The following is a 72,089-nucleotide window of genomic DNA, read 5'->3' on the forward strand; positions in this document are numbered from 1 at the left end:
TGGAATTTTCTGAGAATATGCTTCGTGCTGTGATGCGACCTTGGTTCCTTTGCCTGAGCAATTGCACCTGTATTGTCACAAAATATCTCGATAGACTTCTGTATGCTTGGTATAACTCCGAGATCAGCAATGAACTTTTTCATCCAAACAGCCTCCTTAGCAGCTTCTGAAGCCGCTATATATTCTGATTCAGTGGTCGACTGGGCCACCACGCTTTGCTTAGAACTCTTCCAAGTTATAGCACCACCATTTAAAGTAAAAACATAGCCTGTCTGAGATCGTGAATCATCGCGATCCGTTTGGAAGCTTGCATCAGTGTAACACTTTACTTTCATCTCTTTTTCCAAACCACCAAATATCATAAACATATCCTTAGTTCTTTTTATGTACATTAGGATATTTTTCACAGCAATCCAGTGACTTTTACCAGGATTCTGTTGATATCTGCTAGTCAAGCTCAGAGCAAACGATACGTCCGGTCTAGTACATAACATGGCATACATGATGGAACCGATAGCAGAGGCATATGGAACCTTTTTCATATCCTCTTTATCTTTGTCCAGTTTAGGACACTGATGACTATTCAGTACGGTTCCACTTGCCATTGGCAAGAGACCCTTCTTGGAATCTTGCATTGAAAAACATCGAATGACCTTATCAATATATGTACTTTGACTAAGTCCAAGTAGCCGCTTAGATCTATCTCTATAAATCTTAATTCCTAGAATGTAAGCAGCTTCTCCAAGATCCTTCATTGAGAAACATTTACCAAGCCAGGATTTAACGTCGTGCAGCATCGGGATATTGTTTCCAATGAGAAGTATGTCATCTACATACAGGATTAGAAAAGTAATAGAACTCCCACTTACCTTCTTGTAAACACACGGCTCATCTTCATTTTTGGTAAAACCAAATTGTTTGATTTTCTGATCAAAACGAAGATTCCTGCTTCGAGATGCTTGTTTCAATCCATAAATGGATTTATTCAACTTGCAAACTTTCTTAGGATTCTTAGGATCTACAAAACCTTCAGGCTACTCCATATAGACATCTTCTGTAAGATGTCCATTTAGGAACGCGGTTTTAACATCCATTTGCCATATTTCATAGTCATAATACATAAAATATATGGCGGCACAATATACCAAATTGTTCAAACCGTTTGCAAGAACAACTTATACTTGAACCATCTTCTTGTTTGTTGTATTGCACCTGTAAATAAGATTAAAAAGCTATATAAAATTAGTGAAATGTAATATAAAACGCAATGAATAATAAATATAATACAGATATAACTATATGACCATATAATGATAAAACGCAAAAAAAGATGAAAAATAAAACGCAATAGATATTTAAAACAATATAAATTTAAAAAATACCTTGAAAGAAGATGTGCATGGCTGTCTGAAATCCTTTATTTCAAAATATTGAACATCACCCACAGTATCAAGAGACTTTGACATACACTTTGTGTAAGTCCCGTGAAACGGATCTTTCAATGATATCAAACCTAATCTTGTGAAAGTGCGGAATCCAATCACAAGATGATCCAAGAAAACCGAAAAATATGAAATACGAACCAAAACGAAGAACACAACGAATCACCTTTAAACACTTGCACACGATTCTATTACTATCAACTAGCAAAACCGTCTAGTACAAGTGTTCACAAACAATCGCCTTCCTCTAGCTCTCTCTAGGAATTCTGTAACAATGAAGATCCAAAGGTTCAAAACCTAAAACAAGTTAATAACTTGTTTATATACTAACTCAAGCCCAATTCCCTACATGGGCTCCCCTTGGGCCTGCTTGGCCCACATGGCCTAAAGCTTGGCCCAAGTGACCTATAAAGGTCCACAACCTAATATAAACTAACCCGGTAAAGCCCAGTTCGTAACCATAACCCGTTGTGTTAATTTGATGCATCAGTCTCACACTTTAGGCCTAACAATCTCCCCCTAGACTGATGCCATCAAATTGTCTTCATAACTTGAATTCAGCCACGTCTTCAACGAAATCTATGGTTGTCGCTATGTTGCAGATGTTGTGGAAGTTCTTGACTTCTGAACTCTCAGCACTGGGTCTCTTTCTTCAGATTTTGTGGTTAGCTTAATATCGGGATCACGATCAGCATTTGCTTGAAAATCTTGTCAAAAAGAATGTGAGAGGAGGATTCTTAGGATCTACAAAACCTTCAGGCTACTCCATATAGACATCTTCTGTAAGATGTCCATTTAGGAACGCGGTTTTAACATCCATTTGCCATATCTCATAGTCATAATACACGGCTATGGCAAGTAGAATCCTAATAGACTTAAGCATGGCTACTGGCAAGAAGGTTTCCTCATAATCAACTCCTTGAGTCTGAGTAAATCCTTTAGCAACCAACCGAGCCTTATAGGTTTGCACATTTCCATCCATGTCTGTTTTCAACTTGAAAACCCATTTACTTCCTACAGTCCGACATTCGGGAGGAAGTTCAACCAAGCCATTTTTCAGATTCATTACCTGAAATCGCAGCTTTGTAGGTTAAGGGCTCTTCTTGATCAATTATCAAGACGTACCTATCAGGTGAATACCGATTAGGTTCATGACGATCCCTCGTACTTCTGCGGACGCCTAGTGTTACATCAGATTCCTGAATCCTATCAGGTTCAGGTCCAACAACATTTTCTTGAGAGGCAGATTCGACTATTGGTTGATCAATTTGTGGTTCTCGAATTTCCTCAAGATCCACAAGATTATCTCCAATTCCTCGCGCCATAAGCTCATCCTCTAGGAATGTTCCTCGACGCTTAGTGAAAACTCTATTTTCAGCAGGATTATAGAAATAATAACCAACCGGATATGCATATCCAATGAAAACAACTTTTTCACCGCGAGGATCAAGTTTGTCCGAAGACTCATTGGTAACATAAACGTTGCATCCCCATATGCGAAGGTAAGAGACTTTAGGTGGTTTACCATGCCACATCTCATATGGCGTCTTTTTTACCTTTTTAGTAGGAGCAATATTCACAAGACGTGTAGCAGTTTCAAGAGCATAACTACAAAAGGAGTATGGTAAGTTTGTACGACACATCATTGATCGAACCATATCTAATAAGGTTCGATTTCTCCTCTCAGACACACCATTAAGTTGTGGTGTTCCAGGTGGAGTTAGTTGGATATAATCCCACACTTCTTGAGATGTTCATCAAACTCTTGATTAATGTATTCACCACCTCGATCGGATCGATGTGCCTTAATCGTTTTCCCTAGTTGATTATGTACTTCATTTTGGAATTCTTTGAACTTTTCAAAGGTTTCATGTTTAAACTTCATAAGATAAACATATCCATATCTACTATAATCATCAGTAAATGTAACGAAGTATCTTTCCCCATTCCTTGACATAGTTCTGAATGGACCACATACATCAGTATGTATGAGTCCTAACAGGTCTTTAGCCCTTTCACTAGTTCCGGTAAAAGGGGCCTTAGTCATCTTGCCACTTAGACAACATTCGCATAAATCATAAGTCTCTTGACCTGTGGATTCTAGAATCCCTGCGGTCTGGAGCTTCCTCACGCGATTGATGTTAATATGGCCAAGACGACAATGCCAACGATATGTTTGATTAAAGCTAGTTTTAACACGTTTAGAGGAAAGAGAGCATACCATATTATTTGATCTATTGTTAGAAGTATCTATTTCATAGACACCATTGTGAGGCTTAGCCTCAAAATAGAACACACCATTTAAAAATGCAGAAATGCTACCACTAACAATATCAAAAGCATAATTAAAACCTTGTTCTCTTAAAGCAGAAACAGAAATAATATTCTTAGTCAAACTAGGAACATAAAAAACATTGTCTAAAGTAATAAACAATCCAGAAGGTAATTCAAGAATAAATTCTCCAACTGCCTTCACAGCAACATTCTGCCCGTTCCCAACGTGCAGCTCTAAGTCACCCTGCTTCAGCTTCCTAATCCTTTTTAGTCCCTGCAAATCATTACAAATGTGAAAACCACATCCGGTGTCAAACACCCAAGACTTGCTCGAAAAGGAAAATAGATCAATAACATGTATACCTGAGGATTCTCCTATTTGCAGCTTCTTAAGCTTCAACTCAGCCAGGTACTTGGGACAATTCCTCTTCCTCATCACAGTGAAAACACTTGGCATCCTTATGAGGCTTTGCCTTTGGAGTGGCAACCTTTTTGCCTTTGCCCTTGTCTTGCTTACTCGCCTTGCCTTTTCCCTTGGATGACTTCTTCTTGGTAATTCTTCCTTCCCTGATCGCCAGCACTGGATTGCCCTTAGTTGGGATGTTTGTCTCAGCAGTTTTTAGCATCTGATGCAACTCTGAGATCGTTCTTTCCCACCCATTCATGTTATAGTTCAAAACGAATTGATGATATGAATTGGGTAGCGAGTTAAGGATCACATCTGTAGCTAACTCATTACTAAGGGGTGCGTTCAAACGCTCCAGTTGATCAACGAAAGACTTCATTTTCAGTACATGAGAACTGACCGAAGTACCTTCCTGCATGCGACATGTAATGAGAGATCTCATCACCTCAAAACGCTCATGACGAGCTTGCTGCTAAAACATGTTTTTCAGCTGCTCACTCATCTCATATGCTCCCAAGTTTTCCAGATTCTTCTGAAGTTCTGGAATCATCATAGCAAGCATAAGACATGTCACATCTTGGGAATCATCAACATGTTTTTCCCATGTCCTACGGGCTGCACCCGTATTAGCAGCAGGTGCTTCGGGAATTGGTCCTTCAAGGACATAAGCCTTTTTCTCCGCCCTGAGAACAATTTTCAGGTTGCGGTACCAATCCATGAAGTTAGAATTATCAAGTTTAGCATTTTCAAGGATGGACTTAAGCGAGAATTTGGTGTTATCAGAATTGTTTGTAGACATCTGTAGAATTTAGAAGAAAATTTTATTAGTAATTTTCATGCATTAACCTAATTCAATTTTGACCCAAGATATACAAAATTTTAGGAATTAGGATGAGAACCCATCTCCCCATAACTCGGTGAATGGACTTAGCACTCTTCACTGGCATAGATTTAAGGGTAGGTGACGATCACCAATTGTGTCAGCTACACAATTCTCGGTTTGGGGTCGCATGACGAGTGATGTCAAGCATTGGTACGTTAACCCCAACTACACCCACTTTCACAACCGTAGAAGACGAATGCAGGGTAAACACTAACATTCGCTCTCGTGTCGCAAAAGTGATATTTGTCCTCAAATCAGAACTGTAGCCCGGCCCATGTAAGCATGGAAATCGCGGAACTACCCCTAACCAAAACCGTAGGCCTGGATGCAGGGTAAACACTAGCACCAAGGGTTTGGATAGATCAGTTCGGGTGTTCTTAATTTAGGGTGGCGTAGAATATCGATTTTAATTTGGGTTATATTTTAAAATTACCAGTTCGGGTCGTTTTAAAATACTTGTACGGCCTATGGCATGAACATAGGCTATACAATTCCTTCGTAAAAAATCAATTTTACGTTTTATTTGTGACGACTTGAAACACCTTTCAATTACTCGACCGATTAATTTTAAATACCCTATTTAATCTAAGTTGGTCGTGTCGCAAATTTATTTTAATTAATAACTTTTATTAATTACGGTTTTCAAATTAACTTTTAATTTTTGTAAAACCAATTCTGATTTTATGTATTTTAACATTTACTGTTTATTTTAATTACCTATCCAATACTTAATAAACCTTTTATTAAAATTGTTTAATGATCGTGTATTAATTATTAATTTTATGTACGTAACAAACATCTCATGGCAAAACGCATAATAAAATAAATAAATATGCAATTCCGGGTTCAGAATATGTTCGGTTCGTTCGAGCCCAAGAACATGAACCGAGCCCTTTAAGTGTAGCACAAATCCTTTTGTACTCCCACTTAATCTTGGATCCAATCCAATAAAAAAAATTTAATATAAAGAAAATCTAAATTTACTTCAAATATTCCAAATGGAAAATTCTTAACAAAGTTTTTAACTTTATTTTCAAAATAAAGTTTGTTACGTTTTTTGCTAATACTTTAAGTTTGATTATATTAAAATCATTATTTTAATATTTCATATTTTCCTTAATTTTAACGCGCGTAGCTCCAAAAACTAAATTAGTACGCGTGTTATAAAAGTAAGTCTTTACGTAGATTTGCATCGTACGATCATGAAGCTAAACGAAATAGGTTAAGGCCAAGTATTTTGTCAAAGAGGACTTTGACAAGTGTTCATGTTTGGCCTTAATAAAAACTTGCCTATAACTATTATACGTGACAGGTTCCTATGCCAAATCTACTCGACTTTAAGCATGCAATTCTATAACTATTTTATAGATCTATAAACACATTAACCTACTTTGATTTGTAAGGTGGCTCTGATACCACTGTTAGAATTTTCATGTAACTTTTAGAAAATATTTTTTAGTCAATTTGTCAAACAAACTGAACGCAGCGGAAAACATGTACACGAGGTTCGGTTCTAAACCGTTTCCACCAGTGATCTCATTACAATCAAAATAGGTTATATAAAATTAAAGAATCGTGACATCCAAGAAAGACACCTTGGTTCAACGAACGATCTCGCTAGATGATCGTTGATCACGAAATTTGATTTGTTCGTTTGAAACGATTTCAAACGAAACTTTAATCTAAAGAAAAATAAAGTTCAAAAACTTTATTTACCTTTTTGCGTAATTGAAGAAACAAAAGGGTTCGTTTTACCAGCCAAGTAAACTTCACGAGCAATTGCTCCTTCTCTTCCTTTTGTCTTTTTGACGGCCAAGAAACAATGCAGGAAAAATTTCTATATTTTTTTTTACTCTGTTTCTTTTGAACTTTCGAAAAGCATCCATTAATCTATTTACCAATTAAAGTTCCATATATATACTTCCAACTAATTAAAAGTTACGTAACCTATATGGATTGAGAGTTATACTAGGTTAGAACCCCGTGTATTATACGGGGTTAAATAAATCTATCTACTATAATAAAAGAAATCAAATTTTGGACACGTGTCATTCATAGAAGGTATCCTCAAATATAAACTTATCTTATATTAAATAAATAAATAAATAATAAATTAATATTAAATTTTATCATACTTTAATAAAATATTATACTCAAATCTAAATTGTTAATTTAATATATTTTTAAAACAAATACCTCTCTTTCCTACTTATCTTATATTAAATATATAAATAATAAATTAATATTAAAGGTTATCCTAATTTATTAAAAATATAACTTTTTTTATTAATTGGTATACAAAATTATATTTATTCAACTCGTGTAAAACGCAGAGTTTTTAAAAATATAACTTTTTTATTATTTACTATACAAAGTTACATTTATATAACACGTGTAATACACGAAGTTTTTAAAGATATAACTTTTTATCATTTGCTATGTAAAATTAGATTTATTCAACACGTGTAATACACAGGGTTCTTAAGGATACCATTTTTTTATTATTTGGTAGATTTTTCAACTCGACTGACTATACACGGGGTTTTTAAATATACGACGTTTTTAGTATTTACTATACAAAATTACATTTATTTAATATGTGTAATACACATGGTTTTTAAAGATATAACTCTTTTATAGATCTATTCAACACGTGTAACATACGGGGTTTTTAAGGATGTAATATTTTTATTATTTGGTAAATTTATTCAACGCGATTATACACGGGTTTTTTTAAAGATACGACGTTTTTAGTATTTAGTATACAAAATTACATTTATTTAATCTGTGTAATACACATGGTTTTTAAAGATATAACTATTTTTTTATTATTTGACATATAAAATTACATTTATTTAACCCGTACAATATACGGGGTTCATAAAGATATAAATTTTTATTATTTAATATATAAAATTACATTTATTCGACCCGTGTAATACACGGGGTTCTAACATAGTAAATTTTATATACTAAATAATAAAACAATATATCTTTAAAAACATCATTTATTGTACGGGTTGAATAAATATAATTTTATATATTAAATAATAAAAAGTTATATCTATACGAACCATATTGTACGGGTTGAATAAATGTAATTTTATATACCAAATAAAAAAGTTATATCTTTAAAACCACGTATATTACACGAGTTGAATAAATGTAATGTTGTTTACCAAATAATAAAATAATACATCTTTAAAAAAACCTCATTTATTACACGGGTTGAATAAATGTAATTTTATATACCAATAATAAAAAAGTTTCATTTTAAAAAATATGCACATTACACAGTTTGAATAAATGTAATTTTCTGTACTAAATAATAAAAAATTTATATATGCTTAAAAAAACCCCGTATATTGTACGAATTGAATAAATCTAATTTTATATATCAAATAATAAAAAGTTATATTTTAAAAAACCTCATGTATTACATGGGTCGAGTAAATGTAATTTTGTATAGTGAAAATAAAAATACTTAATATATTAATACAAAGTTTGATTTTCATGATAAAAATAGATTATTCTGTTTTTGCAAAATTTGTTAACGAAGTCTCAATAAATTTAACCCTTTATTAAATGATAAATAATATTAGTTAATTTTGTTTTAAGTTTCGTAAAATCTATTTGATACCAAACTAAAAAAACGTTCAAATATAATTAATTCAAATAAATAATATTATAAATGAGATGGAGATTAAACTAAATAATAATTGTACATAAATATTAAACTAATAATATTTAGTAGGAGGGTTATCTATAATATAAGATATTAAATTAAATAATATTTAGTAAAAGGGTTATCTATAATTAATTAGAAGAGATTAAACTAACATAATAATTATCTATTAGAGATGGCCTAATATAATGACAAGTGTCCTTAAGGTGGTTTCTTTTAGAGTAAATTACGTTTTTGGCCCTTGTGGTTATATCACTTTTACTATATTAGCCCAAAATAAGAATTTTTAACATATCAACCCCCATGGTCTCTATAACTAACCATTTTGGCCCCTAAGTCTAACCATTTTGGCCACCATGGTCTCTATAACTAACCATTTTGGCCCCCATGATCTCTAAACTTAGGGGCGAAAATGGTTAGTTATAGAGACTATGGGGGCTGATATGTAAAAAATTCTCATTTTGAACTAATATAGTAAAAGTGATATAACCACAGGGGCCAAAAACGTAATTTACTCTATCTTTTATTATATATATCAAGTCATTTATAACTAAATTCAAATCACATGAACAACCATATATTAAGATTCTAATCTACTCAATAAAGAAAAATGCAGATCCAAAATCTTGATTCTAACTAAACATACGACTTTGAGGAACCAATATCCAAAAAATAGACTTCAAAATATAAGATATTAACTTAAATAATATTTAGTAAAAGGCTTATCTATAATTAATTAGAATAGATTAAACTAAAATAATAATTATCTATAAGAGATGGCCTAATATGATGACAAGTGTCCCTAAAGTGGTTTCTTTTATTATATAGTATATATTTTGAGAGTTATATGGAAGTTAATATACAAAAGATATACATATATATATCTTTTATTTTAAACCAATTGTATTCTAAATACAACTCCTTCATAATTATCTCATAATTAAAACAATTATCTCTCTTGTTAATTATATATATAATTAACAATATATATATATATATATATATATATATATATATATATATACGATTTATTATAATTAACAAATTAATCTATACTATATAATAAAAGAAACCATATTTGGGACACTTGTCATCATATTAGGTCAGGTTTTATAAATAAGTACTATTTTAGTTTAATCTTTTCTTATTAATTATAGATAATCATCCTACTAAATATTATTTAGTTTAATTTCTTATGGATAATTATTATTTAGTTTAATCTCCTCCTCATTTATAATATTATTTATTTAACTAATAGAGTAAATTACGATTTTGGCTCTGTGGTTATATCACTTTTACTCTTTTAGCTCAAAAAGAATTTTTAACATCTGAACCCCTAACGTTTTTTTTCTAATCTTTTTGGCCCCTAACGTCTTTTTTCTAACCTTTTTGGCCCCTACCATTTAATAGAAGGGATTAGTGTTAGAGGGCAAAAGGGTTAGAAAAAAAGACGTTGGGGGCTCAGATGTTAAAAAATTCTTTTTTGGGCTAAATGGGTAAAAGTGATATAACCACAGGGGCCAAAATCGTAATTTACTCTAACTAATATTATTTATCATTTATACATTTACGGAGTTTTAAATAATGGGTTAAATTTATTGAGACTTCGTTAACAAATTTTGCTACAACAAAATAATCTATTTATATAAATCTAAATTTTTATCTATACTATACTATATAATAAAACATTAATGTGTGACACATGTCGTTCATTGTAGATATTTATTTTATGATTTTCTCGCCTCACTTCCAAACTTATCTTATATTAAGTAAATAAATAAATGAATAATGAGTTAATAGTAAATTTTATTCTACTTTAAATTTCGAATACCATTCTTCTATTTTTCTAATAAAATATTATCCAAAATTGTAAATTTTTAGTTTAAAACATTTTAAATAAAACAAATAATTTATCACGAAAACCAAACTTTGTATTAATATATTAAATATTTTTATTTTCACTATACAAAATTACGTTTACTAACTTTTTTATTATTTGGTATATAAAATTACATTTATTTAACTCGTGTAATAAATAGGGTTTTTTAAAGATATATTATCTTATTTTTTGGTAAACACTATTAGATTTATTCAACCCCTGTAATACATGTGGTTTTAAAGATATAATTTTTTTATTTGGTATATAAAATTATATTAATTCAACCCGTACAATATGGTTCTTATATATATATAACTTTTTATTATTTAATATATAAAATTATATTTATTCAACCCGTGCAATAAATGAAGTTTTTAAAAATATAATGTTTTATTATTTAGTATATAAATTTATTTACTCAACCCGTGTAATACACGGGGTTATAACCTAGTTATAATATTAAATCGGTTCTCCGTAATTATTCCAAATAATTACCCGTTTCTTTCATTACGCTTATTATTCGTGATCCGATGATTAACAATTTAAACACCGTTGCATGTTCGTTGCCCAAAGTGTAACTCTTTGGGTCGTACCTTGACGGCAACGTTGAATTATAATCGACAATTGAACATTATATCCAACACAGTCCACGCTGAACGATGGTGGCGGCTAGGAGGTGTTCCGGTTACAGGAACGTCTACAGGAGGCTGAGGTGTTCCGGCAGAGGGGATTTGGTTCAACACGGAAACGATGACAGTGAGATTTAGGATTCCGACAACCCCTTGATACTCCGACGAAAAGCTCCAGCCTTGAATGTCACTTTTTCAGTTAGAACGGAGACAACCTGAGATCCGGCTTGAATGTCACTTGTCCAGTTAGTGAGCCTGGGTTTCGACTTTAGGTGACGGCCACCCCTTCGACGAAGAACCGGCGAAGTTTAGGTAAGCGCTCTTTACCTGCAAAATGTGATGATAACGAAGATGGTCGATTCCTGGTTTATTTTTCTTTTGTTGAGCATCCGAAACGTATTCTTTGAAATCTTTGCTTCGAAATTGGAATATTCTTCATACAACTTGATTTAGAATTGATACTTGGAAATTATTGCGAGTTCGATGAAATTTATTGCACTTTTTTATTGAATTTTGATTTAATCTCATGGTGTGTGTTTCTTTTAAATTGTGAATTTCATTGGTAATATAATTGGGATTATGAGGTTGGTGATTTATGCTGTGAATCGAGTTAAATCAATCACTTATTTACTTACATTTATTATTTATTTGTTACTTGGCTATTTGGAATGTAATTATCTGTTTAAAACATAAAAAGTTAAAATGGTCCTTTGGCTGCGACAGGAGCATTTTCACCGTGTATGTATGTGTATTTTGGTTGTTTTTGAAAGGGGACATTTTACAAAACCACCTTAAGATTTCATATGTTGCTTTGCATTTTTTTTTTCAAAAACCCATTAGTACGTTTGGGTCATTTTGAACTTTAATTAAAAGCTTATGGGCTATTTGGGTTAAGTGCTATTTTTATAACAGGTATAAATGGATTGAACAAAAAGTGAGAAATTAGAGGCGCGGGTCGAACGAGTCATAACTGGCATAGGAAATCTTGCCCTACCCATTACAACTCATATCCCAAAAACCATTGGAAGGTTATTAAAGCAATTTCATTATGTAGTTTTGTTGATTTTCCTCAAATGGCCAAATGAGAAGGTATTTTGATATGTGATATAAAAAAATGCCCAATCGAGAGTATTTTGGTGTTTTTCAATTGCAAGTCTTGCTGAGTAATCTTGATAGTGGAAAGTTGATGAATATTAATTTTCTTTTTCAAATAAAAAAACATTTTTAAGCCAACTCAAGGCGAAAGCCGTTACGACCCGGACCCGCTTTGACTTGAACTCATTCTGACCAAAACTTGAAAGTTGTGATTTAAGGTATCGCATGGTGGATTCGAGGCTATGGTGGTGTTTGGTAATGGTAGTTCTTCGTCGTCGTTTAAACTTTAAAGCTTCGTCAAGTAGCTTTAGTAATAATTCTTCCCCGGGTGAGTGGATTCTTTGTTGAGCAAGATCAAACCCCAAAAGTACATTTTACATATGGACTCTTCATGGCATCATTCATTAACTCTGCATTGAAGGTGTATATATTTCTTTGACGTTTTGATATACGCCTTCATCACTGAATCGTGTGTGCGTTTGTATATATATTCGGTTAATTTTTTTTAGTTGTTTAACAGGCGCCGCAACGCGGCGCGGGCTGAAACCAACTTTGCCCTCACGCAACGCACGACACTTGCTACTGCAAGATGAGAGCCAAAGGAGCAAAAGTCTACTAGGTTATTGCACTTTATGCTCTTAAAGCTTTACTCAATTTATATTGATACATGCATTGTCGGAAATTTATTTTGACTGTTGAGGTCAAACTTGACCTATTTAAAATTTGAAATATGTAAGTTTAGCGACCTTTTTTAAAGAAAATTCTGATAGTTTAGTGGATTTTTTAGTAGCTTTAAACAGAAAGTGTTTGTGCTGATTTTGTATAAAAAAGCTAAACAAATTTGGAGTTGAAAAAGTCATATGTTGACCTAAAAGTCAAACTTAATGTTGGGATTTACTGGTTTTTAATCTTTCAGGACTGAACACGAAAGGGGCCATATAAGAATGCTGACGTTTGATGAACCACCTAGCAACATTTATGTAAGTACGATGCTCTACTTTCAATTAAGGGTGTGAATTTTACCTCAATGGGTTAGTCTAAATGGTTCGGGTCCATGGACACATTTACCTAAAAGGGAAGTGTTCATGTCAACTTGATAGGTTCACTGGTAGACCCGCTGAAGTCGTCTATTATTTTTTTAGACTGTGTTTATGTAATAAATTAAACTATTGAGGTATTTTATATGCCAATTCCCAAGTTCAATATTTTCAAACTAATTGACATATCTTAAATTAAAGATAATCGCCTCAAAATGATGAGATTAACATGTAATTTTAGAATTTTAAAGTATTCACATGCAAAAGACAGCATCTGTTTATGCCAACTCGAAAATACATGTGTGCGGCATGACGTTCGGGTTTGTGTCAGGTCCACCATCTTAACCCTCGAATACGACCCATTTTGTAGTGCTATTCAATCTTCGACAGATTGACTTAACTTCTGAGCAAATATTTATGTTGTGCAGATTAATTCGAAGAAAAAAGCCGCAAGCATGAAGTAAATTGAAAACACGTACTGTTGGTCGGAGATTACCCCTAGTTTGATTAATTTTAGAAACATTTATTTGGTAATTAGTTCATTTTAGAAATACGAGAAACTTATTTAGATTCTAAGTGAGATGATAGATATCCCTCAGACCCCCGTAGTGGGGCACTTTTTAAAAAAAAACAATTCAAAAAAAAAAACGTCAAAAAACGCCCTCTACCCATTACTCCCGGGCGTTTTTAAAAAAAAAATTCAAAAAATTGATTCCGGCGTTATTAAGAAAACGCTGAATAGCTCCAACTGAAAAGTTCATGTGGCCAATGGGAGTGGTCCAAGTGTAAGTTTCATTATCTTTTTTTATCCTTTTCTCTATAAAAAAAAAATAATTGTTTAATGATTGGAAGGGGCGTTATTGGGCATTATTCCCACTACGGCACTTTTGCAATAACCCCCAATAATGCCCCATGCTGACTGGACTGCCACGCGTCGCAAAACGCCCCATGGTGGGAGCATTATTGAGCTAAACCACTACACATAGTCTCATATTAGGGGAGTGGGGGTGGTCATCTCTCATCACTCACACCATCCAATCAAGTTCTGTCGTATCATCAACCATTATTCCATCAATCACAACCTTTTTTAGTGGGGGTGGTCATCACTAGTGATGGAATTCCATCACTCACAACTTTTTTTAATTTTTTTTAAATTAGAAATTAACAATAAAATACTAAAATTATAAATTTCATTAAAATTAAAACATACTAGTTCAATTAAACATACTAGAAATATTTTAGACTATAATTTAAAAATAATAATAATAATAATAATAATAATAATAATAATAAAGAAACTCTATTCCTCGTACGAATCATAAAACTCCAAACCTAACGAACCTACTAGTTCGATTAAATCGTATCTCAACCGAAAGTGAGTTTCTTCATAACGCAAGTCTTGTTGGATATTTTCTGGAACGTGAACTTGTGTAGGAGGATCCGGCACCGAATCCAGAGATATTGCACGTCCGTCTTCATTGATTAGCATATTATGTAATATGATACATGCATATACTATGCTATGTATTGATTTCTTGTTCATCGCACGAACCGGTCGGCTTAGTATGCCCCATCTACCCTTTAAAACACCAAAAGCCCTCTTAACATCTTTTCTTGCCGATTCTTGCAACTTTTTAACACGATTTCTTTAGCCTCGACAGGAAAAAAAGGAGCTTTCACAAAAACATACCAAGATGGGTAGATACCGCCCACAAGAAGAAAGCCTCGTCTGTAATATCGTCCGTTAACATAGAATGGACAGAAGAGTGCGGTATCATCCGTTACAGTTTGAACAACAGCGACGTGTGCAAAACATTGATGTCGTTGTTTGAACCTGTAACACCGAAATATGAATGCCAAAATGCCAAACAGTCAAAAAATTTTTAACGGTAATTTTTTTTTTATTAAAAGTTACCCTTTTTTAACGGTACAAAATGCCAAACGTCAAAATTTCGAACAACTTCAATGCGTGAAGTCTTCCACGCGTTCTATTTTCAACGCGTTAACTTTGATGGTGGCGGTGGTGTGCAAAGGGCCATCACGCGTGATGAACTTCCATCACGGATCCACCCCGCCTCCCCTTATACGACTATTTTACTCTATAAGGAATCATTTGTTTGATTCAAATGCACCCTTAATATTGGATGTATGTCATAAGTCGCTTATTTAAAACAAAAGTAGGATTTAAAATGCTTCATGTAACAAAATATCAGGGAAAGTAACAATGTGCATTTAAAATCAAAACAAAATTTCACCGGAATCACCATAATCATGTAATCAGAACATTTATCTCAATTAAATGGACGGAACAAAGCTAATAAAACGTATAACGGTGGTCACGACAAAATAGAGCGACTGTGGCTTACGGTTGGTGTAAACATAAATTACAAAACTTGTTAACTTTTTTTATGAATTCACTACTGTGAGAAAATCTAAATGATATGTATTTTTCTATTCACATATTGCTCGATAAACAGTTACAAACAAATTCAACACACTCAAATCACGTTTTCCCCATAATATCATATGAAACATTTAATACCAATCTTATTGAATAGTTCTAAAGTTAGAATATATGGTGAGTCATGATATTACTTGAAAGAATCGAGAACCAAATATATTTCTAAATCAATATCATCGTGTATTAGTGTGATATCTAATTACAAGAAACTATCAACTATATAGGGCCGAACGTATAACCTTAGTAGGTTAGGCAAAACCTTAAGGCCTCCCGACAAAGGGCCTCAAACTTTTAAGTTTGAGGGAAAACGGTGAAAAGTGTGAGAATGGTAAAAACGATTTTGGTGTTGTCATATGGCATTGATGCTAAATTACACTAAGGGTAATATTGTCAAAAAAACTCACTCACATGAACTGGGTGTTCAAATAAAACGCCATAAAAACACCCAATTCAGAAAAACGCCATTAAAATACCCAGTTAAAAACGCCATAAAACACACAGTTTAGAAAAACGCCATAAAAAACTCAGTTGAAAACGCCATAAAACACTCAGTTCAGATAACGCCATTAAAATACCTAGTTAAAACGCCATAAAAACACCCAGTTCAGAAAAACGCAATGCAAATACCTAGTCTAAAACGTCAAAAAACACACAGTTCAGAAACACGCCACAAAAACCCAGTTCATTTTTTTCAAAAAGTATATCAATAGTATACTCGTTGGAAAGATAAAAAAACGCTGAGTTTTATGGTGTAATTTTTTTAGAAAAAATAATCACGTATAAAAAAGTTATTGTCGTTTAAATACGATTCCCAGCCGTTCGATCAGGTGCAAATCTGGTGCGAATTCAATGCATATCGCATGTGAAAAAATGGTTAGCATGGGGTAGTGTAAAAAATGGCATGGGGTGTGTAGATGGACAAAATCGCATGTGGAAGATTTGAATATCGCATGTGAAAAAATGGTATGGGGTAATGTGAAAAATGGTATGGCGTGTGTAGAATCGCATGTGGAAGATTGAATATCGCATGTGAAAAAATGGCTAGCATGGGGTAATGTGAAAAATGGCATGGGGTGTGTAGAATCGCATGTGTAAAATTGAATATCGCATGTGAAAAAATGGCAATGGGGTAATGTGAAAAATGGCATGGGGTGTATAGAATCGCATGTGGAAAATTGAATATCGCATGTGAAAAAATGGCTAGCATGGGGTAATGTGAAAAATGGCATGGGGTGTGTAGAATCGCATGTGGAAAATTGAATATCGCATGTGAAAAAATGGTTAGCATGGGGTAATGTGAAAAATGGCATGGGGTGTGTAAATGGAGAAAATCGCATGTGGAAGATTGAATTCGCACAGCTCGTATAGGTCGCATGGAGGTATTCAATCGCATGGGAGATGAAGATCTGACGGCTAGGGTTATCGCGTACGCAATGTACGATAAGCCCTATTGTACGTTAACCGGCCTCTATATATATATATATATATATATATATATATATATATATATATATAGGTTAAGTTATTCTACAAAGGCTCCCAATTATAAGAAGTGTAAGAAAGCTTTATAAAGTGATAAGTGTTCAAGAACCTAAAACTTAAACCCACTACACCACCACCTAAAACCTAAACACTCACCCTCACCCGAACCCACCACCACCCAAAAACCTAAACCCCTCCCTCCCCCCCCCCCCCCAAAAAAAAAAAAAAAAAAACATACCTCACCAAAAAAAAACCCCAAAAAAATTAGGAATAATTGCATATTTCCCCTTAAAAACACCCTTAATTGCATATTTACCCAAGCCTAAATAACATTTACATATTTGCCCTTCTCTGTTAAAAAGACAAAAGTACCCTTCTCAAAATTAAAAGATCAAGTTAGAGAAGTAATCTGATCATTGGGTTTCATCATCTATGGTGACTCAGCAGGGCGACACTGGGCGACCTTTGGGTTTCTTCATCTACGGCGATTCAGCAGGGATTTCGGCTGGCGACACAGGCGACCTTTGGGTTTCTGCCGACGATACAGCAGTGATGTCGGTCGGTGATACAGCGGCGTTTTGGGTTTCTGCCGGCGACACAGCAGTGATTTCGGCCGGCGACACACCGGCGTTTCTTTTGTTCAGCCTTTTGTTCAGGTTAGTAAATATATTTACAAATTTTACTAGGTTTTGCAATGCGGACAAAGTGATTATTTTCAAATTTTACTAGGTTTTGTTCAGGTTAGTAAACATATCCGGACAAACTGATTATTTACAACTTTTGATTTTGCAATGCCAATAACAAATGTCATGATTAAACTTTTCTTTAGTCTTGAACTAGAAGCTATGTTATTTAATCTTTTTTAAAAAATAAATAATTAACATTCAACTTACAGTAGCTTTGTTTTGTTTTGTTCTTGTATATTTTTGTTAGATTGGATTGATTCAAGATGGAAGATGATGATATAGATGCACCAACATGGGAGAACATGGCTCAATCACCAACACTTGAGCCAAATCTTTTTCAAATAACATCCAAGTATAAGATAAAATTAAAATAGGGAGGCTACTTTCGATTAGCTAAGAACTCGGCTAGGAAACGGTATTGTTTTGGTTATCAAAAATGTATTTACATTGATACATACTCATACAACTTTGATGATTTAGTTGAAGAGGTTAGAAATCATTATCCACCAAATAGGGATCTCGTTTTCTCTATTTATTTCGTTGACAAGTATACCATAGATCAATCTATTATCAAGCTTGATTCTCATGAGAAATTTGAGTTTATGATTAGAATGTATGAAGTGGAAAAAGAACTTGTTGTCTATGTGACAACGAGTAGTAATCATGAGACTTCTTCAGTTAATCAAAGGTAAAAGTTTGTTTAAAAGTGAGTTTAATATCGTGTGCATCAATATCTACTAAATCATTAGAATTGTAAATCTTTTTCAGGGGTGAAGATGAAGTGGGTGACGAACGACACAGTGAAGATGAATCAGAGTATTCATTAAGTGATGAAAGTTATCATAGTTATTATAGTAGTGATGATGAAGTTGAGCAGCATAACTCCCAAGAGGAAACTTATACCAAGAAAAGTCGACCCATCAAGTTGAACTCAACATTTGAAAATGTTGCCACGTTTAGACGAACATTAATCCATTATGCACTTGTAAATGAATTTGAATACTTCATTGAGATAAGTGAACCGACAAGAGTCACAGCAAGGTGTGTTGACATAGAATGTAAATGGAGAATACATGGCTCTGTCAAGCAAGACGGAATTACATTCCAGGTAGGATTTATGAATTAATTATAAGATAATACATTTTTGATAATTTCTTTAGACCCCATATAAAATTTAAATTAATAATTCCTATATATAGCATATTACATGAATGATTTATGAAGGTTTCTTGAAAAATGACTCAATTGTCTTTTTTTTTTGTTGAAATCAATTTCCCCTTGAATCTCGTCTCTAATTTTCCTTAGCATGGTAAGAACTTCTGGTGTTGTTTTCTCATAGCTCAACAAGATGGGAAGCCATGTTGTGTGTATGATTTGTTTGTTTTAACCTATTTTGATCTTCTATTTATATAGAAAATATTTTCAATGTCCATAAAGTGATACATTGAACACAAGAAGCATAATAAGGTGGGAGATTGAAGGTTTCTTTCAAATTGGGCCGTTCATTTGATATACATGCATTGTATACAATAATTAAGTGGAAGCTTGAAAGGTGTTTGTAAACTAAGTATTCTACTATAAATTAATAAAATATTAATTAATATATAAATTAATAATTATTAATTTATCGATTAATTAATAACTTTTTTAATTAATAAATTTTGGTGGTCCCAAGTGTATTATTTTATAGAGTTTCTACTGTGTATACTCGTTGGAAAGATAAAAAAACGCTGAGTTTTATGATGTAATTTTTTTAGAAAAATAATCACGTATAAAAAAGTTATTGTCGTTTAAATATGATGGGGGAAAATGGCATGTGATTAGCATGTGCATACTTGTTTGGATTTTCCAATTTTACCCCTCCTGGTAGTTATAAGGTTCTCATTATTTACAAAAATGTCACCGCATCATCTTAGCCACAAATCACAAAAATCCTATGGCTGAAATACGTTCTCACTGTTCTCACATTTCAAATCGTTTTCTCTTGATCTCATTCCTATATATATGTATATATAGGTTAAGTTATTCTACAAAGGCTGCTAATTGTAAGATGTGTAAAGTGACAAGTGTTCAAGAACCTAAAACTTAAACCCACTACACCACCACCTAAAACCTAAACACTCACCCTCACGCGACCCCACCACCACCCAAAAACCTAAACTCCCCACCCCCCGCAAAAAAAAGAAGAAAAAAGAAAAAAAAACTGCTATACCTCACCAAAAAAAGCCCCCAAAAAACCTACCCACACCCCCCAAAAACCTAAATTATTTTGGGTGTTGGTGGGTGTTTAGTTTTTTTTTTTTTTGTTTTTTTTTTTTTTGTGTAGTCTGTTTATTTTTAGGAGCCTTCATACACTTTTTTTTATTTTTATTTTTAGGAGTCTTTGTATTTGATCCTAATCCATATATATATATATATATATATATATATATGTGTGTGTGTGTGTGTGTGTGTGAAAGTGTAAAATATAATATTGCTTAACGTACGAGCGCACTCTGTGACATTACGCACGTTGTAAAATTCAAAACCCTAATCACGTATGTTGAAAAAAAACCATAATCATGCATGTTATACTTAGGTAATGAAACATGTTATAATTATGTAATGAAGCATGTTATGGTTTTCAACATGCTTGATTATGTCTTTTCAACATGCGTGATTAGGGTTTTGAGTTTTACAACGTATGTAATTTCACAGCGTACGCTCGTACGTTAAGAAATAGTGTACGTTAACTAGACTATATATATATATATATAGGGGTTGATTAATGTACAATTGAGCTTAACATACGTTGCGTACGCTGTAAATATATAACATGCGAAATTTTTTTCATAACCTGCTGTTTCTTTAATCAACATGCGATTTGTTTTTTGAGTAAATTACAAGTTTTGTCCTTTATGTTTATACCAAATTGCAGGCGGTGTCCTTTGCCTTTAAAATTGACAGGTTTTGTACTTAATGTTTCAAAATCTTGCACGATATGTCCTTTGAGTCTAACCTAGTTAATTTTAACTGTTAAGTGGAGGACAAATTTGTCCTTTTACTTATTTATTTTAAAAACCATTTTAATAATTAAAACTAAGTGAATTATATATTATATTTTATTTATATATATATATATATATATAAATACGCACTCTCTCTCCCTCCCTCTCTACACTCTCTCTCTTAGGGCAACCTCAGACCCTCACCAATCACAACCACCTACCGCCACCCATCCCTACACCAGCTGCCACCTACACCACCACCGCAAACCTCCATATCTGAACCATATTTTTGGAAGAAAACGACAATAGACAATCCATTGTCCGGCAACAACAACGCTACCGGCTTCTTAATGTGTTGCGGTGGCCTGAAATCGTAAGGTGAGTTATGATTTGACGAGGTCGGTGACGGAGATACAGTTTCTGATGACGCCGTTTTCGCCTCTGTACGGAGCTCCGATTTGCTACTTGTCTTCTGTTCAGGTACACATTTGCAGTTTCCGACAACAACATTTTCACCTTTGTACATAGAAGAAGATCTGAAGCTCTGTTTTGATCAATATGCTTGTTGATTTTATTCACCAGCAATACGTTCTCTACAATGATTGTTTTTCGTTTAATCCCTAATTTTGAATTGGTTTATCTATTTCTAAAGGAATGATTGTTAAGTTGATTATTGTATGTTCCATATCTGATGGATTTTTGTGTTGGAGATGACTCAATAAGACAATTGCCTTTTTTAATTTGATTGGAAAGTCAACGAGCTGGGTTAGGGGCGGCGGTGGTTGTGGGAGGTGGGTTAAGGGCGGTGGTGGTTGTGGGAGGTGGGTTAGGAGCAGCGAAGGTGGTTGTGTGAGGTGGGTTAGGGACGAAGGTGGTTGTGGGAGGTGATTAGGGGCGGCGGCGGTGGTTGTGTATGGTAGTTGGAGATCATGATGACAGTGGTGGTGGTGGTTGCGGTGGAAGGTGGTGGCTCCAGTGGGTTGATGGTGGTGGTAGTGCTAGAGAGAGAGAGTAGGAGAGAGAAAAATATAATAATAATAATAATAATAATAATAATAATATTTTTAAATACATTTTGTTTGCTTTTTAAAATAATATTAAATAAATGGGTAAAAAGACTAAAATACCCTTGTGTAATCTGATTTATATATCTAATTAGGTTAGGGCTAAAAGATAGAACGTGCAGGATTTTTAAACATTAAGGACAAAAACATTCAATTTTGAAGTCAAAGGACACTGCCTGCAATTTGGTAAATACATAAAGGAAAAAACTTGTAATTTACTCTTGTTGTTTTTCCGACATGCGACTTGTTTTATTTTCAACATGCGATTATTTTTTTAACAAGCGAAATTTTTTTTATGTACATGAGAATTTACCTCCCATCCAAAAAACCGCATGTTGTATAACCAAAATCCGCATGTTATATACTCACAGCGTACGCAATGTACGTTAAGTCTAATTGTACAATACATTTTACATGTATATTAGGCCCAAATGAACAAACAAGTAGGTAACAACATAATGACTCAAACAAGTAAACATCTATGCCCAAAACTTGAAGAACTAATTCCCAGATCCCTTTTTTCTAAACACCATAGCCTACCTTCAACGCATCCTCCACTCTCATCCTTATTCCTCACAACCACATTAAACAATTCGTATCATTAAATTTAATCTAAACATATATTATATTGTATTTAAACAAACAACATATAAGTTCAAAAAAATTAACTCTACCAACTATAAAATATTTATTTTTATATGTCGGTTCTAAGCCCGGTAAAAAAATTGTTTACATTAAAAAGTTTTTTAAAAGTATCCTAATTTTATAGTTCGTTTAGTACCTCTAAAATCGTTAGAACCGACCCTCTAGCTATTTTGAACAGATGCAATTTATAGTTGGAAAATTGGTTTTTAATAAACCAACCTTTGTCCCGTTGGTAAATAATAATCTTACCTAGGTAATTGGTATACTGTCACACGCTGACTTTTGCGGAAGCGTGATTATGGTGTGACTTTCTTAATACCATAGCATTCAATCATAACATTACTATATGATAAAACCATTAGATGTTCATCCATAAATTAAGTTTGAAAATACCACAACATAATTGTCTGAACGTAGACTCCAAATTTAAATTACAACCACAACATGTTTTAAAGAGTTCACGAAGACTCAACAAAAGACCTTAAATAAAACCGAGCTTAGAACCATGTATCTCGTCCAGGATTAAGTTACATCTCCTAAACCCTAATGACTTCGGATGACATCTTTTTATTCATGACACAGCTTGGAACATGCAAACACCCGCCAGATCCACTTAATTCCTTGAAATACATGTAATTTGAAAACATCAACAAAAGTTGAGCGAGTTCATGTGTTTGTCTGTGTATATGAATAACCTTTAAAGTATGTCTGTATGTATGCAAGTCCTGGTATGAGCAATAAGGAAAAACATATCACCAATGGTTTGCAAGGCCAATGGTATGTGTGAAGTGATGCAGGAAAACTCAAACCTAGCGGATTTTGCCACGGCTTCAGTATGTGGACATAGTCACCACATTGGCCACCCTGGTCCTCATGGGTGTGGGCTCGCTACACCCAAATAGATCTATCACTCATGTCCCTCGGTCCTACGACGAGAATTAATGGCCTTAAGTGTTGTACCCACCACTCACATGATCAAGTAGTAACCTTCCTTGGCTAATCATACCATGTATAAAACGTTTGTAAATAATTGTAACATGTATTTCACACCCGAAGTTATAGAACTGAAAACAGTTAAAAGAAAAGAGGGACATGAACTCACAGTCTTGCGTCTTCAACAATCGTAACTCTCGTTCCTTCAGCAAATACGACTACCTACAATGTACTAATGTCTATTAGACGGACGGGTCGTGCCTTGACTTGGGATTAACGTTTCTGAGTTACGTTTCTTTTATGACTTCAATATTATTCCAAGTTATAACTACTTGTTACAATAATAAATATTTTAACTTAAATTATATTTGTTACTTTTTGGAATAATCGTTAAACAATATTTTGTAACAATACTTCTCAAATATTTATACTTGTGCTTCCTTCCCAAGGATGGGTATATTAGTATTTGTATTTGTATATTTTTCCATGTATCGGTGTCGTATTCTGGTGTGGATTTGTACGTACGAGAATACGTACTTTCTTGTAATTGTTGAGAAATGGCATGGGGTGTGTAGAATCGCATGTGGAAAATTGAATATCGCATGTGAAAAAATGGTTAGCATGGGGTAATGTGAAAAATGGCATGGGGTGTGTAGATGGAGAAAATCGCATGTGGAAGATTGAATTCGCACAGCTCGTATAGTTCGCATGGAGGTATTAAATCGCATGGGAGATGAAGATCTGACGGCTAGGGTTATCGCGTACGCAATGTATGATAAGCCCTATTGTACGTTAACCGGCCTATATATATATATATATATATATATATATATATATATATATATAGGTTAAGTTATTCTACAAAGGCTCCCAATTATAAGAAGTGTAAGAAAGCTTTATAAAGTGATAAGTGTTCAAGAACCTAAAACTTAAACCCACTACACCACCACCTAAAACCAAAACACTCACCCTCACCCGAACCCACCACCACCCAAAAACCTAAACCCCTCCCCCCCCCCCCCAAAAAAAAAAAAAAAACATACCTCACCAAAAAAAAAACCCCAAAAAAATTAGGAATAATTGCATATTTCCCCTTAAAAACACCCTTAATTGCATATTTACCCAAGCCTAAATAACATTTACATATTTGCCCTTCTCTGTTAAAAAGACAAAAGTACCCTTCTCAAAATTAAAAGATCAAGTTAGAGAAGTAATCTGATCATTGGGTTTCTTCATCTATGGTGACTCAGCAGGGCGACACAGGGCGACCTTTGGGTTTCTTCATCTACGGCGATTCAGCAGGGATTTCGGCTGGCGACACAGGCGACCTTTGGGTTTCTGCCGACGATACAGCAGTGATGTCGGTCGGTGATACAGCGGCGTTTTGGGTTTCTGCCGGCGACACAGCAGTGATTTCGGCCGGCGACACACCGGCGTTTCTTTTGTTCAGCCTTTTGTTCAGGTTAGTAAATATATTTACAAATTTTACTAGGTTTTGCAATGCGGACAAAGTGATTATTTTCAAATTTTACTAGGTTTTGTTCAGGTTAGTAAACATATCCGGACAAACTGATTATTTACAACTTTTGATTTTGCAATGCCAATAACAAATGTCATGATTAAACTTTTCTTTAGTCTTGAACTAGAAGCTATGTTATTTAATCTTTTTTAAAAAATAAATAATTAACATTCAACTTACAGTAGCTTTGTTTTGTTTTGTTCTTGTATATTTTTGTTAGATTGGATTGATTCAAGATGGAAGATGATGATATAGATGCACCAACATGGGAGAACATGGCTCAATCACCAACACTTGAGCCAAATCTTTTTCAAATAACATCCAAGTATAAGATAAAATTAAAATAGGGAGGCTACTTTCGATTAGCTAAGAACTCGGCTAGGAAACGGTATTGTTTTGGTTATCAAAAATGTATTTACATTGATACATACTCATACAACTTTGATGATTTAGTTGAAGAGGTTAGAAATCATTATCCACCAAATAGGGATCTCGTTTTCTCTATTTATTTCGTTGACAAGTATACCATAGATCAATCTATTATCAAGCTTGATTCTCATGAGAAATTTGAGTTTATGATTAGAATGTATGAAGTGGAAAAAGAACTTGTTGTTTATGTGACAACGAGTAGTAATCATGAGACTTCTTCAGTTAATCAAAGGTAAAAGTTTGTTTAAAAGTGAGTTTAATATCGTGTGCATCAATATCTACTAAATCATTAGATTGTAAATCTTTTTCAGAGGTGAAGATGAAGTGGGTGACGAACGACACAGTGAAGATGAATCAGAGTATTCATTAAGTGATGAAAGTTATCATAGTTATTATAGTAGTGATGATGAAGTTGAGCAACATAACTCCCAAGAGGAAACTTATACCAAGAAAAGTCGACCCATCAAGTTGGACTCAACATTTGAAAATGTTGCCACGTTTAGACGAACATTAATCCATTATGCACTTGTAAATGAATTTGAATACTTCATTGAGATAAGTGAACCGACAAGAGTCACAGCAAGGTGTGTTGACATAGAATGTAAATGGAGAATACATGCCTCTGTCAAGCAAGATGGAATTACATTCCAGGTAGGATTTATGAATTAATTATAAGATAATACATTTTTTTATAATTTCTTTAGACCCCATATAAAATTTAAATTAATAATTCCTATATATAGCATATTACATGAATGATTTATGAAGGCTTCTTGAAAAATGACTCAATTGTCTTTTGTTTTTTGTTGAAATCAATTTCCCCTTGAATCTCGTCTCTAATTTTCCTTAGCATGGTAAGAACTTCTGGTGTTGTTTTCTCATAGCCAACAAGATGGGAAGCCATGTTGTGTGTATGATTTGTTTGTGTTAACCTATTTTGATCTTGTATTTATATAGAAAATATTTTTAATGTCCATAAAGTGATACATTGAACACAAGAAGCATAATAAGGTGGGAGATTGAAGGTTTCTTTCAAATTGGGCCGTTCATTTGATATACATGCATTGTATACAATAATTAAGTGGAAGCTTGAAAGGTGTTTGTAAACTAAGTATTCTACTATAAATTAATAAAATATTACTTAATATATAAATTAATAATTATTAATTTATCGATTAATTAATAACTCTTTTAATTAATAAATTTTGGTGGTCCCAAGTGTATTATTTTATAGAGTTTCTACTGTAGTATACTCGTTGGAAAGATAAAAAAACGCTGAGTTTTACGATGTAATTTTTTTAGAAAAATAATCATGTATAAAAAAGTTATTGTCGTTTAAATATGATGGGGGAAAATGGCATGTGATTAGCATGTGCATACTTGTTTGGATTTTCCAATTTTACCCCTCCTGGTAGTTATAAGGTTCTCATTATTTACAAAAATGTCACCGCATCATCTTAGCCACAAATCACAAAAATCCTATGGCTGAAATACGTTCTCACTGTTCTCACATTTCAAATCGTTTTCTCTTGATCTCATTCCTATATATATGTATATATAGGTTAAGTTATTCTACAAAGGCTGCTAATTGTAAGAAGTGTAAAGTGACAAGTGTTCAAGAACCTAAAACTTAAACCCACTACACCACCACCTAAAACCTAAACACTCACCCTCACGCGACCCCACCACCACCCAAAAACCTAAACTCCCCACCCCCCGCAAAAAAAAAAAAAAAAAAAAAAAAAAAAAAAAAAAAACTACTATACCTCACCAAAAAAAGCCCCCAAAAAACCTACCCCCACCCCCCAAAAACCTAAATTATTTTGGGTGTTGGTGGGTGTTTAGGTTTTTTTTTTGTTTGTTTTTTTTGTGTAGTCTGTTTATTTTTAGGAGCCTTTATACACTTTTTTTATTTTTATTTTTAGGAGTCTTTGTATTTGCTCCTAATCCATATATATATATGTGTGTGTGTGTGTGTGTGTGTGTGAAAGTGTAAAATATAATATTGCTTAACGTACGAGCGCACTCTGTGACATTACGCACGTTGTAAAATTCAAAACCCTAATCACGTATGTTGAAAAAAAACCATAATCATGCATGTTATACTTAGGTAATGAAACATGTTATAATTATGTAATGAAGCATGTTATGGTTTTCAGCATGCTTGATTTTGTCTTTTCAACATGCGTGATTAGGGTTTTGAGTTTTACAACGTATGTAATTTCACAGCGTACGCTCGTACGTTAAGAAATAGTGTACGTTAACCAGACTATATATATATATAGGGGTTGATTAATGTACAGTTGAGCTTAACATACGTTGCGTACGCTGTAAATATATAACATGCGAAATATTTTTCATAACCTGCTGTTTCTTTAATCAACATGCGATTTGTTTTTTGAGTAAATTACAAGTTTTGTCCTTTATGTTTATACCAAATTGCAGGCGGTGTCCTTTGCCTTTAAAATTGACAGGTTTTGTACTTAATGTTTCAAAATCTTGCACGATATGTCCTTTGAGTCTAACCTAGTTAATTTTAACTGTTAAGTGGAGGACAAATTTGTCCTTTTACTTATTTATTTTAAAAACCATTTTAATAATTAAAACTAAGTGAATTATATATTATATTTTATTTATATATATATATATATATATATATATAAATACGCACTCTCTCTCCCTCCCTCTCTACACTCTCTCTCTTAGGGCAACCTCAGACCCTCACCAATCACAACCACCTACCGCCACCCATCCCTACACCAGCTGCCACCTACACCACCACCGCAAACCTCCATATCTGAACCATATTTTTGGAAGAAAACGACAATAGACAATCCATTGTCCGGCAACAACAACGCTACCGGCTTCTTAATGTGTTGCGGTGGCCTGAAATCGTAAGGTGAGTTATGATTTGACGAGGTCGGTGACGGAGATACAGTTTCTGATGACGCCGTTTTCGCCTCTGTACGGAGCTCCGATTTGCTACTTGTCTTCTGTTCAGGTACACATTTGCAGTTTCCGACAACAACATTTTCACCTTTGTACATAGAAGAAGATCTGAAGCTCTGTTTTGATCAATATGCTTGTTGATTTTATTCACCAGCAATACGTTCTCTACAATGATTGTTTTTCGTTTAATCCCTAATTTTGAATTGGTTTATCTATTTCTAAAGGAATGATTGTTAAGTTGATTATTGTATGTTCCATATCTGATGGATTTTTGTGTTGGAGATGACTCAATAAGACAATTGCCTTTTTTAATTTGATTGGAAAGTCAACGAGCTGGGTTAGGGGCGGCGGTGGTTGTGGGAGGTGGGTTAAGGGCGGTGGCGGTTGTGGGAGGTGGGTTAGGAGCAGCGAAGGTGGTTGTGTGAGGTGGGTTAGGGGCGACGGTGGTTGTGGGAGGTGATTAGGGGCGGCGGCGGTGGTTGTGTATGGTAGTTGGAGATCTTGATGACAGTGGTGGTGGTGGTTGCGGTGGAAGGTGGTGGCTCTAGTGGGTTGATAGTGGTGGTAGTGCTAGAGCGAGAGAGTAGGATAGAGAAAAATATTATAATAATAATAATAATAATATTTTTAAATACATTTTGTTTGCTTTTTAAAATAATATTAAATAAATGGGTAAAAAGACTAAAATACCCTTGTGTAATCTGATTTATATATCTAATTAGGTCAGGGCTAAAGGATAGAACGTGCAGAATTTTTAAACATTAAGGACAAAAACATTCAATTTTGAAGTCAAAGGACACTGCCTGCAATTTGGTAAATACATAAAGGAAAAAACTTGTAATTTACTCTTGTTGTTTTTCCGACGTGCGACTTGTTTTATTTTCAACATGCGATTATTTTTTTAACAAGCGAATTTTTTTTTTATGTACATGAGAATTTACCTCCCATCCAAAAAACCGCATGTTGTATAACCAAAATCCGCATGTTATATACTCACAGCGTACGCAATATACGTTAAGTCTAATTGTACAATACATTTTACATGTATATTAGGCCCAAATGAACAAACAAGTAGGTAACAACATAATGACTCAAACAAGTAAACATCTATGCCCAAAACTTGAAGAACTAATTCCCAGATCCCTTTTTTCTTAAACACCATAGCCTACCTTCAACGCATCCTCCACTCTCATCCTTATTCCTCACAACCTCATTAAACAATTCGTATCATTAAATTTAATCTAAACATATATTATATTGTATTTAAACAAACAACATATAAGTTCAAAAAAATTAACTCTACCAACTATAAAATATTTATTTTTATATGTCGGTTCTAAGCCCGGTAAAAAAAATTGTTTACATTAAAAAGTTTTTTAAAAGTATCCTAATTTATAGTTCGTTTAGTACCTCTAAAATCGTTAGAACCGACCCTCTAGCTATTTTGAACAGATGCAATTTATAGTTGGAAAATTGGTTTTTAATAAACCAACCTTTGTCCCGTTGGTAAATAATAATCTTACCTAGGTAATTGGTATACTGTCACACCCTGACTTTTGCGGAAACGTGATTATGGTGTGACTTTCTTAATACCATAGCATTCAATCATAACATTACTATATGATAAAACCATTAGATGTTCATCCATAAATCAAGTTTGAAAATACCACAACATAATTGTCTGAACGTAGACTCCAAATTTAAATTACAACCACAACATGTTTTAAAGAGTTCACGAAGACTCAACAAAAGACCTTAAATAAAACCGAGCTTAGAACCATGTATCTCGTCCAGGATTAAGATACATCTCCTAAACCCTAATGACTTCGGATGACATCTTTTTATTCATGACACAGCTTGGAACATGCAAACACCCGCCAGATCCACTTAATTCCTTGAAATACATGTAATTTGAAAACATCAACAAAAGTTGAGTGAGTTCATGTGTTTGTCTGTGTATATGAATAACCTTTAAAGTATGTCTGTATGTATGCAAGTCCTGGTATGAGCAATAAGGAAAAACATATCACCAATGGTTTGCAAGGCCAATGGTATGTGTGAAGTGATGTAGGAAAACTCAAACCTAGCGGATTTTGCAACGGCTTAAGTATGTGGACATAGTCACCACATGGGCCACCCTGGTCCTCATGGGTGTGGGCTCGCTACACCCAAATAGATCTATCACTCATGTCCCTCGGTCCTATGACGAGAATTAATGGCCTTAAGTGTTGTACCCACCACTCACATGATCAAGTAGTAACCTTCCTTGGCTAATCATACCATGTATAAAACGTTTGTAAATAATTGTAATATGTATTTCACCCCCGAAGTTATAGAACTGAAAACAGTTAAAAGAAAAGAGGGACATGAACTCACAGTCTTGCGTCTTCAACAATCGTAACTCTCGTTCCTTCAGCAAATACGACTACCTACAATGTACTAATGTCTATTAGACGGACGGGTCGTGCCTTGACTTGGGATTAACGTTTCTGAGTTACGTTTCTTTTATGACTTCAATATTATTCCAAGTTATAACTACTTGTTACAATAATAAATATTATTCCAAGTTATTCCAACTGGGGTGTCCCAGTTGGCCAGTCCCACCTCTACTCTACACAGAGACCCGGGTTCGAGTCCAGGCAGGGGGTATTCTGCCACCTTCTTCCCAGAGGGAAACGGACTCAGCTCGGGATGGGGTATTCACCGCCAGGTAGCATTGGGACGATGCTAGCTTGTGGAGTGGGATCACTCCAGCGGCCGGGAGGTCCGTGCAATACCCCCCCCCCCCAATATTTTAACTTAAATTATATTTGTTACTTTTTGGAATAATCGTTAAACAATATTTTGTAACAATACTTCTCAAATATTTATACTTGTGCTTCCTTCCCAAGGATGGGTATATTAGTATTTGTATTTGTATATTTTGCCATGTATCGGTGTCGTATTCCGGTGTGGATTTATATGTACGAGAATACGTACTTTCTTGTAATTGTTGAGTATTCTTATACTTAATTTTGTGTTAAACTTTCCGGAATATTATTTTTAATAAAAGTTCACTAATATATATATATATTTCCCAATATATATATATATATATATATATATATATATTTAAGAATTATTACTTAGAAAAATTATTTATAATTTTTTTTCCTTTTGGCAAAAATATTTGTAGTTCCAATATAATATATTTTCAAGTCTAACTTTAGAAAATATATATAAACTTATTTTTATCCAAAATAATGTATTTCAAGTGTATCCAAGAAAATATATATTTTTCCCAAAAATATTATACTTCCTAGTAATTCCAAGAAAACATATATATTTTTAATTGCAAAAAATTATATATTTCCTCCTTGTCAAAATATGATATAACTTCGTGATATTCATAAAAATCATATTTTCATTTCTTTGTGTCCAAAATACCCTTTACCAAAAATATATTTATAAATGTTTTTTCCGGAATATTTTGTAAGTTACATCCTTTCGTTTGGTTTTACAATATTATGTGTAACTTGTATATTTATTCCCTGAGATTTTTGGTAGCATTTTGGATTGTGATTACTTGGTATTTTGTTAAGTTATATTATTTCAGGTCCTAAATAATATAGGTCCTAAATAATATAACTGATACACAAAGTATACAAATAATCACACATGTGTGTCTTTATTGTATATATATATATATATATATATTCTAGATATATATCTAGCCATTTTTATTTATAAAAACCAACCTCCAGTATTTGTATTCTTGTAACAAAATTTATGGCAAGGTTTATGTAGAAAACTCATGGTTAAAATACACTTATAAATATTTGTTTGAAAATATTTTTCTAAGTGTTTACATTTTTAGAAAACTTTGCCATAATTTCCCCTAAAAATGGAGGTTCCCATGCTTTCAAAGCATATCATTTTCTTTTAAAATCATCACAAACAATCAACAACTCAATCAACACTTACCAAGTGCCAAAATCATGCAATTTACACAACAACATGAACTTGAACTTCTGTAAAAACTTGTAGTAACTTACTAGTGTGTTTAGTAGGCTTAGTTACCATTTATAGTGTGGTTATTTATTTGTAAATCCCTTTCTTACAAGATTTAGTCTTTTACAACTTACAAGATGATTTTTCTAAAAATCATTCTTTTGAATTTTTCTTGTTAACAATGTATTTTTATACTTGTTTCACCACTAAAAACATGGTTAGTTTCTTTAAAATCCATGATTATGTAAATCTTATGATTTAACTTACTTTCTTGAGAAAACTAGTTTTGAAATCATCCAAGTTTATGACTAGTAACATGTTACATACTTCATCATTCAGAAAATCATTTTTATTTTCAATTTCATGAGAAACTTAAAGTATGATCATCTTGGTCTTTCACAAGATCATCACCTCAACTTGCTAGATCATGTGTTTAATCACAATCTAGTAAGTTCCATATGATGTTTAACATCACAAACACAAATAATCAACCATCAAGAAGCAAAACAACACTTAACATTATGTATTCTTATGTTAGTGAGCTTTATGTTAGAGATTATCATCTTATTCATTAGTGTTCTTCATGATTACCAACATACATCATCTTTTAACCAACTAAATAAGAAGTAACAAGGGATTATAAGAGCCTTACTACTAGCACAAGGCTAGGGATGAAACTCAAGATGATGAAGATGATGAATGTGATGGATAAAAGCAAATGAAAGAGGTCCTTCAATCTCCAATGCCACCAAGCCTCCTTATCTTGCTTCTAACACCTTGCGATCACCTTGGAATAGATGAACATGAGTGAAGATGATGGTGATGGGGGTGGTGGCTCATGGCCGTGAGTGGAGGGAGAGGAGGGAGAGAGTTGGTGTTTGTTGTGTGTGTGAGATAATAAGAGTTATGGTCTTGTGGTTAAGTTATATAACCTCCATCCACCCTTAATCCCTTGGATATTATGTTTTCTAAGTATAAGACATGATCCATAAGAATATCTAAACAAATCAAATAAAATCAAGGGTGGGGGCCACCCTTGAAACCGTCTCCAAAGGGAGGGGGTATTGGTTGGGTTGTGATGGTAAGTTAGGGAATTTGGTTGAAATCTAAAGTTCTTAGTTAGGTGTTTTAGTTATTATGATGTTATATAGTGTGTTAGGGTGTTCGGGGATCATAACTAGCTTGAAAACATTAAAACAATGCTTCTAATGTAATTTTGATGTTCCGGGTAGTGTCCGGTTGTTCGGTTAGATACTGGTTCGTTAAAGTGCTAAACTATACCGTTTAGTGTTCTTTATGTACCATTTTGTGACACTTTTAATTCCCGACACTTAGGAAAGCATTCAGGACCATTTAGTCATATTTTTGCATGTTACTAGCTTGTTAAAATGCTGATTTTTGCTTAATTATGTTGAATTCAGCACTTTGGGTGAGTTTTAGGCACCTCCCGGCACTTAAACTATCACTTAGGAATGCATTTTTGTGGTCCTTACTTCCCTACACACCATACTAGTGTAGTACTTAGTCTCTTGCCCAAACTGGGTCTCAAAACACTGTCTGTCTATGTACTGAACTTCATCAGCATTTTTCTGAGTTATCCGCTAACTGTGCTAATTGTGCTTTGTGCATCATTCATGTCAATATGGTTTGCATGTAAAAGTGATATGACATTATGCAATATGTGATGCACATGTAAGTATGATGCAGTAATCAGAGAGTAGTTAATTGTAGTTTAGCACAGTCATTAGGCACTAATCATGGTTAATTAATTGTACGGATACCTGGATTTTTGACGGTTGTCACATTCTCCCCCTGTTAAGAAAATTTCGTCCCAAAATTTTAAGCTCTGCTACTAGCTACAGGGGAGTTGGGGAACAAATACGGGTATTTTGCTTTCATTTGGTCCTCACGCTCCCAAGTGAACTCTGGGCCGTGACGTGCGTTCCATCGAACCTTGATGAGTTTAACACTACTCCTACGCGTCTTGTTAACCTTCCAGTCAGTAACCTCAACAGGTTCTTCGGTAAAGTGGAGTGTGTCGTCAATGTGAATTTCATCAGCAAGAATGACAACTGTTTCTTGAGTTGGACTCTTTTTTCAGATTAGATACGTGAAATGTATCATGAACTCCATTCAGCTCTGCGGGTAGATCCAACTTGTACGCTACAAGACCAATCCTCTCTAGGATTTTGAACGGTCCAATATATCATGGGTTTAACTTTCCAAGCTTCCCAAAGCATGCTACACCTTTCCAAGGTGAGACTTTTAGTAAAACCATATCTCCCACTTCAAACTCCAAAGGTTTCCTTCTTTGGTTCGCATAGTTCTTTTGTCGATCACGAGCCGCCTTAATGCGTTCTCGGATCTGTATAATCTTATCTGTTGTCTCTTGAACCAATTCGGGACCAACAAGCTGTTTATCACCCGCATCTGCCCAGCATAACGGTGATCGACACTTGCGTCCGTAGAGAGATTCAAACGGTGCAGCTTGAATGCTTGCATGGTAGCTGTTGTTATACGAGAACTCTACCAAAGGTAGGTGAGTGTCCCAACTGCCACCTAAGTCCATTACGCAAGCTCGCAACATGTCTTCTAGCGTTTGAATCGTTCGTTCACTCTGGCCATCTGTGTGCGGATGAAAAGCAGTACTCAGATTCAACTGCGAACCAAAGGCTTCTTGAAAAGATTGCCAAATCCTTGACACAAATCTTCCGTCTCTATCAGAAATAATCGAGAGGGGCACTCCATGTCGTGCAACTATCTCTCTGAGGTACAGCTCGGCTAGCTTACCTGTGTTATCCTTTATCCTGATTGGCAAAAAGTGCGCGGATTTTGTCTGACAGTCTACGATTACCCAAATCGTATCATGACCTCTGGGTGTCTTTGGCAACTTGGTTATGAATTCCATTGAAATATGTTCCTATTTCCACATGGGTATCTCAGGTTGATGTAGGAGACCTGAAGGCTTCTGATATTCGGCTTTCACTTTGGCACATGTTAAACACTTTCCAAAATAAGTTGCAACATCGCCTTTTAGTCTTGGCCACCAGTAAAAATCCTTTAAATCTTGGTACATTTTGTCCGATCCTGGGTGGATCGAGTACCTTGACTTATGAGCTTCATCAAAAATCACGTCTCTAAGACCACCAAAGAGGGGAACCCAAATTCGTCCCATGAAACACAATATTCCTTCCTTATTGGGTGCCTACTGTTTCTCCATCCCACGGAGATATTCATTCACAAGATTTTCTTTCTTAAGAGCTTCCCTCTGTGCAGCACAAATGCGTAACGAGAGGTCTGTCTGTATAATCATTTCCAAATCCCTAACCCTTATGGGCTTAATCCTCTCTTTTCGACTTAAAGTGTCTGCTATGACATTCGCCTTTCCTGGGTGATACTTGATTTCGCAATCATAATCGTTTAACAGCTCCACCCATCGGCGTTGTCTCATATTAAGCTCCTTCTGATCAAATATATGTTGTAGGCTCTTGTGATCAGTAAAGATCGTGCATCGGGTGCCATACAAATAATGTCGCCAAATCTTTAATGCAAACACCACTGCGCCTAGATCCAAATCGTGCATGGTGTAATTCTTCTCATGAACCTTCAACTGGCGCGAAGCATAAGCGATAACCTTTTGTCGCTGCATCAGCACGCAGCCTAATCCTTGACGCGAGGCATCATAATATACCACGAAGTCGTCGGTGCCTTCAGGTAGGGATAAGATAGGTGCATCGCAAAGCTTGTTCTTCAGCAACTGAAAGGCTTCCTCTTGTTTATCTCTCCATTCATACTTCTTATCCTTTTGAGTAAGGGAGGTCAACGGTTGAGCGATTTTCGAAAAATACTCAATGAATCTGCGATAGTAACCGGCTAAACCTAGAAACTGGCGGATCTCTGTTGGCGTCTTTGGAGTTTCCCAATTCTTGATCGCCTCGATCTTGGTGGGATCCATATGAATTTCATCTTCGTTTACCACGTGACCAAGGAACTGTACTTCACGCAACCAGAACTCGCACTTCGAGAACTTAGCATACGGTTTTTCGCTCTTGAGCAGCTATAAAATAGCTCTTAAGTGTTGCTTATGCTCTTCCTTCGTCCTTGAATAAATCAAAATATCGTCGATAAACACAATTACGAATTTATCGAGATATAGCTTGCAAATCCTATTCATCAAATCCATAAATACTGCTAGCGCGTTTGTCAAACCAGATGGCATTACTAGGAACTCGTAGTGTCCATAACGGGTTCTGAAGGCAGTCTTTGGTATTCTTTCCTCTTGAATTCTCAACTGGTGATAACCTGATCGAAGATCGATCTTGGAGTAAAAACTCGAACCTTGCAGTTGATCGAACAGATCATCAATCCTTGGCAAAGGATACCGATTCTTAATGGTTAACTTGTTTAGCTCTCGGTAGTCGATACACATGCGGAAACTACCGTCCTTCTTCTTGACAAATAGTACTGGAGCTCCCCAAGGTGAGAAGCTTGGTCTGATAAATCCCTTGTCTAATAACTCCTGAAGTTGCGTCGACAGCTCTTGCATCTCGGAAGGCGCAAGTCGATAGGGTGCCTTGGCTACAGGCCCGGCGCCTGGAACCAAATCAATATGGAATTCAACTTGTCGCTGCGGCGACAATCCTGGCAAGTCTTCGTGGAAGACTTCAGGATATTCCTTCACAACTGGGATATCTTCCATCTTCGGCTCATCGGCTTCCTTGTCCACAACGTGTGCCAAGAAGGCAACACATCCTTTCTGCAAACATCTTTGGGCTTTCAAACAACTGATGATCCTTAAAGGCGCATCATGCTTCTCTCCATGCACTACCATGGTTTCTCCATTCGCCATCGGAACGTAGATGATCTTCTCGTGACATACGATCTCTGCTCGGTTGCTTGACAACCAATCCATTCCAACTACCACGTCAAAGCTTCCCAATTCGACTGGCAGAAGGTCAAGCGTAAACTCGTGCTCCCCGAGCTCTATTACACAACCTCTAATTACTTCATTTCCTTCTACTAGCTTTCCATTAGCTAGTTCTATCGAGTACGGAATGTCTAGCTTACTAGCTACTAACCTAAGCATATTCTTAAATTCTAGGGATACAAAGCTATAATCGGCACCAGTATCAAATAGTACAGATGCAAAGCGTTGGTTGATAGGGAACGTACCAGTGACTACATTCGGATCCTATCGAGCTTCCCTAGCTCTAATATTGAAAACCCTTCCCTGAGCTTGGTTGAATCTCGGGCAATCACGCTTGAAGTGCCCAACATCTCCACAGTTAAAGCAACCTGGTCCCCGACCATTTCCATTTCCATTCCCGCCCAGGTTGTTGTTCGCTCCACGGTTTCCATTACCAGCTGGGTTTCCATTGCCACCACGGTTTCCGTTACCGCCCCTTCCTCCTTGAGTGCGGTTTCCATACCCATTTCCACCACGGTTAATGTTTCCATACCCGTTGCCATTACCTCTCTGACCACCATTACCACGACCAATACCAGCCCAACACGTCTCCTTCGAATGACCATTCTTTCCACAAGACTCACATTTCTTAACCCTGCACTGGCCGGCATGATGGTACTGGCACAAATCACATTTGGGCAGAGTGCCCATATATCCATTTCCTTTGTTTTCAACACCAGTTTTGACTTCGGCTGGTGGGTTCACATCCTTCTTCTTGTTAGCACTGCTGGTACCTTTCTTGAAATTTGAGAACTTTCTTTTGTTCTCACCTGACGACTCAACGTGAGTCTCCTTCTTCTTCTGGTCAGAGCTCGAAAATTTGTTCAACTTGATTGCCTCTTCAGTCAATGCCACACTTAGATCAATGGCCTCGGTGATCATTGCAGGCTTTGATGTCGTCACCATGCTCACGATTTTGGGGGGCCAATCCCCAAATAAAACGCTCGATTCGCTTGAACTCCGGATCAACCATATAAGGAACGACGCGAGATAAGTCATGAAATCTCTGCACGTATTCAGCAATCTTTGGACCATCCGTCTTGAGGTTCTAAAATTCAGTTTCCAATTTTTGAATCTCAGCCCTTGAACAGTACTTCTTGCGCATGAGTTCCTTCATCTCAACCCATGTCATAGCATATGCAGCCTCTTCTCCCAAGGTCTAAATTCGGAGATTCCACCACGATAGGGCTCCGTCTAAAAACAGTCCAGCGATGTAGGTGACCTGGTGCTCCGGTGCACACTTGCTCATTCTTAGCACAGAATCAGTTTTCTCCGCCCATCTAACGAAAGCTACAGCACCCCCGGTGCCATTGAAATTCAGAGGCTTGCAGTCAAGGAACTGCTTATAGGTACAGCCTGTACAAGCAACATCATTCACAGAAAGCATTAGCGAACACACATGGAATATCCAAATGTAACATAATGTGTCTTTAGTGACTTAAACATTACCATGAGGTGGGTTATTTCCTGAGGTACCCCCGCTATGTTCAGAGCGCAAGGCCTCGTGCTGTGCTATCGCTTGTGAAATCCGTTCTTGTAGTTCAGGCTCTGTGGTGGGCAACCGTGTATCTCTTCTAGGAGGCATCTTCTAAAAGAAGATTAGATCGGTTAGGTCATAATAAGTATAGTAAGTACATGACATGTATATGTAATAGCATCCATTAAGCAGGTAAGCACATAACATCTCAGTCATAGCATAAACAAGTAATTCAACAATGTATATAATGAGAATACTGCGATTGAGCTTTCATATATCATCGACCACAAATACAGTTACATGTTCTACAAATGTATCGTATCACATCAAAAGGGACTACAGGGTCATACTACCCTTGTCCAAAATGACTATCAATCTACAACAGTCACAAAATCAAAATGCGGTCTTCAAAAGGCTTCTAAGCTAGGCTCAATAGCGACACTCTCATCAAAAGTAAGTTGCCTACATAAAACCAAAAACCGGCTATGCTGATGGTGGAGGAGGAGGAGGTGGAGGAACAAATAGTAAGCTGCGCACGTGCGCTAACTCCTCCTCAAGAGCATGAACGCGACGCAACAGATAACTAATCTGCTGCTCCATGGTAAGAAATCAAACGTCAAAATCTGGATAAGGCAGAAGAGGAGCAGGTGGAGTCGCAAAAGGTGACTGACATGAACAAGGTGAAGGACGTGGAATCCTCTCTAGCTCCATAACTCTACAACACAGAATCTCCTGCTGAAGCTACAAGGACAGGAGTAGCTCATCCCTCGTGTAGCCGATAAAGTGGGAGGGATGGTATGGATCAGAAACTGGCATAGTGTTCGGCGGAAACCATATGAGTGGCTCGGGTGTGGGCGGAAACCATATGAGCAGCAGGTGTATACTGAGGTATGAAGGGAAAAGCTGCTGACATGGGTGGAACATGGCCAGGCTGCTGGCTAGACGGACATTCCCCTGGACGGGATGTCCGAGGATGAGATGGTACTGGTCAGGAATAGGAATAAGAAAGGGATCCTCGTCGGGTAAACCATCAGCATGCGGTACATCGTCGCCAAAATCAGGTAATGCAAAAGGCTGGAAATCATCGTCATCATCCGACATCTTCTCCAGGTCACTCTCAGTGTCGGAGGTAAAAATCTCGGGCTCTGGGACAATCTCATCGTCCGAAACGATAGCCATGGGGTCTACAGTATCTGATAATCCACTCTCAGAAGACGACATAGTGTCTTTAACAAAACAATCACAACATATACACATATATCAACAATCATTAAATAAGCGTGTAATTAGTAACAGTGTATGCACGTATCCATCCTAGTCTTCCCAGACTACCCACTTAGTCTCTCAGACTAAACTAACTAATCTCTCAGACTAAAACCTCCCAGTTTCTCAAACTGAACTACCCAGCCTCTTAGACCGAACCACCCAGCCTCTCAGACTGAACCATGAGCGTAAATTTTGGAATGTGTTTCGTGTCTTTTGTTTGTAAAAATGTTTGTCTCCTGGATCTGGGCGTTTTGTGTATGCAATGAAAAAAAACAAGTTGTGAAAACATTTTCGTGAGAGCCCTAATGAACGTAGTCTAGACTCGAGAAAGAATCCTAGTTCGCTACGATCGAAGCTCTGATACTAAGCTGTCACACCCTGACTTTTGCGGAAGCGTGATTATGGTGTGACTTACTTAATATCATAGCATTCAATCATAACACTACTATATGATAAAACCATTAGATGTTCATCCATAAATTAAGTTTGAAAATACCACAACATAATTGTCTGAAACGTTGACTCCAAATTTAAATTACAACCACAACATGTTTTAAAGAGTTCACGAAGACTCAACAAAAGACCTTAAATAAAACCGAGTTTAGAACCATGTATCTCGTCCAGGATTAAGATACATCTCCTAAACCCTAACGACTTCGGATGACATCTTTTTATTCATGACGCAGCTTGGAACTTGCAAACACCCGCCAGATCCACTTAATTCCCTGAAATACACGTAATTTGAAAACATCAACAAAAGTTGAGCGAGTTCATGTGTTTGTCTGTGTATATGAATAACCTTTAAAGTATGTCTGTATGTATGCAAGTCCTGATATGAGCAATCAGGAAAAACAGATCACCAATGGTTTGCAAGGCCAATGGTATGTGTGAAGTGATGTTGGAAAACTCAAACCGAGCGGATTTTGCCACGGCTTCAGTATGTGGACATAGTCACCACATGGGCCACCCTGGTCCTCATGGGTGTGGGCTCGCTACACCCAAATAGATCTACACTCATATCCCTCGGTCCTACGACCAGGATTAATGGCCTTAAGTGTGGTACCCACCACTCACATGATCAAGCAGTAACCTTCCTTAGCTAATCATACCATGTATAAAACGTTTGTAAATAATTGTAACATGTATTTCACCCCCGAAGTTATAAAACTGAAAACACTTAAAAGAAAAGGGGGACATGAACTCATAGTCTTGCGTCTTCAACAATTGTAACTCTCGTTCCTTCAGCAAACATGACTACCTACAATGTACTAATGTCTATTAGACGGACGGGTCGTGCCTTGACTTGGGATTAACGTTTCTGAGTTACGTTTCTTTTATGACTTTAATATTATTCCAAGTTATAATTAATTGTTAAAATAATAAATATTTTAACTTAAATTATATTTGTTACTTTTTGGAATAATCGTTAAACAATATATTGTAACAATACTTCTCAAATATTTATACTTGTGCTTCCTTCCCAAGGATGGGTATATTAGTATTTGTATTTGTATATTTTGCCATGTATCGGTGTCGTATTCCAGTGTGGATTTATACGTATGAGAATACGTATTTTCTTGTAATAGTTAAGTATTATTATACTTAATTTTGTGTTAAACTTTCCGGAATATTATTTTTAATAAAAGTTCACTAATACATATATTTCCCAATATATATATATATATATATATATATATATATATATATATTTAAGAATTATTACTTAGAAAAATTATTTATAATTTTTTTTCCTTTTGGCAAAAATATTTGTAGTTCCAAAATAATATATTTTCAAGTCTAACTTTAGAAGATATATATAAACTTATTTTTATCCAAAATAATGTATTTCAAGTGTATCCAAGAAAATATATATTTTTCCCAAAAATATTATACTTCCTAGTAATTCCAAGAAAACATGTATATTTTTAATCGCCAAAAATTATATATTTCCTCCTTGTCAAAATATGATATAATTTCGTGATATTCATAAAAATCATATTTTCATTTCTTTGTGTCCAAAATACCCTTTACCAAAAATATATTTATAAATGTGTTTTCCGAAATATTTTGTAAGTTACATCCTTTCGTTTGGTTTTACAATATTATGTGTGTAACTTGTATATTTATTCCCTGAGATTTTTGGTAGCATTTTGGATTGTGATTTCTTGGTATTTTGTTAAGTTATATTATTTCAAGTCCTAAATAATATAACTGATACACAAAGTATACAAATAATCACACATGTGTGTCTTTATTGTATATATATATTCTAGATATATATCTAGCCATTTTTATTTATAAAAACCAACCTCCAATATTTGTATTTTTGTAACAAAATTTATGGCAAGGTTTATATAGAAAACTCATGGTTAAAATACACTTATAAATATTTGTTTGAAAATATTTTTCTAAGTGTTTACATTTTTAGAAAATTTTGCCATAGTTTCACCTAAAATTGGAGGTTCCCATGCTTTCAAAGCATGTCATTTTCTTTTTTAATCATCACAAACAATCAACAACGCAATCAACACTTACCAAGTGCCAAAATCATGCAATTTACACAACAACATGAACTTGAACTTCTGTAAAAACTTGTAGTAACTTACTAGTGTGTTTAGTAGGCTTAGTTACCCTTTAAAGTGTGGTTATTTATTTGTAAATCCCCTTCTTACAAGATTTAGTCTTTACAACTTACAAGATGATTTTTCTAAAAATCATTCTTTTGAAATTTTCTTGTTAACAATGTATTTTTATACTTGTTTCACCACTAAAAACATGGTTAGTTTCTTTAAAATCCATGATTAAGTAAATCTTGTTATTTAACTTAGTTTCTTGAGAAAACTAGTTTTGAAATCATCCAAGTTTATGACTAGTAACATGTTACATACTTCATCATTCACAAAATCATTTTTATTTTCAATTTCATGAGAAACATAAAGTATGATCATCTTGGTCTTTCACAAGATCATCACCTCAACTTGCTAGATCATGTGTTTAATCACAATCTAGTAAGTTCCATATGATGTTTAACATCACAAACACAGATAATCAACCATCAAGAAGCAAAACAACACTTAACATTATGTATTCTTATGTTAGTGAGCTTTATGTTAGAGATTATCATCTTATTCATTAGTGTTCTTCATGATTACCAACATACATCATCTTTTAACCAACTAAATAAGGAGTAACAAGGGATTATAAGAGCCTTACTACTAGCACAAGGCTAGGGATGAAACTCAAGATGATGAAGATGATGAATGTGATGGATAAAAGCAAATGAAAGAGGTCCTTCAATCTCCAATGCCACCAAGCCTCCTTATCTTGCTTCTAACACCTTGCGATCACCTTGGAATAGATGAACATGAAGTGAGGATGATGGTGATGGGGGTGGTGGCTCACGGCCGTGAGTGGAGGGAGATGATGGAGAGAGTTGGTGTGTGTTGTGTGTATGAGATAATGAGAGTTATGGTCTTGTGGTTAAGTTATATAACCTCCATCCACCCTTAATCCCTTGGATAATATGTTTTCTAAGTACAAGACATGATCCATTAGAATATCTAAACAAATCAAATAAAATCAAGGGTGGGGGCACCCTTGAAACCGTCTCCAAAGGGGGGGGGGGTATTGGTTGGGTTGTGATGGTAAGTTAGGGAATTTGGTTGAAATCTAAAGGTCTTAGTTAGGTGTTTTAGTTATTATGATGTTATATAGTGTGTTAGGGTGTTCGGGGATCATAACTAGCTTGAAAACATTAAAACAATGCTTCTAGTGTAATTTTGATGTTTCGGGTAGTGTTCGGTTGTTCGGTTAGATACTGGTTCGTTAAAGTGCTAAACTATACCGTTTAGTGTTCTTTATGTACCCTTTTGTGACACTTTTAATTCCCGACACTTAGGAAAGCATTCAAGACCATTTAGTCATATTTTTGCATGTTACTAGCTTGTGAAAATGCTGATTTTTGCTGAATTATGTTGAATTCAGCACTTTGGGTGAGTTTTAGGCACTTCCCGGCACTTAAACTATCACTTAGGAATGCATTTTTGTGGTCCTTACTTCCCTACACACCATACTAGGGTAGTACTTAGTCTTTGGCCCATACTGGGTCTCAAAACACTGTCTGTCTATGTACTGAACTTCGTCAGCATTTTTCTGAGTTATCTGCTAACTGTGCTAACTGTGCTTTGTGCATCATTCATGTCAATATGGTTTGCAGTAATCAGAGAGTAGTTAATTGTGATTCAGCACAGTCATTAGGCACTAATCATGGTTAATTAATTGTACGGATACCTGGATTTTTGACGGTTGTCACATATACAATAATCCTACCTATCAACAAGTTGGTTCTTAATGAACTTCCGTTAATTATTTTTAACTAAGGTTAGTTTTTAAGTTTTATTTATTACACAAACAGTCCCTGTAGTTGTAATTTACTAGTTTTAACTATTTTGTAAAACAAAAAAACGTCAAGGGCCATGTAATTAAATTTTATATATACATATGTGTACTAGTTCCAGATTTATCACAACACCACTCGAAAATCCTCCTTTTCCTCGATTTTGATTTCCGATGTAAACAACTACCGTCGCCACCGCCACCGCCATGGGAGTTCTCCGACGGATCAAGTAAACGACCACCCAGTGTTGTAAAAATCGGAATTAATCGGCGCCTGGGAGCTAGTCGGGCGTTAACTGATTAATTTTGAGATAGTCGGACCATTAGTCGGTAGTCGGTTCAAGTCGGTCAAGGCGGCCCAAATCGGCCCAAGTCGGCCAAATCGTTTCTAGTCGGCCCACTCTTTTTTAGTTTAAATCTGGCCCACACAAATGTTTTTAACCATTAAATACATGGTCCAAGTTGTTTAGTTCCAACCTGGCCCAAAAAACATGTTTTAAGCCATTAAAACACATTCCATAATGTCATGACTGATGTGTTAATGTTTGAATATTTAAATACTTAAATTGCTATGTTTTAAACTTCGTTGTTTAAATTTTGAACTATTTTTAACTATTATATTGATATTAATGTGTGTATTGAATGTTTAAATACTTGATTTGTTATGTTTTAAACTTATAGTTGTTTGAATTTTGAATTATTTTTAAGTATTATATTGATATTAATGTATGTGTATATATATAAATTTAAAAATTATATATAAAATTCTGATCCGATTAATCCCTAGTCAGTACTCCACCGCCCGACTGACACCTAGCGATCTCTACAACACGACGACCACCAAAATTGGAATTTCAGGTATCAAACTACTCGATTTTGGGCAGTGATTAAAAGCCCCAAAAAAATTTCTCACTCTTGATTCTTTCGACCGATTTGGGGGCGGGTTCCAATCTAGGGTTCATATGGGGAAGATCATCACCATGAATAGCTAAAACTAGTAATTGTTCTTGAGGTTTTTTTGTTTTATAAAATAGTTAAAACTAGTAAATTACAACTACAGGGACTGCTTATGTAATAAATAAAACTTAAAAACTAACTTCAGTTAAAAAAAATTAACGAAAGTTCATTGAGTATCAACATATTAATAGGTAGGATTATTGTATAACAATTACGTATGTAAGATTATTATTTACCAACGAGACAAAGTTTGGTTTATTTTTATAGTTGACAAAACTATTTTAATATTCACCCATGTTAGAATTAATAATGTTACAAGCTTTATGCTTACGAAACTTTAAATACTCGTGCTAAAAGGTGCAAGTTAAATGTGATTCAAGTAAAGTTTACAAAATATATAACTTAAAAAAAAAAAAACCGTAAATCACGCCTTTCCTGTCCAGTAATATTCAATCCCCATGTATAAATAAATATATATTTCAAATATCTCATTCACACTCTATCTTTCTCTCTAGACTCCAAACCACAACAATGGATGAAGCAGTAGGAGGAGAAGAATACCTCTTCAAAATAGTAGTAATCGGTGACTCTGCAGTCGGTAAATCCAATCTGCTCTCACGATTCGCCAGAGATGAGTTTGATCTGCACTCAAAGGCCACAATTGGAGTTGAATTTCAAACACAGGTTATGGATATCGACGGCAAGGAGATCAAAGCACAGGTGTGGGACACCGCCGGTCAAGAGCGCTTCCGTGCCGTCACCTCCGCCTACTACCGCGGCGCCGTCGGTGCACTTATTGTTTATGACATCACTCGTCGCTCTACTTTTGATAGTGTTAAACGGTGGCTTGATGAACTCAACAGTAAGCTTTTTTTTTTTTTAAATTATTAATTTTGTTGCCGATAGTGTTAATTGAATTGTCATCTTTGGGCTTTGATTATGATGCTCTTGTATGCATAGGTTTCGGTTTTTTTAGTTTAAAAATACAAACTTTATGGGTTTTAGACATGTTTTAGGTAGGGCTGGCTATTAACCTGATAACATGACACGAAAGTTAACAGGTTTCATGTTTAAACTCAACAGGTTTCGTGTCTATAACAGGTTGTTTAATTTTGTGTCGTGTTCGTGTTTACCTATTTCGTGTTCGTGTCTTAACATAACAGGTCGTGTTCGTGTCTTAACAGGTCATGTCAGACACGATTTGACATGTTAAGACTTAAGACCATTATACTATACCTGTTAATGGCTAAATACTAAACATGTAGTAACAGGTATGTAACCTGTTTATTATCAAGTTTGTGTTCGTGTTTGGAAAATCTGACACGACAAGATTTCGTGTCTTATCGTGCTCGGGTCTTAATAGGTCGGGGTGACACGATATGCGAGCCCTAGTTTTAGGCTTCTTTAGGGCTAGTTTTCGGTTGATTGGGACCTGTTTAGACGATTTTTGCCTGGAATTTCGTCGGAATTTGGCTTAAAAAATGCGCTTGAGCCATGAAAGTGAGGTTTTTGAAGTTGCAGACTGATTGATAATATCGGCAATGAAATGAAATTCAATTGATAATTGCAAGGGATTCTATCATTGTTATTCATTTGCTTGCTGTTAGAAGTTAGAACTGCTTGCTTGCATTGTTTTTCTTTCTTTACTGTTCAGAGTTGAGCGGTTTGTATGTATAAACGATTGCAGCTCACTGTGATACAACGACAGCGAGAATGCTGGTAGGGAACAAGAGGGATTTGGAGAATATTAGGGACGTTAGTGTCGATGAGGGTAAAAGACTTGCTGAAGAAGAAGGGCTTTTTTTCATCGAGACGTCAGCGCTTGATTCTACCAATGTCAAAGAGGCGTTTCAGATTGTGATTCGGGAAGTTTACAATAATGTTAGAAGGAAGGTTTTGAACTCGGATTCGTATAAGGGGGAGTTGTCTTCTAACCGTGTAAGCCTCATCAATGGCTCCAAGAACACTAGTTCGTGTTGTTCACGGTGAGTGAAGCCCTGTTTTTTTTTGTAGTGATGAGGTAAGCTTGTAGTTTTGATTTGGATTTGTCTGGTTTTAAGGTATACAATGTTGTTACTCTGCCTTGCATTTTTTTTTTTTTTTTTTGAGTTTGAGTTTCTAATACCACATATAAAACATTTGTTTAATTAGTGATTATCATCATCTTTTGTAACATTAATGCGTTCATTTTGGTTCGGCCGAATTGTATAAAAGTTACCCGATTTTGATTTTATTTAGGTCTTCCAATCTTTGTTAGGCTATATAACATTTCGATTTTAGGAAATGTAACCCAGTAATCAACTAGTGAGATGCGGTAGCTGTCTTATTTTTTCCTCTTCCAGCATGCGACACACGAAAACGGTTAAATTTAAAAGTTACCTTCAATGTCAGTCGAAATTTGTGTAGCTTTGATGATTTTACTTGGGTAGAAAAGATTGGTTATTTAAAACATAAAGCCGATCAAAGTTAGGTTGCCCTTTTATGATTTTTTTAACAGCCAACGAAATAAAAGTCCGGCTACTCGGGTAACCCAATGGCAAAAGACAACACCATATGCCCGGACAGCACTGGATAGCCCAAGCCCACCATCTCCAGTTTCGAGGAAACCCGCCGCCCAAAGGCCCACTAAACCCAATTGGGATCGGACCCGAACTTGAGACCTATGGCCTCATACCCACTGAGGTAAAACCCGGTTGCCCTTTTATGATAATACTATAATAGTGGTTTCATCTCATATCTCAAGTAGAAGTGAACAAAAAGCAAGTGATCAAATACCAAAGGCTTTGTGCCAGGTGAAGTGGGCCGAACAGTAGAAGCGAACAAAAAGCAAGTGATCAAATACCACGCACTGAAAGGCTTGTGCCAGGCAAAGCAGGCCGAACAGTTGGTGATCGGCCAAACCGGCTGGTGATAAGTATTGCCCAAAGAGCCAGCTTCAGTACATGGATGATCAATACCAGTTTCAAACGATCCTCTTTTATTCTGGTTATGAGTACCCATCAATGGGAAACTCGTGGAAACCATCAATACTTGCCGGGAATTTGCCTTCAATAGATAGCCTTCACACAGATTGTGAACATTATTTTAAACCATTGTTGTGACCTAGAAAGAAGGTTGGGATTCACACAGATTGATGTATAGTGCATACGCAAACTTACCATTTCAAGGGACTAGTTAGGCAAAATTCATCTATTACCAATCACATTTTTACGGAGAGGATTGTCTCGCTGTGAACATGATAGTTATGGAGCGTCTAAGAAAACAAATAAACAATTGGCATTTCCCCCAAGTACCTTTTCATTCTAATACCCACATAGATACAATCTATAAATTCACATCCGCCGACAAAATCCAGAAAATCTAACCAAGAGCATATAGATATATATATTACTTTAGACATATAATTAAAAGGCATATTATATATCTCATGGTTTCCTCAATGCAGAAGCTGCACCCATAACAATAGCCATAACAATACCAACACCCGCCCCAACAGAAGCACCCACTGCTGCAGCCGATAATGAGTTTGCCTTAGCCATTGCATCTTGATTTGCATCAACTGCCGAATCTCTCTCTTTTGCTAATTCCACCATAAGTCTCTCCTTCGCAAATTCCTTCAATATCAAACGAAACCATCGATAACGATACTAACTTATATGATTACATATTAGCTCTTCGAAACTTTAATATTTACCTGCAAAGCAGCTTCCTCGTGGTTGCGAATGACACGGTGGACAAGCTGACAAAGAGAACCGACACCCTCAACAGGAAGGGTGGTACTTCTCTTCTGAAGGGAGCGTCTAACCATGTTAACAGGACCCGCGATCAACTTATGGGGACCCACCCACTCATCGGAATCCGTAAGATTCCCTGCTGCGGTGGGCATCACATACGGGCATGAATTAACAACTTCAGTAGTACTAGGAACTGCTCGATATGCTTGAAGAACAGCTTCTACTGCTTGCTTTTGCTGATGAGCACTCACCGAAAACTTGTTTGTTATAGCAAGCACCCAAGGGATTCCAAGTGCTTTAGCTTCATCTAATAAAAACGAGAGCGCCGGTTGGCGTGTTGATGCATTTGAGGGTGTGTACCATGGTATTTTGTGTGATAGATTGTGCACTAGCACAATTAAATCGGTTTTTGTACTCAGATCACGAACCCCCATCCATAATTCGTTTTTAAAACGAGTGGCTTCTTTATTCAGATCCTGCATCACATATAGGATAGTTTCATATGGTGAACAAAGATGCATATTAATAAAAAAGCGCTTTATTAATATATAAGGACCTGTAAATTTACGCCTGCTGAGTCTGTAAAGCATACACCACCTGCAATGCCTTCTTGAACATCGAGATCCATAGAAAAATTTTCAATGTTGGTTGAAATGTTTACCTTCCCTTGATCTAATATCGCCTTCAAAAGAGAAGTTTTACCAGCACCCTACAAAACCCGCAATTCAGTCCTTGTTAAGAAAAATAAAGAGAAAAAGAATATAATTTCGGATAGAGTAAAATGCCATTTTCGTCCCTGAGGTTTGGCCAGTTTTGCGAGTTTATTTTTCCGCATCTGGATCCAAAAGATTTGAAATCTTGTCATTTTCATCTGGCTTGTTAACTTCCTCCATTTTCCTCCGTTAAGTCAGGGGTATTTCCGTTTATTTTGTTAACATAAAGGGCAATTCGGTCTTTTTACATAAAGTGAAAACGACCAAATTGCCCTTTAAATTAGCAAAAAGAGACGGAAATACCCCTGACTTAACGGAGAAAAATGGATGGAGTTAACAAGCCAGATGAAAATAGCAAGATTTCAACTCTTTTGCATCCAGATGCAGAAAAACAAACCTATAAACAAAAGTCACAAAAGTAGCCAGACCTCAGAACGAAAACGGCATTTTACTATTTCGGATATAAATACCTCAAGGCCAACCAATCGCACCCTACGGGTTCGAACTTGAACTTCTTTCGAGATGGTGGAGAAATCAGTTGTACAAAAAACAACAAAGTCGCTTAAACCGTCAGGACACATAAATTTCCCCAAATTGAACGCTTGTAGATTCTGTGATATACTTTGATCAACCGAGTTTATATCCATTGAAGGAAATGCAGGAATTAACGAATCTGTAGTAATTTGATGCTTTGGTTGCTTTAGAGGTCTCCCGACTAAAACACGAATCTTTTGCATGTCCGACTTTACACCCTGGTCTGAATGATTGGTGGGCGCTGAAGGGAAACTTTCAACAGTTGTTGAGCACCAGTTACCGTTAACTCGGGCTTGAATTAGGGTGCATAAATGCAAACCGATTCCGGTAATATCTACTTTAATAGGTTCGATATTCTTTTCACCAGGAACACCATTCCATCCAAGAGGAACAATAGATGTAGCGGTGCATATTACAGGAGATTCCACAATGTGTCCAAGCTCAACTGTATTAGCAAGTGAAATACCGAGCCATTTTTGTAACTGTGGGAATTGTTGTTGTTGATCCATTACCAAAAAAGATGAAGAGTTATCTCTCATGCAATCATTGAAAATCCTAAGGAAAAAAAAAATGCATCAACCAAAAAGTTCATATGTAAGCCAACTTTCAGATTTTAAAAGTATTTTCTTAAGGGAGTGCTTGAAAACAAGATGATTAATTGTCTTGCTCTCCATATGATTACTTGGCATTGTAAGTTTTGATTTTCTTTTCATTCTCAAATCCTTAAAATCATGCAATTCGCCATGTTTTTGCAAGAACCTGGGTTTTCCCAGATCAATTCTCTTCATCACATGATGACAATATATCAGTGATTGATTGATTGAATAAAAAAATTCTTTGGCCTCTTTGGTCGTTTCCACCATATATTTTGAAATGAACTCACTAGTCAAAGAAGTGTGTTATCTGCTATAGCCTCTTTCTCGAGTGATGGTGAATGTGCCACAACCCTTCAACATAATTTAATAAATGAAATTTATCTAATGTTCATCATCATGTGGGATAAAGGTTATAACACAAGACAAACTTCTTCGACTGAGTTAATATGGCGGAAACGGCCAAGGCCATGCAAACTTACTCGATCAATCACTAATATAAGACGATTAGTCGTAGGCCTGGCAATCATGACCCAGTTGTATGAATCTAGGTTGATATGGACTATGAATAAAAATATATGGATTGTTTTGGGTTAGTTATAATTCTTAGGTGGGCCAGTCAAAATGTAAGGAATATGCTAGGGTTTTTTTACATAATCCCCCCTCCTAAGAGGGCTTATTACATATTTCCCCAAACAAAAAAAATCAGTTACACATTTCCCTTTTTTTGGAGAAATTACCGAATTTACGCCCCGCTTGCGGTATGCGCATATATAATGTATACATATGTGGGCGCTCAGAGGGCAAAAGTGAAAGTGCACTAATTTTAATGTTATTTTACTAATTTCGTGAAAATAATGTTAAAAGAGGGGGGTGGTTAATCATGCATCATGTAGTGTTGTTGATAGCCGAAAGAGAAGGGAGTACATGGTCATGCACTAATCGTCCTTTGTCTTAATTGCTGAGTGTTATGTGCCTTAAGGCTTGATGCAAAACTACTATCAAGCCGGGGGTCTCATTGAAAGCAGCCTATCTATTCCTAGAGGGTAGAGGTAAGGTTGTCTACATCTTACCCTCCTCAGACCCTACCTTAGCCGTGCTATTGGTGGGATTTACTGAGTATGATGATGATGGAGAAATTACCGAATTGCCCTTGTAAAAACCCATCAGTTCTTTTCCTCTTCCCCTTTGACGAGATAAAGTTTCTTAAAATTGAGCTTCCGATTGGTGAATTAAGTATAGAAGATGATGTGTTGTTTAAACGGAGGGCGGGCGGATTTCGGATCTACACTTGATAAGTGTGTGACTCTTGGTGCGTCTTCAGTGATCCACCCCCAAATTGTTGCATCCGGTGACGTCATGAATGATGGAGATGATAACGGGAGTATACCAGTCATTTAACACAAACGGTGGGTTGAAGCTGCGCGTGGTGTGGACGATAAGCTCGTTGATCGCAGCTTCAGCGCGTCATTATTTGCTGTAACCGATAATTTCAGAGCATAAGACGTTGGATAGTTTGGTTCTGATGGATGTGGAGAGGCAGGGGATGTTGTATAAATAAAGAGCAACTGGAGTTGAGGGTGAAGCCGTTGTCGACTTCGAAGAGGACTTTGGTGCCTGAGTTGAATATGAAGCTTTGGTATGCGGCGTATTTGGAATTGCCTTACGGAAGTGTGTAGAAAGGGGCTACGTTGGTGGCGATTAGGCCGAGTGAGCAGGCGGGTCAGGAGGTTTCGGATGGGTCGTGGGTTTCGTCTGCGTTTGAGGAGCCTTACGGAACTGCTGCTACGTTGTTGGTTAAAAGAACTTATTGCCTTGAGATGAATTCCTTTTGAGGTATATAATGTTAATGATGAAGCAATTAGCTTTATTTTTACTGTTCTCATTTTTACATTCTGTATTGTCTTTCAATAAGGGTATTCACTTTTATGACAGATGTTGGAGTTGAAAGATTCTTGAAGGCAATGGAAACACACAATTTTGTTATGAATGTTATATAGATGAGCTTTGATGGTGCAAACGTTACTTGCCTTGCATACTTGGCTGAAGCGAGAAAGAAGATGATTGCTGCATTTGGTTATTCAACTGATGTTTGGTGTCGGGTATGTTTAACTTTATGTATGTTATAAAAATATATTGAATGTTACCCTGAATATTTACAGGTATGAAACATGGGCAGTGAGTGTGCATACGTGGCTATAATGTAAAATCACAGTAATCATTCAGTAATATTAGGCTCAATCTGCCTTTCTTGTTGTTGCTTCTTTTTCTACGTTACAAATTATCTTATTGTGCCATTACACTATCTTGTCAAACAAAGAGTTATTTGGATATAAGACTAACTTGGTTATATAATGGTTGTGTACATGTTGGTCGATTCCATATTGGTTGTGTATAATGATTATAACATGTTCAGGGTATTATGTTGTGATTCATAATGGAAGATTATAGGAAAATAGGTAAATATTCATTTTTTAAGTTCATTAAGGGTAAAATAGTAATTAAATAAGAGTAATTTTAATGAAAAAGGATAAATATGTAATATGTATTGTTTAGGTAGGGGAAATGTGTAATACGTATGGTTTAGGAAGGGGAATATGTAATTAATTTTAATGACTGGGTAAATATGTAATAAGCCATCTTAAGAAGGGGAAATATGTAAAAAACCCAAAATACTAAATGGGTCAGGATGGGTAAAGAAAAAAACAATGACGGATCAGGATTGGCAACCAAGAAAAAGAGCAGGTTTTTTCCTCTTTGGTCCTAACCTAACACGCCGCTATCATGTCGCTTCGTCCCCCCTCCGTATGCCGATCCAATTCCCGGCATTCTCTTCTTCCTCTTGCAACGAATTCAACGACCCAACCGTTGTTGATGTCGGCCTTCGTTTCCTCTACATTTTTCTGTACCATGGTGATTTAGAGGTTGAATATGCATACGACAGTGACAAACAGGAGGCATCTGTTGCAGCGATTGACTTAAGTGTGAAATCTGAAAGCTGCACTCAAATATATGTTGGATTATTATTTGTTATCTAGTATGATTTATGGATTGTCTAAAGCTGCTTGAAGGCATCTGTAGATGAATTTGTGGGGTACACATGAAGATATCAATATTTCAGAATTAATACTCAATTTGGATTTTGGATCAGGTGCTAGTTTTGGTTTTTTTTAATTTTTGGGATTCTAATGGAGCGATTTTTTTTTATTTTATAATGGAACGATTTTATGAACAGATTTTGGTTTTTGATTTTTGAGTTCTACCGGAAGGATTCGATCCAGAAATTTTAATTTTTGAGTTCTACTAGAGTGATTTGATCTAGAAATTTTGATTTTTGGGTTCTCCTGGAACGATTTGTTCTAGACAATTTGATTTTTGATTGATTTCTGGCTGTTGCTCTTTTTAATATTTTGTCGTTCCATCCTTCTTTAACTAGTCCATCCTGACCCAAACCTTTGTTGATCTAGAGTTTTTGAGTTCTACCACAAGACTTCTTGATTTCAAGCACTCATTTCAAAAAAGAAAAAAAAAACAACACTTCCTCTTTAAAATCTAAAAGGAACATGGAGAAATTTCTTTTGGACAATTTCATTCATGATTAAGCAAGCAAAAATTCTTACTGCTAGGTGTCAAAAGATCTTCTGCTGGTATTTAGAAAAGTTGTGTAATGACTTTTTCGTGAAAATAACGTGTGGGCACATTATAATGACTTTTTCACACCCCGCTTGCGGTGTGCACATATAATGTATATACGTGTGGGCCCTCGGGGAGCAAAAGTGATATTGCACTAATTTTAACGTTATTTTACTAATTTTGTGAAAATTACGTTAAAAAGCGGCGGACGGTTAATCATGCATCATGTGGTGGCGTTGATAGCCGAAAGACAAAAGGGTACATGCACTAATTGGCCTTTGTCCCGATTGTTGAGAGTTATGTGCCTTATGTCCAAGGCTTGATGCAAAACTACTACCTAGCCGGGGGGTCTCATTGGAAGCAACCTCTCTATTCCTACGAGGTAGAGGTAAGGTTGTCTACATCTCACCCTCATCAAGGCTTAACCCTACCTTAGCTTTGCTATTGGTGGGATTTACCGAATATGATGATGATGATGATGTGTAATGACTTTTTCATAGGCAGCTAAAACTTGTTTAATTTGATATATCATGTGATTCATCATCTAGAGGATACTGCAGTAAGGTCTTGGGTTTATTGTAGGGAAGTAGGTTTTCTTATTCTTTTAAGTGACTTTACCGACGATTGACTTCTTGTGTTTATGCCCGAATGATGTTGTATGCTATTATACATGATTTACATTATACTGTGCCACTCTGATCACTTTCTTCGTATAGGTGAGGTGACTTCTTTTTTCTATAGTCTATTTTTCCAATTTTCTATATTCTTGGACTTGATGTGTTGGTTTGCTGTTCGTTTTGGAGCCGAGGGTCTCTTCTGGAAGCAGCCTCTCTATCCCTAGGGATAGAGGCAAGGTCTGCTACATCCCACCCTCCCCAGACCCTATGGGTAGCTTTGCTATTTGTGGGATTTACTGGGTATGGTTGTTGTTGTTGTAGTTGTAGTTGTTATGTGATTCATCATCTGATAAGAAGACTTGAATCAAGTACAGCTGATTTCTTAAAACGAATAGCTGACATGAACATACAAACAAATAAACAAACGTACATAAAATGTAGCTACACAGGGATAAAGAGGCTGCTCCCACTAAGACCCCCGACTCAGTTTTTCCTTTTCTTTTTTACAGTTTATATTAATCCATATAACATAAAATGTAGCTACACAGGATCATGGCAAGCAACTAGGGATGAGCTCAGTACCGTCCGGTACCGGTACCGAAAATCTCTAAAAGTGGGTACCGGTACCGGTACCGAATATACCCGGTTCGGTTCGGTTTGGTACCGGTACGGTACCGGTATTTGAGGGTAAAAACCGGTAAATACCGGTACCGCCCGGTACCGTACCAGACCGGTACCGAACCGATACCGAAAATGCTAAAAGCCGGTACCGAATCGGCACCGAAAAAGTACCCGGTTCGGTAAATTCGGTACCAGGAACGATTTGCTCATCCCTACAAGCAACCATACACAGGTACTATTAACTGAAACTGTAAACTACATCTAACATACAGTGATCCATATAGCATAAAAGTGCAACTAAAAAGATCAGAACAAGCAACTATACACAAGTGCTAATAAAGGAGCTGTAACTACATCTAACACACAGTAATGAGTAAACTAAAGTAACTACATAATAAAAATAGCAAACATACACGAAAGGAAACATTGACCCCCAATACCTATACACCCCCCTAAAAAAGGTCTTTATTCCCAGACCGCTCTAAATAGAGGAATCAAGTATATATTAAAGGGGAATCAAGTATACCCAGTAACTTCCAACTACGATAGTGCTGTGTAGAAGATATAGATTCAAAATACAGGAGATGTTACCTTTGGAATCTGGACCTATATGATCTCATGGAATGAGATTGAAGTCGTTCCCTTAATTCAGCAATCACAGACCTAACCTGGATATGTCTTTGCCAAAACAAAGCAAACAAACTGAGAAATTCAAGAAAAAAATTGGCAACACTATTTCTTAACATAAAAGCACAGAGAATTTAAGCATATTAACAGAGTAACAACTGCTAAGCGCCGGTGAATGAGAGAATACATAACTCTTACCGATGTCAGCTTTGAGTACTCCGCACCAGACAGAGACTCCACAGATGAATTCCCCAAAAGATAAAGCTATGAGAAATAGAAAATCTTCATTAGATCAGATAGCTATTATAAAAAAATGTATAAATATTAACCAAAAAGGCATGTGTGACTAACAAAACTTACCTAAAGAGACTATCATTATCATTAACATATATGTAACTTAGAAAGACACAAAATACCAAAGTGCAACTAATTGCAAAATTGAAAAAAAAAATACAGAAATCTTTGGATGATAATTATAGAGACAAGACTAGGGCTGCAAACGAAGCGAACGATGTTCATATGTTAAGGAGATATATGTGTTCATGAACACTTACCGAACATTCGTGTTCGTTTGTTAATTTTAGGTAACGAACACAAATGAACGTTCATGAACGCATACGAACACAAACAAATGTTCATGAACACAAATGAAAACAAACGAACACAAACAAGCATTCATGAACAAAATATATAATACACCGATACTTATTAAATATTTTAGTTGTCATAATTTTTGAAGTATTTAAAAAATATAAAAATTAAAACACTAATGAACTATCGAACATAGACGGACACGTTACCAAACGTTCACAAAAATAAATGAACGAACGCGACCTCTGTTCGTGTTCGTTCATTTAACTAAACGAACAAAATTTCTTGTTCAAGTTTGTTCAACAAAAACGAACTTCCTGCCGAACGGTTCACGAACTGTTCGCTGAACGTTCGATTCATTTGCAGCTCTAGACAAGGCACTTGTTTTCAAATCATACACTGAGATATACAATTGCTATTTGGAAGTTCATAATTATAATGTAAAATAATGACTATAAAAAAAGTAGTGGTCTATAGCTAAGGACTATAGAATGTTTTCTACCTGTCCAAATGGGACATATGAAGGTAATGTGGGCACTCTATGCCATGCCTTACGTTTTTCGTTTGATTTACTTTTTCCAGATGAATTTCCATTTATTGTTTCACTTAAATCCCCTTTATCTGTGATGGGAAACGGTTTTAAAGAAATGCCATCAGAATCTTCTTCAATCTCAAGAGACTGTGGAGCATCTTCTACATCTTCAATTGAAGACGTTATGTTTGAATCAGCAGCAGAATTTACAGAAGAATCGAATTTATTGCCGGTGTATTTATTAAGTTGTCTTCTAACAGCATCTAAGGGAACAAGCTTGGAAAGTCTCCAAAAGGAATTATTTACAGGTCCTAAACCCAAAACCAACTGTTCATTTTCATTCTCCTTTTTCGCCTTTTGTTTCTCTGATATTGTGTCTTTTTTTGACATTGATAAAGTTGACTTCTTAGAGTCAACTTGATGTGCATTGTAGTGATGAAAGTATGCAGGGGATAATATACGGGGTACAAGGTCTTCCGGAATGCAGTAAGTCTTGAAGTATTGCTGCCATCCTTTTTCATTAACATAACTGAAAGTAAACATGTATGTATGTAAGTCAACAGCTATATGACTTTTGCTACTAACAATTGAGAAACTACAATACAAACGTACTCTCTTAAGGCGGCATTTCCAACAGGAGGCTGGGAAAATGTGATGCATTTCACAGGAATTCTTTCTTGTTCTTTCGATGAAGAAGCAGATGCAATCACCCTCAAGATTGCAAGGGTCGATAAAACAGCAACCTAGAAGATAGAGAATTTAATTTTTCGAAGAAAAACAAAATCAAGTAGAAGCACAGCCCAAACTTACTGCTCCACCGAGCGAATGTCCACATAGAACAAGTTTTCTTTTTTTCTTCTGAGCCAGCTTGTATAACTCCAAAGCAGGTATCCCTTTAGCACGAGACATGAAGCCCTATAGAAATACTAATAATGTTATCTACAAGTACATTATTATTGATTGATTTGAATAAACCTATATCGTGTTAAGTTACTAAAAACATGTCACATGGAACACATTTACCCGATGAGCGGCAGGTTTAGTTGAAGCTACTCCTTGTTGTGGCTTTGCTCCAAGTGTTCTCGGAACATCATCAGAACCTTTCTTTTGGCCATCAGCTCCAAGGGAATTCTTTGTGAATACTTCATCGGTATCTTCAACAACGTCATCATGGAATATGGCACCTTGAAGTATATTCGCATCAGCCATCATATCCCTGTTAAATCATTCCCAAACAATACATTAAAACACTTCCTATCTAAGTAAAAAAAACAGCATATCACGTTACATTAACCACATACTTGTATTGCTTGGTTCCAATGAACGAAGCAAACAACGTGTCTCCCGTTTCAGCTAACAGATACCTGCACATACACACTCCCACACATAAGACTTCATAGCTGTCACAACAACTTAACACTTTAACATAAGATAAACTGATAAACCACCTGTGAGGAACATGATCAGAGGAAGGCTGAATTCGCTCCAGACACACAACTTGACCATCAAAGTCAGCTTTAAACTTATTCACAGCTTGAAGCAATTCAGCATCCGGTCTCTATCGTAATTCATAACAACGTAAGTACTATTAACTATTACCGTACATCATAATCCCTAATTCCATTGTTTATTTACCAAAATGATCACAATTAACATGTACATGAGGAAACTACAACACTAAAACTTGTAAGTAACAAATTGATTATAAAAGTATCATACAACCTATACATACAAACCTTATAAACACACTCAGAAAGTACTATTATTCTACTAATAATTACCGTACATCATAATCCCTAATTTCAGTGTTTATACAACAAAATGATCACAATTAACATGTACAGGAGGAAACTACAACACTAAAACGTGTAAGTGCATAAAAAGTATCATCTAAAACAGAATTAAAACCTATACATACAAACCTTATAAACACACTCAGAAAGCACCATACAGCACAGAACATCCTGCAAATCCGACAACGAATCGGCTTTCACAGCGATACAGAGATTATGAAGCTGCTTCTTCCGACGCTGAAACTCTTCGTGCATCCGTTTCCTCTGTTCTCTGCCTTTGATCCAAGGCCATTTCATGGCAGTCGGCCATTGTTGAGGCCAGGTAACCTTCATCAGCTTCGATCTTTGGTCTCTGATCCATGATTCTACTCTTTGTTGCAGAGATTCCATTCGAATCGACAGTCACGAGATATAAGGCATCGGAACCCTAATTTGAAGAGCAACGAGAATGATATCGGTTTGTTACAAATTTGGGAATGCTAGCGACAAGAAAAAGCATATGCGGTTTAGTGATTGTGGGAAGAAGAAAATCTGCGAGTTTTTACAGTTTTAGGGTAATTTTCATCGTTGATTTTGAAGTTAGCTTTTAACTTACTTTTTTAGAGTTAAATCTCATTTTAGTTCACGCGGTTTGGACCATTCTGACAGTTTAGTCCAAAGGTTTCTTTTTTCATCTGTGGATTCAAAAACATTTCACCGTTGTCATTTTAGTCCACTGGGTTAACTTCATCCATTTTTTCAGTTAACAAGAAGGGTAGTTCAGTCATTTTATATGGTCGAATTGCCCTTCTTGTTTAGCGTTAACAGAAAAAATGGATGAAGTTAACCCAGTGGACTAAAGTGGCAACAGTGAAACCTTTTTGGACACACAGGTGAAAAATGAAACCTTTTGACTAAACTAGCAAAATAGCCCAAACCACGGGGACTAAAATGACATTTTTGCACTTGGGTGATCCTTATCACTAACCCATATTAATTTTCTCAGTTAAATGTATACATACATACATACATCACACACATACACACACATACTCTCACACCCCGATTCCCGGTGGGCCCGGATGGGTATAATCGTGACGGTTGGATAACAGTTGTCACAATATAATAATATGCAGCGAAAGTATTGGATTAAAATTATTAAAATAAAGCTTGAATGTATAAAAGCATTACAAGCGCTCGATACAAGCCCATAGGCAGGATCTAAATAAACATAGCTTTAGACATCATAGGCCTTAAGCATCAGGAGTGCAAATTCCTTAGCCTTCATTCTAGCCGACCCGTATTCCCAGCCTATAATAAGGTTCCGTACCTGCTGTTCAATCTTTTGAAAATACGTCAGCCAAAGCTGGTAAATACAATTAACTGATTCTTTGAACAAATAATTTTTCGAAAAGAGTTTTATACATATAGAAAACCCGTAGGTGATCTTTTAAATATTTCTTGGGATTTATTCTTGTTACCAGATTTACATACTTGATTAACTCATTGCGTTGTCCGGACAAGATATCATTAACCCCCAATCATTTCAATTATCAAGTAAAACGGAATAAATTGTATTCTTACATTTCCGCGCAATCATAGGCAACTTACTTATGTAATACCTGCTCCAAGTGGCATAATTGCCTTCCCAAGTTTTACACTAAAATAAGTCAGGAATATTTACCTTTTTACTAGCTTCCAATCAATAAGCCTATATTTGGCAAAAAAGCCGCAAGTCTAAGTATTATTGACCAAAGTTCGATTATCTGGGGGGTACTATAGTTTGAAATGAACAGATTTATTATCTGTTAGAATGTATACGGGCCAAAGGTAGTTCCTTTAGATATGACCTGATACTTAAGAATAGGTTCGCTAGATTAAGTGTATATCAAATAGAATGTGGTTTAAACCCAACAAGTACTAGGACTTGTATAATATGGGTAAACAAAGTACATTCTGGATTTTTAGATCAAAACGATAAGGTTAAACCCGTTCCGGTAAACTTATGTAAACTAGTTATGTAAGTCTAACCGTGCGCGTATAAGCGATATCGGATAACCGGATGATTCATATACAATTTCCATATGCTATTATGCTTAAGACATGTTATAATATCATTAAGACATCAACATGTACGCCCGTTAAGGTTTTAAAATCAATTTAAGCCTCATAAGGGCCTTTTGGTAATTTCACAATTTATAAAAGGAGCTTGCAAGTAAACTGATGTTATGGTCATAAACATTCTGTAAAAATGATTAAATTATGATATCATATCAGTGGGATATCAATTATATGTGTGGTTTATGCTTTAAGACCAAACTATGCATCGTAGGGGCATTTTGGTCATTTCACACATAATTTGAGAATTTATTTGGGATTCTGAGTTCATAACTTATGCCTACTGTGAAATATTTAAAATGGTTTATAAAATCAGTAGGTAACAAGTCTTGGTTCATATATATGGTTTAAAACCATACTATGCGCCTAAACGGCGTTAAAGTCGTTAAATGACGATTTATGTGATGATTTATGAAATATGATGTTATGACCAACTTTGAATAGTTAAAATATTTTATTTGTCATAACATATCTGTAAGCAAAAAGGTTTGGTATGAATATTATGCTTAAAACCCATTTTAAGTGCCATAAGCGCATTATTGTCATTTACGAGCATTTTACAAGAACTTGAAGTTAAACTCAGTATATAATCTGACTTAAAATCCCAATAAATCCTAAATATATTATCACATCAGTACATAATGCGTTTTGCCAAGAATTTATGTTTAAAACTCATTTTAGATGTAAAAGGGCATTTTAGTCCTTTTAAAAGCATAGTTTACAATTATATGCGTAAACTCAGTTTATGACCAAATTATAAACATCAAAATATTCTACACATGTTTACTTATCATTACATAACTCATTTGCATGCTCATTTATATTTAAAACCTTATTTTTAAACAAAATGGCATTTTAGTCAACATTTAAGCATAATAACGGAACTTGGAATTTAAACTCGGATTACTATATGACCATGTAATATAACCTCAGAGGATTATACTAAAATATAATATGGTCATAATGGAACCTTAAATCAGTAGCATACTAATCTAATTCGTTTCATAATCGAAAGTCAACGCAGAAGTCAAACTTCGCGACTTTCGGTTGCGAACCGACCCTAAAACTGGATTGATGAGTCGAACATGTTTACACATGTTCTAATAATTATTACTAAGTTGTTTAAATGATAAAACATATTTTAGAACACTAACTCATATCGCAATTATTTCAAATTCTGACCCATTGAATTTTTATAACATTAATATGTTGACTCGTTAATTGACCAAGCAAACGTGATTCTTAGGAGGTGCCCTTTTGATGGATTAACACCCACCTAATTACGATCATGTAGCCATGTTCATTGCGAACAATGGCTTGACCATTTAAGGTTTAACTGAAAGTCAAAGCGTTTATCGTAAACGCTTGACTTTTCGGCTTTAAAAGCCTAATAAACGAACTAGTCATGAAAGGAACACTTACAAGTGGTCCGAGGGACTTAATAGAACTCATATGGATGCTCCCAATTGCTCGGGAACTTCCACAAGAGAAGATAGAAAGATTTTTATGAAATGTGCAAGTTTTGAAATGAACAAGATCATCTATTTATAGTGTTTGGGGACTTTCTAGGATCATGCCAAGTGTTTAGGGGGCTTCCAAGATCATTCCAAATGTCATGGCAGGTGTCTAAAAAAGTTAACAAACCCCTAGAATCGAATTGGAGGTTTTAGAAAGCTTGGAGTGGGCTGCAAGGTGAAACTGGCAGCTGCCATGAAAATTCTGTGAAACAGGTGTCACACCCCGATTTCCACGTGTCTCATCGGTGGGCCCGGTGGGGGATTACCGTGACGTAGTTGGCAACAATATAGTCAAACCACACAATTATATGAATGCACAGCGGAAGCATAAAGATAAATATATTTCAACATTGATTGTAATATCAAAGTATCACCATTGTTAAAATAAAATCCACAGGGGATCAATAATAAGATAAAAATAATTGTTCAACAGACGTAGGCATCTTAAGCTTGCGAGACTCTTTATTGATGCTAAGGAGAAATAACCAGCCAATTACGCTTAGTACCTGCATTTAATCTTTTTGGGAAAATACGTCAGTTTACACTGGTAAATACATTCAACCGACACTTTTGTAAAATGTTTATTAAAATTGATTTGAATGCACAGGGCACAAACTCTTTTATAACTTGGGAGAATTATTTAAATTTATAATCTTGTGAACGCATTACATGTTCCTTATGTGTTCAGTAGCCCGGATCTTGTCCGGCTTAAAGATTAATAGACACACCACATAGCATAAAACCGTGGTGGATAAACCAACGGCTATACCTTTATAATTATGGACATAATGCCGGGTGTACGCCTACACCCGGATGTCAAGGTCGTGGCCATTTCGAAAAATGCTGCCAAGGATATCCGGGACATGGTCATTAACCCCCCAAAGGCTTTTAAGTAAACAAAACTGTTTAAACGAGCCGATCAAATTATTCAATTAACCACCAAACGATGGAAGATTTGATGCCCGATCAAGCGGTATTTTATATACCGTAACCCAAGCCCGTATAACGGAAAATAAGTTAAAAGTATTTACCTTTGCAAGTATAAATCCTTAATAGAATAAATTGCAAATAGCTTTTACTGGTCTCCTATTCTGGAATGAAGGTTTAAAATAACCTATTAGAATCCTAACGGGTCTTTAATTTAGCCGTAGCTTAGACCGGTCAGTTTCAAAGGATTGTTACGGTTTAATCGCGTGAAAGGCGAAAACCGTGAATGGAATGTGATTTGGACCCAACAAGTTTGAAGACTTGTTTTATATGGGTATAATAACCACACTCTGGATCTTGGGGTCAAAGCAATATGGTTTGACCCGTTTCGGCCAGTTTATGTAAACTAGTTACATAAGCCGAACCGTGCGCGCAAAAGGCGCAACGGGTAACCGTAAGAGTCCTACACTGGTTTCTTAAGTCACTATGCTTTAAAGAGGTTGTGGTATCAGTAGGATACCTTCCATAATGCCCGTAACGAGTTTAAATCCATTTTATGCCCCGTAGGGGTATTTCGGTCATTTTAAAGATTTATAAAGGAGGTTTCTGAGTTCTACAGGAAATCTGAGTTTTCCGAACAGTTTATGAAATTCAAAATACTTTATTTATTATTTAAAATCATTAGCAACTGGAATCGGGTCAAAAGACCTTGTAGAACTCAAGTTATGGCCGAAAAGGGTATATTCGGTATTTACCGAACCGATGCCATAACCGCAGGTTATGAGCAGGTTAAAAATAATTAAAAATCTTTAAAAATCCCAAAATATTAGTTTACATCAGTGTGTAAAAGGTTTGGTGTCGAAATCCGGGTTTTGATAGGCGTTATGCTAATTGCGCTATTTAATTACAAAAGTTTCCGTAATTTGCGCTATTTAGCATAACTCCTATTCTGGACCTCGGATTGATGTGAAATTTTAGGGGCATTCTTAGAAATCAGGAACTAAGGTTATGGTCCTTTCACATGTCCAAAATTCTCGTTTTAAATTAAAAAGGGCGTTACGGTCAACTTTTAAGCATTTAACGGAAAGGTGTAAAAGACTCGGACAAACAACGAACCGGTCACAGAGGGTCATACCATCATGTAACCTGGTCCTAAGAGAGTCCTAAGGCATATCTAAATCATACTTTAACGGGTCAGAACTGAAGTCAAAGCAAAAGTCAAAGTTTTGCGACTTTCGGCTCCGAACCGGGTCAAAACAGTAAATGGTCGGATCAAACAAGCTTAGACGAGTTAATAAACTTATTATCATGTTTTATGAGTGTTTAAACAGGTTACACACCATCTACATTACTGATTATGCATGAAATCGCAAAATAGCATTTCTGTTGACTTTTTCTAAGCACGTTTGACTCGACATTCGGACTAGTTAGAGTGGGAATCAGAGGGTGCCCTTTTAGGGGTTTAAAGCCCACATGATTACCAACATATAACTACCTTTGATTCGACAAACCACTGGACCATTTGTGATTTATCGCAAAGTCAATCGTTAATTACGACGGATTGACTTTTAAGCTAAACTATGCATAAACTAAGTCACAAAAGGGTAGGCATACTTACAGAAGCTTGGTGCACGACCAAAGATGTTAGAAGAATGCTTTAGAGCTCCAGAAGTGAACTAGAAGGCAGGTTTGAGGTGTGTTGAACATTGGTGCAATGCATTGCCTTTTATAGTGAAATATGGTGCCTAAGATCATTACAACTCATCCTACAATTGCTCATGGATGATCAGCAGGTGTCCTATAGTGCTAGGGGACATGTAGAGGGCGCCCATGCTTCAATTAATGCATCAATGATCGTTTACAAGCTCAAACAGTGAATCTGCCCATGTTTCTGCATCTGGGACTGTCACGCGGCCCGCAATAGGATTCTGGCTAGGCTCACGCGGGCCGCCTGAATCCTAATGTCAGTAACCAAATCTACAGATGGCGCGCGACCCGCCTAAACTTCCTTGTTTCGCTAATGCGGGCCGCCTGAGGCCTGAATTTCAAGATTTTCAAATCTTTTGTAATCATTAACCTGACCTTTCGGTTTCGAAGGGGTAACTTTGCGATTTGGCCCTCGATTATTTACGAACAAGGGCCTCGTGACTATTTCCCGCATTGTTAAGTCCCCGGTTATTTTAATTACTATCTGAAAAGCCTTAACTTTTATTGTTGACGCTTTTAACCCCTCGCATACGAATTTGATCATAACTTTCTCGTTTTAAAACGGAACTTCGCGAAATTTATATCTTATATTCTAGTGAGCGTATTTTACTGTTACAAAGTCTCGGGTTCGTCAAAGGGTTACTCAGAGGTATAAATTAAACATGTTGACACATTTGACCCCTGTAGTTTGTAATCTCTCACTTTCTTCCGCATTTCGCTCCGTACGATCCATGATTCATTCGTTTGAAGGTACGAGCATCATTTAGGGTTACTATACAGTATATTTACCCCTTGTTGACATTTCTAACCCTCGAATTTACATACTTTCAAGGTTTGTCAACTTTAGACTTTTATTAGTATTTAATACTACGTGTAACCTTATGACACGTGTCAATACATTATTGGACACAAAATTTCGAGGTGTTACATCCTCACCCCCTTAAAATAAATCTCGACCCGAGATTTACTGAAATAAATAAGGGTATTTTTCTTTCATCGTGGATTCAACCTCCTACGTGAATTCGGGACCTCTACGGGCATCCCATTTGACCTTTACAATAGGTACATGCTTCCTTCGAAGCTTCTTTACCTGTCGGTCTTCAATTGACACAGGTTTTTCCACAAATTTTAAGCTCTCATCTATGTGCACATCTGTATGGGGTATTACCAGTGATTCATCAGCGAAGCACTTCTTCAGATTGCAGATGTGGAACACATTGTGAATTCCACTGAGCTCCTTTGGTAAGTTTAACTTGTAGGCAACTGACCCGACACGTTCGATAACCTCGAAGGGTCCTATGTATCTCGGGCTTAGTTTGCCTTTCTTACCGAAACACATCACCCCCTTCCAGGGTGATACTTTAAGCAACACTTTTTCACCTACTTCGAAGTGAAAATCTTTACGCTTTGGATCTGCGTAACTTTTCTGCCTATCTCGGGCAGCCTTGAGACGGTCTCGAATCTGGACAATCTTGTCCGTTTTTTCGAAGACTATCTCTGGTCCTGATAATTGGACATCTCCAACTTCCGCCCAACAAACGGGCGATCTACACTTTCTACCGTATGATGCCTCGAAGGGCGCAACCTTAATGCTGGTATGGTAGCTATTGTTGTAGGAGAATTCGATTAATGGTAGGTTCTTATCCCAACTACCACCCAAATCGATCGCACATGCGCGTAGCATGTCTTCCAACGTCTGAATAGTACGCTCACTCTGACCGTCTGTCTGAGGATGGTAAGCCGTACTAAAATTCAAACGTGTGCCCAAAGATTGCTGGAAACTTTTCCAAAAATGTGACGTGTATCTAGTATCTCTGTCAGAGATAATAGACACAGGTATGCCATGTAAGGCTACAATCTTATCAACGTATAACTGGGCCAACACGTCGGAGCTATAAGTCTCCTTGATGGGTAAGAAATGTGCTGACTTAGTCAGTCTATCAATTATAACCCATATTGTATCATTTCCTTTCCTCGTCTTGGGTAACTTGGTAATAAAATCCATAGTTACCATTTCCCACTTCCATTTGGGAAGTTCAGGCTGTTGTAGTGAGCCTGACGGCTTTTGATGCTCAGCTTTGACTTGCGCACAAGTCAAGCATTTTGCTACATAAGCGGCTACAGACTTTTTCAAGCCTATCCACCAATAATTTGCCTTTAGATCCTGATACATCTTATCAGCTCCCGGGTGAACAGAATATTTGGATTTATGGGCTTCCTGGAGGATAACATCTCGTAGTCCTCCATAAATTGGAATCCATATTCGTCCACTTAATCGTAAAATTCCGTCCTTGCTAAGAGTTAACTGCTCCTCAGTTACTCCTAGCTTTTCTTTAGGATAGTTAGCTTCCAACACAGCTTCCCTCTGTGCAGCTAACAACCTTTCAATCAAATTATTCTTCACTTCAATGCTCTTGGCATTGATTCGGATGGGTTTCACCGTTTCCTTTCGACTCAAGGCATCAGCGACTACATTCGCCTTGCCGGGATGATATCTAATTTCGCAATCATAATCATTTAAAGTCTCCATCCAACGGCGTTGCCTCATGTTTAATTCCTTCTGATTAAACAGATGTTGAAGGCTCTTATGATCAGAATAGATCACAAACTTGATACCATACAGATAATGCCTCCACAGTTTTAGTGCGAACACAACGGCACCCAGCTCCAAGTAATGGGTGGTGTAATTCTTTTCATGCACCTTTAGCTGTCTTGAAGCATAGGCAATAACCTTGCCTTTCTACATAAGCACACACCCCATGCCAGTGTGTGATGCATCGCAGTAAACTACGAACTCTTCGGTACCTTCAGGCAATGTCAGTACAGGAGCGTTGCTCAACTTTTGCTTTAGAACATCAAAGGACTCTTGCTGCTTAGGGCCCCAAATGAACTTTACTTTCTTCTTGGTCAAGGAAGTTAGGGGTGCAGCAATCCTTGAAAAATTTTCAATGAAACGCCTGTAATATCCTGCTAACCCCAGGAAACTACGAATCTCTGTAGGCGTCTTTGGCTCTTTCCAATTCATGACAACTTCCACTTTAGCAGGATCCACTTGGATACCACGCTTGCTGACAACATGTCCTAGGAATTGGACTTCTCGAAGCCAGAATTCGCACTTAGAGAATTTGGCATAGAGTTTCTCATGATGGAGGAGTTTGAGAATACAGTGAAGGTGTTTCTCATGGTCAGCTTGGTTCTTCGAGTAGATAAGAATATCGTCGATGAAAACGATGACGAATTTGTCTAAGTATGGCTTGCAAACGCGATTCATGAGATCCATGAACGCGGCCGGTGCATTAGTGAGCCCAAAAGGCATCACTAGGAACTCATAATGACCATAACGAGTCCTAAATGCGGTTTTATGTACGTCTTCATCTCTGACTTTCAGTTGATGGTAGCCTGACCTCAAGTCAATCTTCAAGAAATAACTTGCCCCTTGTAACTGATCGAACAAATTGTCGATCCTCGGCAAGGGATATCTATTCTTTATCGTGACCTTATTAAGCTCGCGATAATCGATGCACAGACGCATCGATCCGTCCTTCTTCTTGACAAACAGGACTGGTGCTCCCCAGGGAGACGAACTAGGTTTGATGAAACCTTTAGCTAGCAGTTCATCCAGTTGTGCCCTTAACTCCTTCATTTCGGTTGGTGCTAACCTGTAAGGTGCTCTAGCAACAGGAGCTGCTCCAGAGTGATGTCAATTCTGAATTCCACTTGCCTACTTAGTGGCAAACCAGGTAGTTCTTCCGGAAAGACTTCTGGATATTCAGAAATGATGGGGATGTCTTCTATCTTCGGCTTAGGCTCATCAATAATCACTTGTGCCATGTAGATGACACAACCCTTCTTCAAACATTTTGAAGCCTTGAGCATAGTCACTTGCTCAGGCAATCCATACTGGGTATCTCCCCGAATGGTAAGCGATTCACCAGACGGAGTCTTTATCACCACTTGCTTTCTGTTGCAGACGATTTGGGCCTGGTTGTGAGATAACCAGTCCATACCCAGAACTATATCAAAACCGGCCAATTTGAAGGGAAGTAGAGATAGAGGAAAAGAGTGGTTCTTAATGGATATCACACATCCCTCTAACATAGTAGAGACGGTTTCTATGGTGCCATCTGCTAACTCTACCTCATAGTTTACACTCAAGGTTTTGACAGGCATATTCAGCAATTTGCAAAATTTATGATCTACGAAAGACTTATCAGCGCCTGAATCAAAAAGTACTCTTGCAAAGACATCATTTACAAGGAAAGTACATGTGATCACGTTATCGTCTAGCACGACTTCTTTCGCATCCATCCTGAAGACTCTTGCATTGGTCTTCTTGGCCTCTTCAGGCTTCTTGGCGTATTTAGGGCAGTTGGTTTTAATGTGCCCCTTCTCGTTGCAACTGTAGCAAGGTGCATCCTTCAGCTTTTTGCAATCCAAGGTCTTGTGGTCCTTGGACTTGCATATCCCGCAAGCGAATGACTTTGACTGAGTATGCGAGTTTGATTCGAGTCTACACTTTCCAAAGTGATGTCTCTTGCAATTCTTGCACTTGGGCTTATCACCAGATTGTTGCCCATCTCTCCTTGACTCAGACCCCCTCTTGTTATCACCGTTTCCACGGTGCTTCTTGCTCGACCTTCGTGAAGTATCGTCTTCACGTTTTCTCTTCTCAGCTTCTTTGTTCCTCAGCGATCTTTGTCTGACCGCATCCAGAGTAAGGGACAAAGATATGTCAGCTACAGTTCTAAAGGTAGCTGGCCGAGAGGCCTTTACGCTTGCCTTTATCTCGGGGGCTAAACCACCGATAAAATGAGCTATCCTCTTTGGCTCCGGGGTTACCAGATCCGGAACCAACCGGGACATTGTGTTGAAGCATGTGAGGTAAGCTTGACAGTCAAGGTTTGTCATAACCAACGATAGAAAATCAGACTCTATCTTTTCAACCTCATGTTGAGGGCAGTAATTTTCCTTGATGAGAGAAATGAATTCCTCCCACGTCATGCTGTACAAAACAGCCTTCCCCGAGGCCTGAACCAAAGATCTCCACCAAGCCAGGGCCTCACCCTTGAATGATTGTGAAACAAACTTTACCACGTCTCTCTCTGCACAACCACTGATGTCCACCACGGTGTCCATCTCGTCTAACCATGTCATACAATCTACCGCGCCCTTCTCCCCAGTGAAATCTCGGGGTTTGCAAGATACGAAATACTTGTAGGTGCAACCCCTGGTGCGAGATGCATTAGTATACACTTTTTCCTTAGGATGAACACTGTTTTCATTGGATGAATGCTTATCATCGTCCTTCTTAGGCTTAGAGGGTGGTTTGCTGTGAGATTTTGAGTGGGTTTTTGGCTTTGAGTGTGGTTTAGATATGGTTCTGCTCCGGGACTCGGGGTACTCTTTGTATTGTCGATCTAAGGCTGCCTTAACAGCGCCATCGACTAGAGCTTTTAATTCAGCGCCCGTCAAATGAACCTGGGCGTTATCATATTCATCTTCTTTCGAATGACTATTCACCTCATTTGGATCAGCCATTGTAACTTGAATCTGCTACTGAAGATAATGACAAAGTTTTATTTAGGAGTTTATTATGGAATTGTCTTTTATAGCAATTCATTAACCATGGTAACATAGACCATATCTGGTTAATTTGTTACTCACATTATTTTAGGATTTGAATATAACTTATCCTAATTACAAACAATATTGTTAGTGGCATATTTCCTGTTTTCAAAACTTTAAATCACAATAAACAATAAAAAGACAACTGGAATAACAATTCGAATTTGTCCTATGTTCTTGTCTAGACTCAAGTATGTGCAATTGTGTCATTGAGATTAAACACTTAAGGATAGTGTTTAATTCACTCAATGTTGGCTCTGATACCAACCTGTCACACCCCGATTTCCACGTGTCTCACCGGTGGGCCCGGTGGGGGATTACGTGACGTAGTTGGCAACAATATAGTCAAACCACACAATTATATGAATGCACAGCGGAAGCATAAAGATAAATATATTTCAACATTGATTGTAATATCAAAGTATCACCATTGTTGAAATAAAATCCATAGGGGATCAATAATAAGATAAAAATAATTGTTCAACAGACGTAGGCATCTTAAGCTTGCGAGACTCTTTATTTCTCCTTAGCATCAATAAAGAGTCTCGCAAGCTTAAGATGCCTACGTCTGTTGAACAATTATTTTTATCTTATTATTGATCCCCTGTGGATTTTATTTCAACAATGGTGATACTTTGATATTACAATCAATGTTGAAATATATTTATCTTTATGCTTCCGCTGTGCATTCA

General features: G+C 36.3%; 3 protein-coding genes across 3 annotated transcripts; 1 reads left to right on the top strand and 2 right to left on the bottom strand.

Annotated features, from left to right (window-relative positions):
• Positions 1 to 37,666: 37,666 nt before the first annotated feature.
• LOC110933452 (N66 matrix protein-like) lies at positions 37,667 to 38,347 on the bottom strand. The gene has a single exon (XM_022176673.1). The coding sequence runs from the start codon at positions 38,345 to 38,347 to the stop codon at positions 37,667 to 37,669; it is 681 nt and encodes a 226-aa protein (XP_022032365.1).
• Positions 38,348 to 46,019: 7,672 nt separating this feature from the next.
• Positions 46,020 to 47,711, top strand: LOC110936510 (ras-related protein RABA5b). The gene is made up of 2 exons (XM_022178916.2): positions 46,020 to 46,398; positions 47,224 to 47,711. The coding sequence occupies exons 1-2, from the start codon at positions 46,068 to 46,070 to the stop codon at positions 47,523 to 47,525; spliced, it is 633 nt and encodes a 210-aa protein (XP_022034608.1). The 5' UTR covers positions 46,020 to 46,067; the 3' UTR covers positions 47,526 to 47,711.
• A 1,077-nt stretch (positions 47,712 to 48,788) lies between these two features.
• On the bottom strand, positions 48,789 to 60,075 carry LOC110936508. Its single transcript, XM_022178915.2, has 13 exons — positions 59,654 to 60,075; positions 59,180 to 59,289; positions 59,033 to 59,095; positions 58,755 to 58,947; positions 58,542 to 58,646; positions 58,344 to 58,474; positions 57,702 to 58,260; positions 56,807 to 56,872; positions 56,573 to 56,649; positions 50,454 to 51,072; positions 49,827 to 49,979; positions 49,231 to 49,746; positions 48,789 to 49,150 (listed from the first exon to the last, which is right to left on the bottom strand). Exons 1-13 carry the CDS (start codon positions 59,912 to 59,914, stop codon positions 48,962 to 48,964), a joined length of 3,042 nt encoding a protein of 1,013 aa, XP_022034607.1. The 5' UTR covers positions 59,915 to 60,075; the 3' UTR covers positions 48,789 to 48,961.
• Positions 60,076 to 72,089: the final 12,014 nt, after the last annotated feature.

This window comes from Helianthus annuus, chromosome 4 (assembly GCF_002127325.2).
Source record: "Helianthus annuus cultivar XRQ/B chromosome 4, HanXRQr2.0-SUNRISE, whole genome shotgun sequence".
NCBI classification, from domain to species: domain Eukaryota; kingdom Viridiplantae; phylum Streptophyta; class Magnoliopsida; order Asterales; family Asteraceae; genus Helianthus; species Helianthus annuus.

What these genes read in the sequence shown, in the direction of transcription:
- LOC110933452 (XM_022176673.1), bottom strand. Translation starts at nt 38,347, where the DNA reads ATGGTGACGACATCAAAGCCTGCAATGATCACCGAGGCCATTGATCTA.
- LOC110936508 (XM_022178915.2), bottom strand. Translation starts at nt 59,914, where the DNA reads ATGGAATCTCTGCAACAAAGAGTAGAATCATGGATCAGAGACCAAAGA. An exon ending in ATTGGAACCAAGCAATACAA is followed by an intron (nt 58,948 to 59,032) that starts GTATGTGGTTAA and finishes ATGATTTAACAG; the next exon opens with GGATATGATGGCTGATGCGA. An exon ending in GGAAATGCCGCCTTAAGAGA is followed by an intron (nt 58,261 to 58,343) that starts GTACGTTTGTAT and finishes GTTTACTTTCAG; the next exon opens with TTATGTTAATGAAAAAGGAT.
- LOC110936510 (XM_022178916.2), top strand. Translation starts at nt 46,068, where the DNA reads ATGGATGAAGCAGTAGGAGGAGAAGAATACCTCTTCAAAATAGTAGTA. An exon ending in GTGGCTTGATGAACTCAACA is followed by an intron (nt 46,399 to 47,223) that starts GTAAGCTTTTTT and finishes AAACGATTGCAG; the next exon opens with CTCACTGTGATACAACGACA.